General features: G+C 33.7%; 3 protein-coding genes across 7 annotated transcripts; all 3 read left to right on the top strand.

Annotated features, from left to right (window-relative positions):
• The first annotated feature begins 31385 nt into the window (after positions 1–31385).
• LOC108487934 (UDP-galactose/UDP-glucose transporter 2-like) lies at positions 31386–33974 on the top strand. Of its 5 annotated transcripts, XM_053019679.1 has the most exons (6): positions 31386–31814; positions 32011–32212; positions 32305–32547; positions 32628–32729; positions 33369–33442; positions 33567–33974. In XM_053019679.1, the coding sequence occupies exons 1-6, from the start codon at positions 31801–31803 to the stop codon at positions 33610–33612; spliced, it is 681 nt and encodes a 226-aa protein (XP_052875639.1). In that variant the 5' UTR covers positions 31386–31800; the 3' UTR covers positions 33613–33974. The 5 variants fall into 5 exon arrangements, with proteins under 5 accessions (XP_052875639.1, XP_052875641.1, XP_052875642.1 ...); XM_053019681.1 differs by lacking the exon at positions 33369–33442 and having other exon boundaries at positions 33550–33799; XM_053019682.1 differs by lacking the exon at positions 33369–33442 and having other exon boundaries at positions 33527–33659.
• Positions 33975–52286: 18312 nt separating this feature from the next.
• LOC108487341 (probable ribosome biogenesis protein RLP24) lies at positions 52287–54493 on the top strand. Its single transcript, XM_017791655.2, has 5 exons — positions 52287–52427; positions 53054–53166; positions 53592–53705; positions 53807–53943; positions 54036–54493. The coding sequence occupies exons 2-5, from the start codon at positions 53086–53088 to the stop codon at positions 54208–54210; spliced, it is 507 nt and encodes a 168-aa protein (XP_017647144.1). The 5' UTR covers positions 52287–52427; positions 53054–53085; the 3' UTR covers positions 54211–54493.
• Positions 54494–56684: 2191 nt separating this feature from the next.
• LOC128281527 (uncharacterized) lies at positions 56685–57943 on the top strand. The gene is made up of 2 exons (XM_053019724.1): positions 56685–57027; positions 57727–57943. Exons 1-2 carry the CDS (start codon positions 56829–56831, stop codon positions 57846–57848), a joined length of 321 nt encoding a protein of 106 aa, XP_052875684.1. The 5' UTR covers positions 56685–56828; the 3' UTR covers positions 57849–57943.
• The last annotated feature ends 14146 nt before the right edge of the window (positions 57944–72089 follow it).

Below are 72089 nucleotides of genomic sequence, written 5' to 3'. Positions count from 1 at the left end.
CTTTATGACCAGCAACCTTTTCTTCCTTTTCAATAGTTGGCGTTCGGTTCCTTTACCTTTTAGACATCCGGATTCAAGAGGAGAAAGACGTGGTAAGTGTTCAAACTCTAAACAATTCCTAGTGTAGCTTTGGCCAAAAGTCAAACTCCAAGTTTAGGGAGATGGCTGAATATGGGCATATACTCTATGGGGTCTTCTTTTAATATTTTTGGTTTATTTATTGAAGGAGCATCAAGGTGTAGTGTCGATTTGGAGTATCTTGGATCACGGAGTAGCTAGGCCTAGTCATCAATCGCGACAAAGGTAAGGTGCCTAAGGCCATTATGGATGGTGGTAGAATGTGTAAGTGTTAATATTGGAAAGTTCTTGATTTGGTTCAATTATTGCGAGCTGATCTATTTAACAATTGATTATAGGAGAAATCGCATAGGAGATCTCGTCAAGGAACATCGCAAATCGGTGTGTAACGAACCCTTTCATAGCTTAAAGCGATAAAATGCGAAAAGCGAAATGCCAAATTCGGCATTTCGAGGACTTGTGAGCAATGACGCTCACTAGTTAGTTAGAATCGATGAGACGGTGATCGAGAACGATGGAAATGGTAAGAATGTGATTTTGGCGTTCTTGGTAAGTTGGGCCTCGAGGGGTCAAGTGGGGCCCATCGGACTTCGGGCCCATTGGGTAAAATTGGTAGAAAACGAAATATGTTAAATTGCATGTTAAGATCATTAATACTATTATGGATATAGGCTAAATGGGCCTAGATGACAAAATCGGTGAGTAGGGCCCATCAAGGGTTTTTGGCCCAATAACTTGTTTTCGCTAAAAGTGGGCGGAATCACCGTATGCACCCATGAATTGTTTGTAAATCGTTAATGAACATGGAAACCCTAATTTTGGTAAAATTACAAGATTACCCTTATAATATGAAAATGACCGTTTTGCCCTAGGTAAAATGACCATTATACCCCTAGGGTTTATGTATGATTTTAATACATGGGATTTTGATAAATATGGTATGTATGAGATGCACATGACATGTATGATATGAACATGATATGTATGATATGCACATGATGTAATCATAACGCATTGGGTTGGGTTTTATATGGATGAAGTGAAAAGGGCTTATGCCCGATTATCAAAAGGGCTTATGCCCTGATTATAAAAGGGCTTATGCCCCGATTATTGAAAGGGCTTTTGCCCAGTTATTAAAGAGGCTAGGCCTCCAAGATATGATAAAGCACTATCTTTGCCGATGGAGAGTATGGCGGGGTGGGTCGAGTTAATCCCACATGGTGTGTTGGTTGGTGCGGTGGAGAGTAGCAGATGGTGGGTTGAGTAGTCTCCCCAAATGGGTTGCATTCTTTCATTGAAATTATATGTGATATTGAAATGGGCCTAAGGGCCATACTGTTTCTGATAAAGGCTTGACCAAGAATATGAAATATGAAATGGCTTGACCCAGTGTTATGGAATATGAAACATGAAAAGGGCTATGGCCCAAGATATGTTGAGATTGGATTTGGGCTTAGACCCAACAGTCGTTATTGTTTTGGGCTCTGAAGGGGCTTGTTGCACACTAAGTTTCCAAACTCACCCCCTTTCCTTAACCTTGCAGTGAGCCTTGATGTAGGGACTTGGTAGGAGAGGATTCAGAGTGGCCACGGTGATCATCTTTGGGCTTTTAAATAAGTGTTGGTTTTCATTTAATTTCCTTTAATTATTATTTATTTTTGGGTTGTAATAAGGCCAATTTTAACTTTCCTTTTATTTCTTTTGAATTATTTTAATTTTAATAACTTTAAAATTGGTTAATAATTATTCAAATAGGCTAGACTTAGGACGTGTTTTCAAAATGATACTTGTTTTCAAAATATCTCAACACCACGATTAATCGATTTATCAAAGACGTCCACTTAAACAAATTTAAACTAGATATAACAAAGTGTGGCTATGGTTGTGGGCATGTCTAGGATTGGATCCAATTAAAGAGCTTGGTACTTAAGCAACCTTCATGGCTCACCTCCTCTGTCTCGGATACCTACACGGTGCCCGGCTTCCATACACTTTGTTAACTCATTAAAATGTATGGTTTTAAAACACTAAAAGCGGGCGTGGGTTTTCAACTCCAATGTGGCACGTCGATTCGGCCATAACGTCTGGCGGGTTTGGGGTGTTACTGTGCTTTGCCTCAATTCTTCATTAATTGAGCAAAGCAAGGCTCAAGAATGTGGAGTGTAAATGGGTGGGTTGAGCTATTCCCACATGGAGTGTAGGGTGATGCGGTGGAGTGTAGCGGTTGGTGGGTTGAGTAGACTCCCAAATGGGCTTGCATATATTTATTGATGTTGCATGTATTTTGAAATGGGCTTATGGGCCATACTGTTATCTGAATAAGGGGCTAAGGCCCAGTTTAATGTAATCTGAAAAGGGCTCTGGCCCAGTATCACTGTTATCTGAATGGGCTTAGGCCGATGGGCTTGAGTGACTGGGCTTTGAATGGGTTTTCCTTACACTGAGTTTCCAAACTCACCCTTCTTTAACCTTGCAGGTGGGCCTTGATGTGAGTGTCTTGGAGCCGGAGGGGATTCAGAGTGGCCATGGTGAACGCTTTTGGGTTTGAAAAAGAGACTGGTTTTCTTAAGCTATTTTTAATTACTATTTAGTTTTTGGGTTGTAATAAGGCCATTTTAAATTTATTTTCTTCTTTGATTTTCTGGGATTATATTATTTTTAATAACTTTATTCTGGTGGATAATAATTCAAATGGGCTTGACTGAGGGCGCGATTTCAAAACGATACTTGTTTTTAAAATAACACGACGTCACGAATATTCGATTTATCAAAGATAACCACTCAAAGAAGTTTCAATCCGTTATAACCAGGTGTGGCAATGGATGTGGGCATGTCTAGGATTGGATCCAATCGAAGAGCTTGGTACTTAAGCAGCCTTCATGGCCCACCTCCTCTATTATGGATACGTACCTGGTGCCCAGCTTCCATTCACTTGGTTAGCTTAACAAAAGTCGGCTTTTAAAACACTAAAAAGGGAACATGGGTTTTTTAAATTTCAATGTGGCATGTCGGATTCAGCCATAACGTCTGGGCCAGGTTTGGGGTGCTACAATATGAAATTACTGACAGCATGTGAAAGATCATGCGAACCGGTATAAAGGGAGACCTGGGGGCCAATTTGAATATGAACGAGACAAGAGACTCAAGAGAGAACAACATAGTAAAATGAGGTTGATTATCAAATTGGCATATACTTATATACATGAATGATGAATTGAATTGATATGGATTGCAAATGAAAGTGATTGTAGTTATTAGAAAGTGTGGTATGAAATGTATACATTGAGTTACCAATAGTATTAAATTATGTTTCAAAATAACAATTCTGCTAGTTTCTATTGAGAAGAGATTTTCTTTTTCACACTTAAAGTAAAGAAAACTGTAACACCCTCACCTGGCCAGATCATCGGGTCCTAGTTACGGGATGCTACAATCGTTGCCGGAGCAAATATGGACAATTAACATTCAAATTAAACAAAATCATACAATCATATTCAATTCAATTCATAATCACTAAATATGACATTTCACGGGTCTTATACAAGATTATTTATGCTCTAGAATCAACCTAGAATTTAACAAGGACTAAATTGCAACATTTTCAAATTTTCAAATCAAGCATATCATAAATAAATCTTTTAAATATTCAATAAGGTCATAAACATTCAGATATTATGATTCTTAATCAAGCTTATGAAATCTCTTAAGTTGACCCGAGAACAAATAAGTATTAAACTTGAAAATTTTGCAAATCAAGGGTCACATGGTCGTGTGCCAAGGCCGTGTAACTCTCTATGATTATGTGGTTTAAAAACAGCCTTTTCCTCCAGTGGTTACACGGCTATGTCACCAGCTCATGTGCAACACACGGTCATGTGGCTAGCCCGTATGGTGCAAAAATATGTCATTTTGTGTTTGTTTCAACCCAACCTTACAAGACATCAATTTAAAGCACATAACATAAATTAAACCTGCTCAAAAACATTCAATAATCATGCCAACACATATCATACATAAATATTCTAAACATTTAAACCAATATGCCACACTTGGCACCTAAAACGCAACAACTCAAACCATACTCTTCTTTCATTTATCTACACCATTCAACCAATATGTTATTCAATGACACCTTACATAATAAGTTCAAAGTTTTATGTCAATTCATGCCCAAATAGGCTACAACAACCTATAAATACCCTTTTGCAAAATACATTCATATTCATCATACCATTTTCACATTAAAATGTCATTTAATCCATCAAGGATAACAGGATCAAAGCATCAACCACATACTTTCATACATACAAATTACATTCATCCTAATATCAAATACCATATGGAGACCAAAGCAACAAGTCTAAAAAACAACATATATACACAATGACACCTATGTACATGCCACGTATAACCAAGCCAAAATGGACAAAATTCTACCCAATTGTAGAATGGGTAATGTGAGCTCCGATGTGATCCAATCGAACCGAACAAAATCGATGATCTATAGAGAAGAAAAACAAAACAAAGATAAGCATACTAATGCTTAGTAAGTTTGTACAGGAATAAACTTAGCTTACCTCGACATTAAATAATTAAGCAATTGAAATTACAAAGATACAAGCATGAAATTTTCCCTTGGCATCCTTAGGCAAATTCACACAACAAACCAATTGCCTAGTTCCATATAAGAACATGAACATCAAATTCATTGCATACATTATTATACTATACCATTCCATTGTATACTATTAAATATATTAATCGTAAAACTTTACCTTGAAATTTCATTCAATTTTTACGATCATTACCTTTCTATTTAATTTAACATTTTCTCCTAAAGAACTATAGTAAATTAATTTCAGATACTTATGACTAGATTGCTCACATGAGTTGTAACATATAAACTGTATAACTTGGGTTTGCTCACATAAGCTATAAGTCAGGATTGTTCATATAAGTGTTATTCGATACTGCTCACTCAAGTCGTCAAGAATCCGTAACAACTATTATATCTCAACCATCGATAACTAAATCCCTAACCAGTACCTGGTCTGTATCATTTGGGTCTGCTATCACAAGCTATAAGTCAAGATTGTTATGCTAACTTTATTCGATGTTGCTCACTCAAGCTGTCAAGAATCCACAACACATGCTAGATCTCAACTATTGATAAAGAAGTCTCTTACCAACACCCAATATCTTTTGAACTTTAATGAAATGCCATTTGTATTTAAATTGTTTAATGAGTTTACACAGGCCTATTATCGGATTCGTACCAATTCAATCTCTGTAGTCGTATACATACTTATTATATTTCAAATAGCAATTCCTATACATTTAAACCGTGTAATATCATCATGTACATATCATCTAATATATCATATCCATTTCTATATCGTTTTAAACCTTGTAACTATGTACACACCTTTTTTTTTTTTTTTTTATTTATATTTTGGGTAGCAATCTATAAACATTTATACCTTGTAACATCACCATATACATACAATAAAATCACATATCAATTCTACAATCAATCAAAATCATGTATCTATACATGTTATTCTTTTATTACATATTTACGATTTGGTCTCTTTGATGCCAAAAGACAATATTTCTAAAACAATTCAAACTTAAAAGCAGAACGATATAATACAAACATAACTTGAATTAAAAAAGTAAGTTCAATATGAAATTACCCAACAAAATTAGCAATTAATGAAACGTCGATGACCAATCTGCTAATTTGCCTTTTCCTCAATTATATACGATTTAGTCCAAATCCCAACCTATAAAAATAATTCATTTCAATTATCAATTCCAAATACTTAATATCAGTCTATTATATGCTTACAAAAGCTTAATTTCAATTTTTGAATGTTTCCTAAAGTTTTGCATTTTATTCAATTTAGTCCCTAAAACCAAAACAAACATACCTTACGAATTTGAGTTCCGATTATCAATCCAATTTCAATTTCATCCTTCTAAAACACTCTAATATCTATAATTATAGAAATTTCATACCAATTTCAAAATATTTACACTTTGGTCCTTATATTCAAAAACTAACATTTAAACTCTACAAACTAGTTCTAGTAAATTTCTAGGCTCAAAATCTAACAAATTAACATCAAAAGCTTCAACCATTCGTCAATGGAAACATTTAAACACTTTAACAATTTTAAAAAATAACATACTTATTAGCTAAATCGAGTTATAATGATCTAAAAAATATAAAATTTACTAGAAAGGAACCCCCAACAGAATGTGTTAAAGCTAAAACAATGGCTTCTCAATTCTCTTTTGTTCGAATGATAGGGAAGAAGGTGGAAAAAATGGCTTACCTCTTTTAATTTTATGTTTTATTTCCTATTTTATTATACATTACATAAGATTTTATCATTATTTTATTTATTAAACCCACCAACCATCCACTGTATGCTCTAATGGTCTAATTTCCATTTAAAAACATTGATTTAATTACTAAATAAGTCCTTTTAAATTTTGTGAAATTAAACTTTGACCTCTTTTACGATTTAGTTCTTTTTTCCTTAATTAGTCATTAATTCAGTAAAATTACTTATCCAAATTTCAATTCATCTATACAGTAACTTTGTAAATATATAATAAAAATATTTACGAGCTTGATTTACGGAAATGAGGTCTTAATACCTTATTTTCCAATACCATTGACTTTAGAGTCACTACACTTGTACCTTAACTAACTATCTAATTAACAAACTCGTCAGACCGAAATTCAATGTAACATTATAGTTAACTTGAAAATATTAATTAATAATGATTAATAGGGTTTTGAAACCACCATTTTCGGCACCACTGAAAATCGAGCTATTACAAAAAATATTTTTGGTTCTGTGTTTGATTCGAATTGTTCGAGCCCACACTTGAAGCAGTTCATGGTACAAGAATAATGGAGAAGGCCATAGTAATCTCATACAAACCATGGATCAACTCCTGATGGCCCAAAGTTTTGCACCAAAGTAACATCAAAAGCATAACCACGAGACCCTTATGTTCTAGAAGCAATATGAGGAGTTCAAAGCACCCACAAGTCACTTTATAACTTCGAGATTAGACCTCTCCAGGCCCTAAAGCCCTCAAATGCTTAACCTGGGACTTCAATCTTGTGGGCTCCCTTTATCACCAGTAGTTTTGTCTCTACCTTGAAGACCCAGGCAAAGGTGGTAAGGTCCCACCATTTCAGTAGAGTACGCAAACCACTTATAAGACCTTTTTATATAAATTTTACGTAATTGTAAATTAATATGATAAGGAATGCGGCGGATGAATGCAGAAACAGATCGTAAAGTTTTTCAAATTCGCGAATTTGACTTAGGGCTCTAGATGTTAAAAAAAAAACTTTGATTTTGACACAACCTAAAATGCAAACGAATCCAAGTTAGATAAAATATAGAAAACAATTAAAAACCAATAACTAAGATGAATAAAATAGGATAATGAAATCTAATATTAGAATTAATAAAGAAGAAAATAAAGATGGATGGAAAGATATAATAACGTGGTATGTAAAAGTCCTAAGAAGCATTGGAAACACAGAGAATCCACAACTCCCTTCAAGCAGCTCTAATTTTCTCTCCAAGAAAGAAAACTTGGCAATAAAAAGTTTGAAGATGATCCCTACAATCTGAAAAGATTGTTAAAACTCTTCTAAAAGAAATTCAAGAGAAATACTTGAAAAGAAAACTCAAAGAGAATTTATTAACTCAAAAGAAAAGTTGAATAATAATGAATTGTGTGATTTATATACAATGCAAATGCCTATATATAAGCTAGTTAAATAAACCTAAAATAAAACTCTTAAGTATACTAGAGCTTTAATTTAATCTAAACAAGAAGTAGTTTTTAAACTAAACTTTCTTGTTAACATAAAACTAATAAATAACTTAAAATACTTAATAATTATCAAATTTTGGTATAAAATAATAAGAGTTTAATATTGGGCTCATATATAATAAAAATTAAGCCTAAAACCCGAACCCAATAGGAAACATTTAAGCTTGTGGGATCGATTGGGGTCCTTGAAGTGAACTGCCTAAGCTTGTTAACATTTTCCACATAAGCTTGTCATAATAGATTGAAAGTTTAGGCCCACGCACAAAATTAATCCCTTCTAATTCATCATTGCTCCAAAATTTATCGTCTTGAAGCGTTAACTTTTCTTCTTGAATTTTTTTTTTTGTGATAAAATCTTGAACAAATAAGTTGAGTTTTGTCTTTAGCTGCTTCGATTTGGATCTCGTAATTGGGCCTTGAGGGAAACTAAGCCCATCTCTATTATGGTCTTTGAATTGGATTGAGTTGCTCGTATTATTCCCTCCTTCCACAAAAGGATTCGTCCTCAAATCTGCAATATCAAAAGGGGAAAGGTCAGCGATATTAAAAGTGGAACTAACTTTATACTCATTGGAAAGATCGATTTGATATGCGTTATCATTAATGCACTTGAGTACTTGAAAAGGTCCACCACCACGTGGGTCAAATTTTGTTTTGAGTTTAGTTGGTAATCTTTCTTTTTGAATATGGACCCCAACCTAGCCACTGCGCTCAAAGATAATTTGCTTGCGCTCATTTTTAGCTTTGTTCGTATTTGCTTCATTTGTTTTGGTGATTCATTGTCTTGCTTTCTCATGCACGGATTTCACCAATTCAGCTTTCTTCTCTCCATCTAAACTAGAAATGTTTTCTATAGGCAATGGCACAATATCAAGTACAATTAATGAATTAAAACCATAAACAAGTTCAAATAGGGAATAGACAATTGTAAAGTGAATAGATCAGTTATATGAAAACTCAACAAATGGCAAACATTTTTCCCAATTTTTAAGGTGCTTACCCACAACAACTTGTAGTAAAGGACCTAAGACTCGATTGACTACCTCAATATATTCATTAGTTTGGGGGTGACATGTAGTAGAATATAATAATTTAGTACCAAGCTTACCCCACAATACTTTCCAAAAGTGGCTTAGGAACTTTACTTCTCTGTCAGATACAATGGAGCGAGGTATCCCATGTAGGCGCACCACCTCTCTGAAGAATAAGTCAGCCACATGTGTAGCATTATCCCTTTTGTGACAAGGAAAGAAGTGAGCCATCTTCAAAAACCTGTCAACAACAGCAAAGATACTATCTCGCCCTTTTTTGTTTATGGCAAACTAAGAATGAAATCCATGGATAAGTCTACATGGCAAAGAAAGAATCGATAAAGGAGTATAAATTCCATGAGGCATTACCTTAGATTTTTCTTGTTTACAAGTAATACATTTAGAAAATACCTTTTCAACATTCTTTTTCATGTGTGGCCAATAAAAATGTTCATGTAGAATATCTAGTGTCTTGGCGACACAAAAGTGTCCCACTAAGCCTCCACTATGTGCCTCATGAATTAATAACTCTCTCATGGAACATCGTGGAGCACATAACTTGTTTAGGAGAAAAAGAAACCCATCTACTAGATAAAACTTGTTAAAGGCATCATTCCTACATTGGAAAAAAACATTTGCAAAATCAATATCATTTAAGTATAAATCTTTTATATGTTCAAACACTAAGACTTTAGCATTTAATGTAGTTATCAAGGAATATCTACGAGATAAGGCATTAGTAACTACTATAACACCCCTAACTCGTATCCACCGCCGAATTGGGGTTACGAAGCATTATCGTACAATAAAAAACATTTAAATAATATTTCACTTACTAACATAAACATATCATATAACAATCATACATGTACACTTCATCCTTGAATCGAACCTCGATTCCCTATAAATACCATAGAAACAATTCGGGACTAAATTGAAAAGATTTGAAAAGTCTAAGAAAAGTTCACAAAAATTTTGAAATAGGGGTCACACAGTCGTGTGGCCAGGCATTGTGCCTTATTGGGCTAAGACACATGCCTGTGTCTCAAGCCGTGTAGCCTTCGAACTAGGGACACACGGCCATATCCCAGCCCATTTCCTTGCCCATATAACTTCCTAAGTAGGGTACACGGCCATGTGTCAGGCCATGTAACTCTCGAAATTGCCTCACACGCCTGTGTGCCAACCCGTGTGCTAAGCCGTGTAACTCACTGACTTGCATACAAGAAACCTTCAAGAGACACACGACCGTGTCTCCAGACCATGTGTTACACATGGCTAAGTCACACGTCCACGTCTCAGGCTGTGCAAACCTTAAAACAAGCCATTCCCAATACCAATTCATACATGACCATTTGAACAACTTGTGCACACTAACAAGGCATCAAACCATACCTATTCATATATATATTTTCCATTCCACATGCAATTCACATCTAACTAATCTAACCATTTAAACTTGCATCAAATGAACATAAACATCATTCACCACTACACAAACATACCATTTTAATGTCCTAAAATCAACTAACCAATGTGTCATACATAGAAACCACAATTATCCAAAACATCAACAACTAAACCATATCAACATTGATCTATTTCTTGCATAGTAACTTAATTCAATCATATACCAAAACATACCAAAAGTGTTCACTTTCATACCATTCTAATTATACCAAAAGAAACCTATTTACAAGCATGACAAAATACTTATTGACATAATTTAGTAAAGTAGAAAATTGTACCAAAACAACCTATTTAGCCACATATACATGCCACTACCCTAAGAGACACAAGAACTACCAACTTCTATGGATAGTGTGAGCCGGTTGATTAATCCTTCCAAAGTGTCAGCAACAGAACTCTACAGAACAATCCACAAGAATCAGTAAGTTTACATAAACTAGTAAGATCATAATTTTACATTCAATCTAACACAATTAGGTACAATCCATACATTATTAGATTTTAGGGTTACTAGGGTATAAACAACACGTGTAAATGCTTTCAGGGATACCAAAGTACAAACAGGAGCACGTATGTGTAAATAGAGGTGCCGAAGTACAAGCAGGGGCACGTATGTGTAAATAGGGGTACCGAAGTACAAGTAGGAGCACGTATGTGCAAACAGGTGTATTGAAGTACGAATAGGGGCACATATGTCCAAACAGGGGTACCGAAGTATGAAAAGGGGCACGTATGTACAAACATTCAATAATTAATTATCGAATTTTAACTAAGGAACTATAACGTATAAGTACAAATAGAAATTCATTTACCTATTAAAACATTATGAACTTACCTAATATTGAACTCTGAACAAAACGCAGGGGCTAGTCCGTTATTTTCCCTTTTCCTCGGTTATTGTCTTTTTTATTCAAATTTTGATCTATATAATAGTTAAAATACAATACATTAAGTTCATGCATATTCCACATTCCATTCAATGCATATAACCCTTAACTTTTCATTAATTACACATTTCCCTAAACTTTAATAACTTTTTCTATTTAGTCCTCTAACCCGATATTCATCAAATTTGACCATTTTTTAAGAACCAATTTACAACCTAATCTTCTAGGCTCTTAAATAGTCCTTATTATACATCAAATTTAGTACTAAATCTTGAAATTTTGATATTTAAACAATTTAATCCTTAAATCAAAATCTAACAAAAGTAACTTCACAAAACAACTAAATATCCTAATCAAAGCTCCAAACACATATTAATCATCAAGAACATTCAAGATTCATCAATGAAAACTTCTAAAAATTTTAATAGTTTCAAAAATGAAGGTACAAGCTAGTTGGAACTAGTTGCAACGATCTCAAAAACATAAAAGTTACAAGAAAACGGGTAAATTTCCATAAGATGACCAAAGCTCTCCTATGTTCTCCAATGGTGTTTTTTCAGCAAGAAGATGAAGAAATGAAGAAGAAATCTTTTTTTTTTAAAATTTGTTTTTCCTTAATTTTACTTTATTTACAATTTTACCTTTAATTAAACATTTTTTTATCAATTTCCTTCTTAATGTCGTCCAACTTAAAGACTAGGGGCTTTTTGCTACATAGGTTCTTCCTCATTTAGTAATTAAACAATTTAATCACTTGAATGCAATAACTACTGAGTTTTGCACCTTTTACAATTTAGTCCTTTTTATTTAATTAGCTATCCAAACGATAAAATTTCTTAACTCAAAATTAATACGATTATAATGGCCTCATAAATATTTTATAAATAACATTTACGAGATGACACAATAGAAATTTGTGGCCCCGAAACCACTATTCTGTCACCACTAAAAAATGAGCTATTACAACTACATTTTCTCAACCTATTTTATACTTAACTGTATATGGAAATGTCTCTATGAATTATACCTATCGAGCGTATCTCTTGCTCAACTTACCTTGTCCCTTTAACCATTTTATGGATTCATGATCCGTATGGATAACGAACTTATTTGGCAGCAAATAATGTTGCCAAACTTGTAGAGCTCGAACTAATGCCAACAACTCCTTATCGTAAGTTGAGTAGTTTAATAATGCCCCAGTTAGGTTGTCATTGAAATATGCGATTGACCTTTTTTCATGCATCAACATGACACCAATTTGAATACCTAAAGCATCACATTCAAGTTTGAATGTATTAGAAAAATTAGCTAATTTAAGAACCGGAGTAGAATAAAACTTCTCCTTTAAGGTTTGAAAAGCTTTTTCCTGAGCTTCTCCTCACTTAAAACCCATAGTATATTTAATAACCTTAGTTAATGGAGCGGCAATAAAGGAGAAATCCTTCACAAAACATCTATAAAAACTTGCTAAACCATGGAAAGATCTCACCTCGGTAAGTGATTTAAGAGTGGGCCACTCCGTAATTTCCTTTACTTTATCTTCATCGACATGAATACCTTGAGCACTAACTATAAAACCTAAAAAGATTAGTTTATCACAACAAAAGTGCATTTATGAAGGTTGGCAAATAACTTTTCAGTTCTCAGAATGTCCAAAACGGATTTAACATGGAAAACATGATCATCTAAAGAAGTCGAGTAATTCAGAATATATCAAAATATACTACCACAAATTTACCCAAATAAGGTCTCAAAACATGGTTTATTAATTGTATGAAAGTACTATGCGTATTAATCAAACCAAAAGGTATGATTAGCAATTTATATAAACTGAACTTAGTTTTAAAGGTTGTTTTCCATTCACTCCCATTTCTTATTCGAATTTGATGGTAGCCACTTTTTAAATCAATCTTTGTGAAGATACAAGCACCATAAAGTTCATCAAACATATCATCAAGCCTTGGAATAAGATGTTTATACTTAATAGTAATTTTGTTAGTTAGTCGACAATCGGCGCACATTCTATATGTACCATCTTTCTTTGGCACCAAAATTACTGGCATCGCACAAGGACTTAAACTTTTACAATTGTGACCTTTCGGCAAAAGCTCATCCACTTGCTTTTGTAACTCCTTCATCTCCTTAGGATTGCTTCGATAAGCTGGTTGATATGGAATTGTTGACCTAGGTACTAAGTCAATTTGATGCTCAATACCCTTCAAAAGTGGCAATCCTTTAGGTGCCTTTTCAAAAATATCTTCATATTCCTACAAAAGAGACACAAAAACACTAGGCAAAGAGTCACGAAGGTTAGTCAAAGATAAAAAATTTTACCTAAATTGGACAAGGATGCAAGGTTGTTTAGTGAGTAAGGCTCATCGTACATATTTTCCACTCGCATAAAATTTGTGAACCACTCTTTATTTCTAACAAGAGGAAGCACTCACCATTGGGCCATAATTAATTTTGCTATTTTCACCAGAGGTCTATTTTCTCTCAGCCTTGTTTGAATTGTGTCTTACTTTCCATAACCTTCTTACTGAACTCCATCATCCTAATTTTATCATTGTGAACATTTTTCGAATTCAAAAGGGCAAAAATGCATTTCTTCCCATGGAAAAAAAAGAAATATTGATTTAATTTACCATGATTAATAACATCACGATCGTACTACCATGGTCTACCAAGTAACAAGTGGGCAGCATGCATGAGAATGACATCACATCAAACATCATCAATGTAAGTCCCAAGTTTAAGAGTGATCAAGCATTGTTTTACTATATGGACCTCCGAACCTTCGTTAAGCCATTGAAAATTGTATGGTGTAGGGTGTTTGCTACATGGCAAAGCAAGAGAATACACAAGGTAGCTGTTCACAACGTGAGCATAACTTCCACTATCAATGATTAATGAGCAAAGTTTACCTTTAATCAAACACCTTAAACGGAATATATTACTCTTTTAAAGATCATAATCATCCATCAATTGGATGTTGAAGATGCGCCTCACAACTAAACAACGAAAATGAGTTAGTGGTTCCACCAACTCTTTTTCACCATAAAACTCATCACCACCATTTACATCATCAATTAATTTGAGCATATCTGGATCGATTTTATCTGAATCAGAGGTATACTCTCCTTATTCTTTGATAAATAAAAGGCTTGTGTTGGCACAATCACGACTATAGTGCCCGCACCCTTTGCACTTAAAACATTCAATATCACGAGCTCTTTGTTGTTTTGGTGAAGAAGTAGTAGAAGTGGGCTACTTAGAAGATGTAGAAAAAGGTTTTGTAGGAGCCCTACTTTTCCACTCAAAAGGTTTAATCTTATCATGTTTTGGCAACAATTTATTAGAAGTATAAGGAGGTTTCGAATCCTTGAAAATAGAATAAGAACTTATACCTCTATAATATTGTGATGCACCAAATGGACGAGATTGACGTTGTTGAAACTGCTACTCAATCTCAATAGCCTTGTGTATCGCATCCTCAAGATCAATGTAGGTTTAAAGATTAAGAGCATTGGCTATCGAAACATTCAAGCCATCTACGAATCGCACTATGGTAGTCTCATCATCTTCTTGTACATTTGCTCTTTGCATAAACATCTCTATCTCCTTAAAGTATTCATCAACTGATCGATTACCTTGAATAAGGTGTTGAAGTCATTGCTTAATATCCCTATAATAGTGAGGTGAGATAAAACGTTTCTTATGATTTGTGTTAACTGGTCCCACAAATCAACATCTCGTTTACGATTCCTTTAGTTGTTCAGTATAAGTTGAGTCCACCAACTCAATGCATAATCCGAAAATGCTAATATAGCCAATTGAACTTTCTCCTCCTCCAGACATCTATAACAACAAAACATGATCTCAATTTTAACCTCTCAATCACAATATGCATCTGGATCATTCTTCGCTCAGAATGGTGGAATGTTGAACTTTGGTTTAGCTACAGAAGGCCAGCCTCAATAAAGGAATACCCAAAGTTTTATATATGTGACGATATCCTCGTCTACCAGTATTAGAAAAAATACGAAGTTGTTCATTGTCCCTATCATCGTCACTATCACGAGTACGAGACTGTCGGTTTGAAGAAGTCTCCAAACGATCAACAGCTTGAGTTAGTATTTGAAATTGATTGGTAAGCTGTTTGGAAAGCTGATTAATGTTCTCCTATAGTTCCATTCGACACTTAATCAAATTGGTCTGTAGTTTCGTTTGATACTTAGTCAAATTGGCCTCAAATGTATCACGTACCTCGTTCAATAGTTGATGTTGAAATTTTACCATCCCCACAATATTCTCAAATGTAACATCTTATTCTTTATCATCGGATGGTATCTCATCATTGTTTTTACGGTTACGAGTGTCACGAGTCATTGTGAAAGCTTAAAAAAATACAACACTCAAAAGAAAAATTAAGCAAACCTCACATTTATGCACTCATAAATAAAATTAAATTCTCAATGAGGTAAAAATTAATCCTGTGAGTCTTTTAAAAAGTGTCTATTTCAATCAATTAGAATGTATTAGAATCAACTAACAAAGCAAACCTAATAACATTATGAGTTCGAGGTGTTCCTAAAACCTGAAAAGTTGTGAAGCAACTTGACTGTAACACCCCGAACTCATGGCCGTTACCGGAAATCGAACACGAGGTGTTACCGGCTTACTACATTTATGTCCCCCTATTTTTTTTGTTCCAAGCAAGCTGGCTACTGTATCGTGGTCGCTTTAAAAATCATATTTTGAGTTCTGAAACTCAAAATACAATTCCGTAAATTTTCCCCAAAACTAGACTCATATATCTATATGGGGGAATTTTTGTAGAATTTTTTTGTTGGGCCAATTAGTACAGTTTATTTGTTAAAGTCTCCCCTGTTTCAAGGTTTGACTACACTGACCTCTGTACCTTACGATTTAAATATCTCCCTGTACAAGGCTTCAATGCCTATGCCGTTTGTCTCTAATGAAACTAGACTCGATAATGAATTTTTACATATAAGGCACGACCTCTAATTATCTCGATAAAATTTACGGTGAATTTTCTAAATCAAAATAGGGGATCCAGAAATCGCTCTGGCCTTGTTTCACAAGAATTTAATTAACTCCTAACATACAGCTCATATGGTCGTTTCGTTTCTTCCATATGAAAATAGACTCATCAAGCTTAGATTTCATAATTTATTCATTATTTAATTCCATTTCTACTATTTTTAGTGATTTTTCAATCTCACATCACTGCTGCTGTCAGCATCTGTTACTAAAACAAACTATGTCTATTTCATGATTTTTCCTTGATCTAACTAATAATTCATCATACATGTCACAATTTATGACCATGACTAGCCATGCCAAAGGCTAATCATCACTGAGCATCTCCCCACTACACTATTACCAAATCATGGATTTAACACCGAAAATAATCAGCCATGACATATGGCATAATAATCGAGTAGGCCTCTACCAATACTCAACCAAAACCGAATTACCAAGACTTGTGTCCAAACATCATAGAACCAATTCCAACCGAACATTTATGCCATTTTCGCATGGCTAAAAGTTTACATACCAAATTTCAACAAAACATAATAGCCTATACATGCCGAAATGTTCTCCTAGACCAACTAAGAAGAAAATACCAAAAGTTGCTAGCGGTGTGATGACTTGATGACGGTCCCGAATACGCAAAAAGTCGAGTCCAAGAAACCTAAAATAGGTGACAAGCAAACACCGAATGAGTATATAACTCAGTAAGTCATAAGCATTACACTACCATCCATTAATAAAATTTTCACAAGAGGAAACAACGAAATGAGGCTAAGTACTCCATCCATACCGAACTATGCCATAGTTTCTTAGACCTTACGATTCAATCTCATTCCAAGTCCTACATTGACATTTCATACGCTATTCAATAGAATAATTGAGGCATTTCCATACATCATTTTATTTTCGTTACAATCATACAACTAAACGAACTTTCACCTATTCCACGATGAACCTTATGTACGTGACTTCAATTATAATCATCACATAGGTTCAAAACTTACCACACTCAACTCCAAATATAAACATAGCACCTATTAGCCATGAACTCAAGGAACTTACCCTTTCCGCTGTCCGAAATCGACTCGGTAAGGTCGCACCCTTAATATAAATAATTGATAGAAAATATATATATATAGTGGGTTCGCACACATAGTGCTTAATAATCAACCACGCACACTTAGTGCCATGTACTTTAAACTCGCACACTTAGTGCCATGCATTTCAAGCCCGCACACTTAGTGCCAATCTCACAACCGTGAACACTTATTGCCCGCACACCTAGTGCCAAAAACCAGCCACTCTATACGCTTCACTTCATTTTTACATTCGACAATTTCATCTCTACATACATATACATTTGTATACATTTCATCTCATTAAACACAATTGCATAGGTATTACGATCATTTAAATCAATACCAACTATATGCTTAATGACTTACCTTGTGTTGGGTAAAATAATTCCAAGTCGGCTACTCGATGACCTTCGATTTCCCCTTGTTGGATGCCTCTCCTTTAGGATCTTGAGCTTGAACAAATAAATTAACTCATTCAACCGCTTTGCTACATATATTGGTGTTCACATTTTAATGATTTTATGACATACGAACGGCATGGTAAAATTTTTATCTTGCTACCTTATGTTCTTAGCTATTCGCTAATAACCTTATGCAATTACCATGCTTTCAATAATCCAATCACACATGCATATGTATACTTGGACATTCGCAATCACCTTTGCTAGTTTTTCCCATTTTTTTGTCGGTTATATATACATAGTCCTAAGGTAATATCACGAATGGGCTTACATATATATATGTATATATAGCCGAATATGCAAAGCTTAAACTCAACATCACGTAAGCTCCTAAGTGATGGCCGAATATGTATATCTATATATATATATATATATATATATATATCAACTATACTATTACTTTTAATTCATCTAATCACAAAATTTCATCTCATGAACACTTGACCCATTTCTCACAAAAATGAAACAACAACTAAAATGAACATCCCATTTTTACCCCATAGGGCCGATTGCTTCATTTGTTACCCAACTAACAATTCAACAATTTCAACCTCATTACAACCTCTACCTATCCAATATAACATGAACACAATCCTCCACCCTAAATTAGATTCGCAATCACTTAACCCATTTTAACCTCAACTTTCAAGTTAAAAGCAATTAACCACTCACCAAATCCTACATTACTATCCATTTTAATGACATTAACACATCTACTAAGAGTTTCAAGCTTCTTGGCCGAATTTCAACCTCAAAATCCTAAGTCTAATCTATAGGATGAGTAGAATTTGAACTAACCATCTCAAACATGCATAGATTTTCAAGAATCATTCAATACATACCTCATTCTAGCCATCTTCCAAGCCAAAATCAAATAACCAAATCTCCCTTCCTTCTCCTCACTCACGGCAATAGCCAAAGAAAAAAAAGATGAACACTCCCTCTTCCCTCCTTATTTTATTCATCTTTTCCTTTTTAATTCCTTTCTTTAATTTATTTTAATTTACTTACCAATATTAAATAATAAACAACATAAACTTGGAGGAATGGAACCATGCTTGGCCGGCCACTTAACATGAATTGGGCACTTTGACATGCAAACCCAAACTTTCCTATTTTACTACTATTTGGTCCTTACTTATTTACCTATCATAATTTTCTAAGTCTCTCAACTAGATCCTTTCAAGCAAAATTCACATTCCTAAGATAAAATTAAAACATCAAATTTTTATACAAGTATTATCACACATATAAGATGTGCAATTAAAATTTTAACTAAATTTTATGACTCGGTTTTGTGGTCCCGAAACCACATTCCGACTAGGGTCAAATTAGGGCTGTCATATTGACAGTCTTCTTTTGAGGTGTTCCTGATTTTCAAAAATCACGAAATTTAAACTAAAGCCTTCTAAAGTAATGTAGATCTGATCTAAAAAGTTTTGGCATAAAATTCAACCCACAAAATATTTTTATTTTTTTGTATTTTTTTACTCTTTCAAAATTTTTTTTGTGGGAAATACTTTTAAACTCTAAAATAAACAGTATGTAAAATTTTAGATGGTTTGAAAAATATTTATCCACTGAAAAATATTTTTTTTCGAAAAATGGCTGGGTAAAAAAGTTTTTTGAGGCTATTTGCTGGAAATTAGTTTATAAGAACAAAAAAAACACCAAAAAAGGCCCAAATTTGATACCAAATAATAAGTAATAAGGCGGATGAAAGTGGAAGTGGATCGTAAAGTTTGTCAAAGTCACGGATTTGACTTAGGGCTCTAAACATTCAAAAAAAACTTGGCTTCTGGCACAACCTAAAATACAAATGAATCCAAGTCAGATGAAAACCAAGAAAACAATTAAAAATCAATAACTAAGATGAATAAAATAGGATAATGAAATCTAAGGTTAGAATTATAAAGAAGAAATTAAAGAAGATAGATGGAAAGATAGAACATGGTATGTGGAAGTCCTAAGAAGCCTTGGAAACATGGAGAATCCACAACTCCCTTCAAGCGGCTCTAATTTCCCCTTCAAGAAAGAAAACTTGGCAAGAAAAAGTTTGAAGATGATCCCCACAATCTGAAAATATTGTTAAAACTTTTCTAAAAGAAACTCAAGAGAAATTCTTGAAAAGAAAACTCAAACAGAATTTGTTATCTCAAAAGAGAAGTTGAATAATAATGAATTGTGTGATTTGTGTACAATGCAAAAGCCTATATATAGGCTATCTAAATAAAACTCTTAAGTATACTAGAACTCTAATTTAATCTAAACAATAAGTAGTTTTTAAACTAAACTTTCTTGTTAACATAAATATCCTAAATAACTTAAAATACTTAATAATTTTCAAATTTTGAAATAAAATAATAAGAGGTGATAAATACAATATTGGGCTCATATATAATAAAAATTAAGCCTAAAACCTGAACCCAATATGTAACATCTAGGCTTGTGAGATCGATTGGGGTCTTTGAAGTGAAGTGCATAAGCTTGTTAACATTTTCCACATAGGCTTGTCATAATAGATTGAAAGTTTAGGCTAAAGCATAAAAGTAGTCTCTTCTAATTCATCATTGCTTCAAAATCCATCGTCTTGAAGCTTTAACTTTTATTCTTAAATTTTTTTCGTGATAAAGTCTTGAACGAATAAGTTGAGTTTTGTCTTTAGTTGCTTGGATTTGGATCTTGTAACTGGGCCTTGAGGCAAACTAAGGCCATCTCTATTATGGTCTTTGAATTGGACTGAGTTGCTCATATCATAATATGTACCAATAGCTTTTATCACTTACCTTAATAACTTAGGTAATACATTATACATTATTTTTGTTTCTACTTTTAGAATGTCATTAGGTAGCCTAAATAGTTAATTTTGTTAAATATTTTGATTAAATTATTAATGTATTTTTTAATAACATTATTCCAACAAAAATAATATTTTCTTATAATTAGTTTGAATTAGTTCTTTTAAGAAAAAATCCACATCGACATTTTAACCTAAATTATAATAGCCCGAAAGTTAGTGGTGCCGAAAATGGTGGTTTTGGAAATCCGTTCTCGGATGATTGCGTTTGTAGATATTATTAATTAATTTAGCAAGTTAATTATAATATTATATTAAATTGTGGTCTGACGAATTTGTTAATTGGATAGTTAGTTAAGGTACAAGTGTTTGGACCCTAAAGTTAGTGGTGTTAGAAAATGAGGTATCGGACCTCGATTTCATAAACCAAGCCCATAATTATTTTTGTTAAATATATACGTTGTTATATAGGTGAATTAAATTAATTGAAGGACCAATTGAGGAATTGAACCCTTTTTAATTATTCAAACGATGATGGGTGATGTTGGAATCCACTCACGTTGGTTAATCATGTGTAAAACTTAAATTAATTAAAAATTAAGTAAATAAAGATAGGTTAATTAACTTCTAAGTTTAGTATAAAAGTTAAATGGTGGAGTTGTCAACCTTATCTGTCATCTTCTTCATCGAATATTCATAAGAAACATAAGGAGCTAGGGTTCATAAATTTCAAACTTTCGGCAATTATAAGGTATGCTTAATGAAGTCTTTTTCTTGAAATCTTTAATGTTTTTGAGGTTGTGGGAGCTTGATTTAGCTAGCTCTTGTACCAATTTGTAAAATTGATAAAGTTTTCAAAAGTTTCCATTGTTGAATACTTGGTGAAATTGGTGTTAATTGATTAGGTTTTAAGCTTAGATATGAAAAAGAACTAATTTGTAAAGTTTAATTATTAGTTTTGAACATAGGGACTAAAGTGTAAATATTTCAAAATTGATATGAAATTTATATAATTATAGGCATTAGAGGGTCTTAAAAGAACGTAATTGAGACTAATTTTGAAATCGAAGCTCAAATTTGATAGATATGGTAATTGAGATTTTAAGGACTAAATTGAATAAAATGTAAAAGTTTAGGGGCATTCAAAAGATGAAATTGAATTGATACATTCTTATAATAGTTTGTTATAAGATAATTGGAATTGATAAATTGAAATGAATTATTATAGATTGAGATTTGAATCAATTGAAAGATAATCGACAAAAAGAGAAATTACAAATTAGTCCCTAATACTTTGTCTATTGTCATTTTTGTCGATAATTTCATATGGATCTTACTATTTTATTTTATGTTATGTTTGAATTATATTATAATGTCTGTTAATTTAGGTTGATTGTAATTTCAATGATTTTTGGCATCAAATGGACTAAATTGTAAAATTCAAAATATATGGTTAACATGAATAGATATATGGCATCAAATTATGTGAAATTTTTATAAGATTGGAAGATGTGTATATGATTATGTTACAAGGTTAAGATGTATATGAATTACTATTCGATATATGAAAAGTGTGATATATGACTACAGAGTTTAAAATGATACAAAAAAGAAAAATGGGTATTGTGATCAGGGATTAATATGATGCTTCAAATCCAACATATGTTGTGGATTATCTGAAACTAATGTTAGTAGCATTATACTAAGCTAGTGTTAGCAACCCAAATACGTCAATTTTTATGAACAAATGGGTGTTGCGATCAGGGAATAATTCGATGGTTTAAGGTCCAATGATTGTTGCAGATTCTTTAAAGCTAGTGTTAGCAACATCAAACCAAGCTAATGTTAGCAACCCTGATCTGAAGCTAATGTTAGTAGCCCAAAAATGTTAGTTTATGTGAATAAATCAATTTTGTGTATCTAGGTTCAATTTACTAGGGTTCTCCAGGCGAAAACATAAATAAAAGCGATAATTAAACGAAAGTGAAAAGATAGAAATGGAAATGCTACTATATAGAAATTTAATGGTTGGAATGAAAAAATATATATGAATAAAATTATATGCATATGTTATAAGTTGAGTAAGAATTTATTTATATATGTCATATGATGGAATTTTAAATGTCTATATTATTGTGTTTTAAGCTCATGACATGAAATTGAACTAACTTATTTGATGTATTTGTTGAATGTACACGAAAGTGTAAGATGCCAAAGGAATGTCATGTTTGTACCGCTATATTTCAATTGCTAAATTGTTGTAATGTCGAGGTAAGTTAAGTAAATTTCATATGGACTTACTAAGCATTCAAAATGCTTACCCGTTGTCTTCCTTTTCTTTGTAGATTGTCGATTTGCGAAACATGTCGATTGGATCACCTCGAAGATCACACTATCCAGTCATTTATCGGTAGAGTTTTGATTGTTTTAAGTCCGGTTATGTGGCATGTACATAGGTGTTTATATATGTTAGGTTGGTTTGTTAACATAAAATGAATCTAATTAATGCTTGATATTTGAAAAGCTATTCCTTATATGTGTGTATATATATGTATGATTAGGTAAGGTGTTAAGACTTTAGGAGTGGTGATTGCATGTTGAATATTAAATGACATGTTTAATGATGATATGGAATGGTTAACTATGTGGTTGAATGGTTTAAGTTGGTATAGGTTAAATTGAAATGATTTAGTGCCAAATTGGGCATATTGGATTGATTGATTTGGTAATGGTTATATGCAATTTTTGAAGTGCAATTTCGTGTACTTTATATGTAGGTTATTTTGTGCATTTATGCACCAAATCAAGTGTTTGGAGATTTGGCTTGAAATAGGTACCAATAGGGGTGAGCAAAACTCAATTTGATTCGAAAAAATTAAAAAAAAAATTGAATTTTGAGTTAATCGAATCGAGTTATTCGAATTATTCAAGTCAACTCGAATAACTCAATTTGGGTTTCAAGTTCAAAACGAGTTGAATTTCACAATTCAAATAATTCAAATAATTTGAATAATAGATTGATGTAAATACCCTTTTGTTTTCTGTCAACTTTGAAAATAAGCAAATTGATCTCTCACAACAAAATTATAGAAAAAATTCAAAATAATTTTAAAATTCAAAATATTTATAAAATTTCAAAATTTATATTTTTAAAAATATATATAAAAATTCTAAAAATTCTAAAAAATTCTAAAATATATAAAAATTAAAATTTTCAAAATTTTCTAAAATAATAATTTTGGGACCTAATTAATTATTCAAATTTATCACACTTAAGTATCTTATTTTTATTATTTTGCTTGGAAATTTTTTCAAATATATCTTGTTTCAAATTTATGTGCTTTAACATGAAATTAATTATATTGTAACAATATTTTTATTTGACATGTTTTTTTTTAATTTAACTTGAACAATTTCACACGATTCAATTCGAAAAAAATTCAAATTGAGTTAGGATGATAAAATAGGACTCGTGAACTCGATTAACTCGAAACTTTTTCACTCAATTCAACTTGATTCGATCTAAAGCTCACCCTTAGGTACCAAGTGGCCTAATTTTTACCAAAAAAGTCTATGTCAAGACGTCGTCGCAACATAAGCCAGCAGAATGTGAAATCCTGATGTCGAGAGGCTGGACATCGCAATGAGACATTTTGTTTGGTGAAGTAACAACGTCAACCCTGAATTTTCACATTTTGTTTGGTGAAGTAACAACGTCAACCCTGAATTTTCAAAACTTTGTAATTTGATCTTATTTCATATTCAGATCAATAAAAGAGCTTTCGTAAGCTCGATTAAGACTCAGGTTTATTTGTGAATCATATTATGAATGTGTTTAAGTCGTATATATTTGTTTGTTCGATATATTTACTGTATTTTGATAGAAGTTGCTCCAACAATGATTGTAGCATCTTGTAACTCGAACCTGACGATCAGGTTGAGTAAGAGGTGTTATGTAACACCCTAAACCCGGCCTAGACGTCCAGACCAAGTTGGAGAGTTACATCATTCGTTCTAAAAGTCATACTATCATAACATAATCAAATTGAACCAATAGTCACATAATATTCATCACAACAATAATTTAAACATATAACATTCATAAGTCCATAACATCATAAAACATAAATCCCTAATAGTAATGCTAGAAAGAAACATTAAGTGTTTGACTGAGCTTCCGCGACATCGACCCGTTCTAGACTGATTACTAGCTGAAATCTAATCAATAAAAGGGTGAGTTGTGAACTCAGTGAGTAAAAAAGGAATGTAATTCAACAACGGTTACTTATAAAGAAATTTCCAGTTCAGAAATTCGGTTCAACATAGAAGCATGTTCAATCCAGATTCAGAGTAGAGGTGTTACATATATGTACATATACTATTCCAATTCAGATATAGTTCAGATCTGATTTAGATGCAATATTCCTATTCCCATCCGCTACACACCAACTTCGTCCATCCCAACACACCACTATGGACATTTAATGCCCATCCATCCCTGCACACCTACGGCACTTTCACAGAAATGCAGCTTAGCTGCTAGATCAATATGCGGCAAGCCCCAGAATCAAAGTGATACTCATTGTGGCATAGCCACGATTTCAGTACAAACTCATTTTCTCTTCACAATCTCCCATCACATGTTAATGTAGAATGCAATTATTTGTAACACATGTTCAGTCATTTTAATACATTACATAATTAATAAAATAGTTCAGTATCAGAGTGGTATTACATTGCACATTAAAGTATGTGATTCATACATCAGTCTCAGTGTATCAGACAGTTCTCATATAAACAAATTCAACCATTCATACATTGAGGAAACCAATATCTAAGTTTATCAACATTCTCGACCTCAGACACAGTTTCTTGGACCCAATATCCTACCACACGGCCTGGGCAAATGCCCATGTGCCTTGGCCATGTTGTTTTTAAGCATAAACAGTGAGTTACATGGCCTCGGCACACGCCCGTGTCCCTGGTCGTATGGTTTTTATACTACAAACAGTGAGTTACACGGCCTGGGCACACACCTTTGCCCCTGGCCGTGTGATTTTTATACTACAAACAGTGAGTTACACGACCTAGGCACACGTTCGTGTGAACCCTGCACTAGCATGGCCACATACGGCCTAGACACATACCCATGTAGCTGCCTGTGTGGCCTTAATTCAGTAAACAGTGAGTTACATGGCCGTTCACACGGCTTACCACACGCCCGTATGGCCCATACGGCCTAGTCAAACACCCGTATGCCTGGCCATGTGGCGTCGACAGCTACCATTTTTTGTGATCCAAAATTTGCAAATTAAGGTTTCCGGTATGCACCTTATTTCGTTTTGATGGAGAAGCAATACGGAGACTACCCGGAACCTAAATCATCGTTCCACAATTAATTACACTATCAATCCCAACATTTAGCAAGATCACTTATCGTTAAAAACATGTCAAAAGGTTCGACACAATTCTATTCTAATTCGCACACTTACTTCGTACAAAATAGGAGAAATCAACCTAACACGGTTGATTACCGTCTTTTGCAATATCCTTGCCTAAACAAAACAGCCAATCTAGTGTTTAACAAAAGATCAACTGAACGAGCAAAGTCTCGTCTTTGACAGAAGAATGTTAACAAAATGGAAATCACAATGAAAGAAAGTTGCAAACTTATGCAAAATTGATGTCACAGGTAACAAGACCTTACAATCACACAAGATTAATTGCAAAAGAAGAAAGAAGAAAAAGAAATTAAAAAGAAGGAAGAACAACAAAAATTAAAGAATCAAAGTTTTAAAAGAAAGAAAAAAAAAACAAGAACGATAAATTTTTCTTAGATTGATTTAAATTAACAACCACCCTTCCCGACATTTGCAAAAATATATTCCTAATGCGTACGATGGAATTCGAACTCGGAACCAACAAAATACAAACAGATGCTTAACCAGTGAACCAACAGGCTCATTCTTGTCAGCATTTCACACTGAATTGAACTTAATCAGGGAATGTGGGCTCATGGGATTATTTAAAAACACAAAAAAACCTTCAATGAAGCAACTCGAACTCCAAACCTTAAGCCCAAAAGTAGTGTAACAGCCCGATTTTGGGGCTAGTCAGAATAGTGGTCTCAGGACCACAAATATGAAGTTTAAGAAATTATTTTATTATTATTTTAGAGTCATATCATGTTTATATTAGTACATGAAAAATTAGGTGAGTTAATTTTAACGTTTGTGAGCTCAATTGCGAAAAATGACTAAATCGCATAAAGTGCAAAAGTTCTATTTTGATAGCTAAAGGTGTTATTTTATTAGAGAAGAAAAATTTGGAGATTTTAAATGGTAATTATACCCCTAGAAATAGAGTGGTTGGCCATAGGAGACATATGTGGTCAAAAGTTTCAAAATCTGTTGGGTTAGGTGACCAATTTTGACTAAAATAGAAATAAAATAAAAGAAGGATGATATCATCCCTCTCTTGTCTCCACCGAAAATTAGCCATGAAAGGGGGTTTGAGAGCTTAAAAATTTTCAACAACTTGAAGCACTCACAAGTAAGTGATTTCCATACCCTTTGTTGATGATTTTTGCATTTTTGAGGCCCTTGAAGCATGAGCTTTCAAATGAGGGTACTATCTTCCAAAATGGTTGAAGGTTTAGGGTTTTTCCATGAGAGCATTTAGGGTGTTTTTTGAAATTTTGTGGAAGAATATGAGTCTTAGTTGTGTAATAGACAACTTTTGTGAAAGGTGTTACCATGAAAACACCTAAAGGGACTATTTTGCACAAGTTGTAAAATAAGTGATAAATGTGTGAAATAGAGAGAATTTTGGGTTTCTATAAGATTAAAAAGAGTTCAACTAAGCTTAAGATGCGAAGAAATTTGATAAAAATCAATTTTTGAGCATAAGGGTAAAATGGTCATTTTGTCAAAGTTTAGGGGCAAAACGGTCTTTTTACCAAAGATGTGAATTATTAATTGCTTAATTTTATTTAGTGATTAAATGAGTCCATTTTTCTATTTTAAATCAAGAATTGCCAAATCCAAACCTAGACCGAGGAAAAGCCAAGCAAATTGACTAGTCGTGTACGTTTTGTAATCCGAGGTAAGTTGTATGTAAATAATACAACTACATTGTTATTGTATGTATTGAATTGTATTGAGTTAATATAGCATGAATTGTTTGGTTGTGAAATTGAAAATGTATAATGATAATTGAGATAGTGGAAATTCCGTTGTAACCTTCGGAAGTAAATCGAATATTCATGCCAAGACGTTTGGGTCATTTGTTTGTGAGCTAGTGTAAGACATGTCTGGGACATGCATCGGCCACATTATGAGAGCCAGTGTAAGACCATGTCTAGGACATGGCATCGGCATTGAAACGAGAGCTAGTGTAAGACATGTCTAGGACATGCATCAGCCTCGAGACGTAAGCCAGTGTAAAACATGTTTGGGACATGCATCGGCTACGAGATGATAGTCAGTGTAAGACCGTGTCTGGGACATAGCATTGACTTGAGATATGAGTCAGTGTAAGACCGTGTCTGGGATATGGCATCGGTTCCTTACCCACGTTTAAGGCTTAATGAATATCCGGTAGTATTTCGAATGGTTCAACGGTGAGAGTTATGTTCTTACGTTAATAAGGAAAGTATAACCGTGTTGTGAGTGGTACAGGTACCTAATTGGTACGTATGAGATATGAGCCCTATATATGTAACTTGTGATTTGTATGGATGGTAATGAGTAAGTTATACTTATGCCTACCTTGGTAGTATGAGCATGTTGATCATTGATATATTGTTGTTGTATATTTACTTATATGCAACTTACTAAGCTTTTACTCCCTTTCCTTTCCATTTCCTTACAGTGCCGCCTATCTAGCTCAAGGATCACTGGAAGTCAGAGATATCGATCACACTATCAACCGAAGCATTCGATATAGTTTGATTTATATTTTGATTATGGCATGTATAGGACTTAGACTTTATTATTTTGTGTCTTTGAGATTTGGCCAAATGTGTTGGCTTGGGTTGGAAGCCTTTCAATTTGTATTATGCCTTGAATGATGGCTAACATTCATTTTGAATTTATAAAAGATGCATTATCATAGTGGAATGAATGTCTATTGTGGCTGATTTGATTTTAGAAATTGTGCTCGTTTTAGTATTGGTTGGAATTTGTATGGAAATAGGCAAGTAAGGGTGGGAATAAGGCTTGGTAAATAGCCTTATATTGTCCACACGGATAGACATATGGGCTTGTGTCTAGGCTGTGTGTGACACACAGTCTGCCTCATGGGCGTGTAGTTTGGTTGAGTGTCCCCTGCACGTAAAAATTTCAAGTCAGTATGCATGGTAATAAACACATAGGCAGAGACACGGCCGTGTGTCTCAGCCGTGTGGATGGCACGGCTAGCACACGGGAGTGTGCCTTGGCCGTGTGACATCATGAGCATGTTGACGTCAGAAACAGGATGTCCATGTCTTTACACACTGGTTAGGACACGGTCGTGTCGTGACCGTTTGAGGGACACGGGCCTTTGACACGGGCGTGTGTCTGGCCGTGTGAAAACCCCTGTAGGTGTGAATTAGAATTAATTCTACACGGGTGTGGGACACGGGCGTGTCCCAGGGTGCTTAGGCCGTGTGAGTCATACAGGCCATCAGCACAACCATGTCGAAATGATCACACGGGTGTGTTACTCTTCCACATGGGTGTGTCCTTGTTTTAAAGGCAAATTTCTTAAGGTTGGTTTAAAGACTCGGAATGGTTCCGAATAGTTTTCAACGATCGATTTGGGGCTAGTAGGCCTATAATAAGAAGTTTATAGTAGAAATTGAAAAAGTTTTAAATTTGCACCAAGTCTCGGTGACTTGAGATAGGTTGTATGCATGAAACCAGGTTAAGTAACGCCTTGTACTCCGCCCCAACATGGGTTACGGGTATAGGGTGTTACAAGTAGAGCACAGTACCAGAAATACTGAAATTAGTTACTGCAAATTCTCACAATTAAATTCTTAAAATTTTGGGGTGTTACATGTTACATAGATAGTAAAGGGTGTTAATCACTATAGGAAAATAGGGCTTTAGCGGCGTTTTATCAAAAAACGCCGTAAAAATTGTAAAACACAGAGCAATAGCGGCGTTTTTGTTAAAACGCCGCTAAAAATTGAGCAAAAATGCCGCTAAAAACAGAACATTAGCGGAGCTTTTGGTAAAATGCTGCTAAAGACCAGAGCATTAGCGGCGCTTTTGGTAAAACGCCGCTAAAGACCAGAGCATTAGCGGCGCTTTTGGTAAAACGCCACTAAAAGTTATATAACACCTAAAATCCTAAACCCCAAAGAAAAAATAAAACATTAATCTATAACCCCTAAAATAGTAAACCCCTAAACCCAACAAGCCCTAAACACTAAACTATAACCTCTAAAACCCTAAAAGTCGCAATTGGTGCATTTTTAGTGGCGCTAGGTTATAAACGCTGCTAATGTTAAATTATTTTGTTCAAAACTTCGTCGTTTAGCTGTCTTATTTTTTACTCACATTTGATACACTTAACATTTTCCCCATTTTTCCCCAGTTCTATTTCCCCCTTCTTCCTTATCCTAAATCCCTAAAATATTATCACCCATTCCCAAATTCGACATCCTAAATCCCTAACTAATTTAATAATAATAATAAAGTAATTTTAACAATTAAACTTAAATTCGAAATTTGAAACATGGAGAAATTAAATTCTTAAGAATAGAAATATAATGATTAAATTTTAATTTAACGAAAAGTACAAATACTTATCTCATATTTTATCTTTTACTGATTAAGTGGTTTAGTATTCAATTTGTTAAAGTATGTTAAGAGAATTACTTTTTCTTTTTAAGATTTAACACTCCTATGCTGAAAAGATATTATTTAACTCATATATTTATTAAAAGTTTATATAAAAATTAATTTAAAAGTTTATATAAAATTAATTGTTATTTTGGTTATAATCATAAAGTTTTAATTTTAATTTTGTTATCGAACTTAAATTGTTGTATCACTCCTAAGTGTAGGATTAAATTGAAAATTTTAAAAAGAATTGAACTATAACATAACTTGATCCTTTTAGAAAACGAAGGTACATTGACAACTTGGTTACAATTTTAATTTAGTCCAAGTGAAAATAAAATTCTTGATGGTGACTTTTGAAACTTGCAAATATTGTCAAGACAATTCAAAGCAGTCTTGAGTTAGATTTTTTTTTTTGGGTGGCGAAATTAAATTTTATACTTTTATAATAGTACAAATGCTATTTCACCATTTAATAGCCTATATCTTTATAATTTTAAAGGATTAAATCAAAATTTTGTATTTTTTAATTCATCGATTCTATTTTATTTCTCTTAAAGTTTCCTTTTGTATTTTATATGTTAATTTAAAATTATAAAAATCTTCAAAAAAATTTAAAATTTAAAATAAAAATAAAAAACTTAAATATTTAATATTTAATATTTAATATTTAATATTTTAGTCCATATTTCAGTTAAAAGTTTAATATTCAAAATTTAAAAAAATTAAAAAATGATAATTTCAGCACAAAAAATTTGAAAGAAAAATAAAAAATAAAAAAATAAAAATTAAAATTAAACAATAATGGCGTTTTTTAGGTAAAATGCCACAAAATTTGTTACCCAAATTTCCCATTTCTCCCTTTTTTTGTTACCCGCTCATTACTCCCTCTTCTTCTCATCTTCGTCGCGCCCAAAATCCCCCAAATAACTCTCAAAATTTGCCCCCAAATTTCCCATTTCGTGCAACACAAGTCAATACACCTACACCAATCACACTTCTTTTTCCTTTTCATTTCTTCAAAGGTAGTAGTAGAAAGGGGAGTTCTAGGAAATCTGGTCGAGATTCGGCTGAGAAGAAAGAGCCAATGCTCATGCTAGGGTTTTGTTGATTGTTTGATTTTTATTGTTTTGTTTATGTGCTCGTTTTTTGTTTGGGATTTCGCTTTCTGATAGACCTAAATGGAAGCAGTTTCTCATTTGCTCTTCTGGTTTCTTCTTTGGTTACCTTGTCAATGGCATTTGTGAGGTTTTTCTTTTTCTTTTCTTTTTCCATTTTCTCGGCAACCAAACAAAGTTTAAATGCATCATTTTAAGAATTTTATTTTTTTGATATTTGCTGCTTTTTAGGAATATGTATACAATAGACTCCAGTTCAGGTAACTGCTGTAGTTTTTATTTTGGTAATTATTTTCAATTTATTTATATTAATTTTTTGTGTTCAGCTATGGCTGGTACTTCACATTTGTCCAAGGGTTCGTCTACCTTTTTCTGATTTACCTTCAAGGTTTCAGTCCGAAGAAAATGGTGAACCCATGGAAGACTTATGTGAAACTCTCTGCTGTTCTCATGGGCTCTCACGGCCTCACAAAAGGATCTTTAGCTTTCCTCAATTACCCAGCACAGCTCATGTTTAAATCCACCAAAGTAAACCCCCAAAGTTGAAAATTTTCACTCTTCACAACATTGTTCTTGTTTTTGCGTTTATTTTTTTAAAGCTTCATTATGGATATCTTTAGGTTCTTCCAGTGATGGTAATGGGTGCCTTCATACCTGGTTTGAGACGAAAATACCCAGCACACAAATATGTTTCTGCAATACTTTTAGTACTGGGTTTGATCCTTTTCACCTTAGCTGATGCACAAATTTCACCAAGCTTCAGTGTAATTGGTGTAATAATGGTGATTGGTGCTCTTGTAATGGATTCTTTTCTGGGTAATTTGCAAGAAGTTATCTTCAACATGAACCCTGAAACAACACAGGTGATTTTTTGCTGATGATGGTTTAAACATGTGAAAAAAATAGTGCGTTTAATGCTATACATTTTTTATGGTGACGTTAGATGGAAATGCTGTTTTGCTCCACCGTCGTTGGTTTGCCATTATTGATCCCACCCATGGTTTTAACAGGAGAAGTATTCGAAGCATGGAATTCGTGTTCTGAGGTAAATTTTAACTCTTCATTTTGAACTTATTTTGATTCTCTATGATGCAAGCTATGGCAATCTACTGACCACTTGTTTTTGCTTAAGAAGACAGTTGAATCCTCTTATATTTCATGTGAGGATGTTCTGAATGTGAAGTTCTTGAACATATTTTTGCTAACCTATTTTTGCTATCCCTTAAGAATCCTTTACCAGCAAATGGCTTACCTTTAACATAGGCGGCTTTCTTTCTTGTTGAGTCATGAGATTTAGTCTTGGTCAGCATTTTGTTAATGTGTGCCAGAGCATTCCTTGTACATTTTGATTCTTTCTTTTCTTTTTGGTAGTGTTTGACATGGACAAAGCTATATTTTTTTTTCCTTCTGCCTACAGATAGTGTACCGTTTGTTTTATTTTCTCCTTTCAAAGTTAATTTAGTTGTTGCAGTTTTTTTAGATAGATTGCTAAAGACATTTGTATAAGTTTTCTACCTTTAAATTGACTTATTTGTGCCTTATAAAGAATCTAAAGAATTGAAGATAGGTTGTTTGAGACTACTTATAAGTTGGTTTGTGTTTAAATCTAATGCTAAAAGGTTAGCTCAATGTTCTGTTTGAGTGGCATTAAACGATCAGTTGATTGATAAATTTTGGTTTATAGGTTATGATTTGTTTATGCTCCTTGGATTATCACTGGCTTGAAGAACTAGGTTGCTCTCTGCGAAGTCTGTTCATGCGAGTCATTCTTCTCTTTTCGTCTGCTATTTCTGTTAACAATTGAGAAGCATTGGGACTATTATTAATTTTTAATCCCTACAGATTGTCATGTGACCAAACTATAGTCATTTATTGGATTCAGGCTAGACTCAGAAAGGCAGCATCACTGGAGAAACATGTCCTTTTGAAGAAGCTTAGAGATGCGCTCGAATCTTTAAAAGGGCGCGTAGCTGGAAGAAACAAGGATGATGTAGGGGAAGCTATTGCCATGGTTAATGTTTTATGTTTTGCAGTTTTATCATTGAATTATGATCTATCAGTGATATGCCAGTCCTATTTATTATAATTTTGAAAGTTAAATGCTAATATTTAAAATGCATTACTACTTTTTAGTATTCGCTATTAGTCTTGGTGTGTAGGAAATAATGTTCATGGTGAAATATTAGGGAAAAAATGCTGTAACTTTAAGGGTGTGATTGCTGATTTGTTGCTTCAGTTGAAATTGCTAGGTTCAATGATGCTAATATCATTCATCTCAACATTTTCCAAACGTTTTGCCACTTTGTAATTATTGGGAAAGTACTATGTCTGGAGTTTAATTAGCAGTTAAACATGATATGCCGTACCCATTGATGTCTTCTATTAAAGAAGGGTTTAGGTTTAGAAATAGCATGGAAAGTGTTTTAAGTCTTGCGGTCATCATCTATAGTATGGTTAGATATGAAGCCAACTTCTTTTCTAGGAGGAAACTGGTCACCTTATTTAAATATATCACCTTTGAGAAAGCATGTTTTTTCGCAACATCTTGGGTGGGATAAATGGATATAAATATATGCAGAAGGAAAGGAGAATTGCAAATGAGAGGTGATGATGATTTGTAGGCATTGCAATGAGAGGTGATGATGATTTGGCATTATATTCTCATCAGGATGAATTTTGTTTTAGAAATTGTAATACTTTGTGTGTCTCTGTGTGTGTGTGTGTTTTTTTATGTATTAAATTACATATTGAATCAATGTTTATGTATTAAATTTAAATTCATTAATTTTTATATTTAGTTTTGAAGTTTAAATTTTAATGGAAATTTTAATTTAATTAATATTTTTTATTTATCCTTAAAAAGTATATAGTTTAAAGTTCAAATTTCAAAAATTAAACATAATATAATATTTAACATAAAAAATATTATTTAATTAAAATAAAATATATTTTTAAAATTCATGATTTTTAGCGGCGTTTTTGGGAAAAGCGCCTCTAAAAGTCATGGTCTTTAGCGGCGTTTGTAAAAAAAGCGCCGCTAAAGGTCATGGTCTTTAGTGGCGTTTTTAGGAAAGTGTCGCTAAAGGTCATGGTCTTTAGTGGCGTTTGTAAAAAATGCGCCACTAAAAGTCATGGTCTTTAGCGGCGCTTTTTTAAATAAACGCCACAAATTTTTGCGGCGCCTGCTATAGAGGCATTTTTTGCGGCGCTTGTGAAAACGCCGCTAATAGTTCTAGCAACGCTTAAAAACGCCGCTAAAGGCCAAAAAAAACGCCGCTAAAAGTCTGTTCTCCTGTAGTGAATTATTTGGATTAGCTAATGTTACTAAAATAGTATAGAGATCAAAATTTACCCAAAATGAGCATAGGAATTAAATCCCAAATTTTAACATAGTAAAGGGTTCAAAATTATAATATGACAAAAGACAAAAGACAAATTATACCTGTTAGAGTTTAAGTGAGCTCGTTCCATGTAATATTAGAACGAGATCAATTTTGTCTTGGGGCGTAGGTTGTTTTAGGCTCATGGATGTTTAATGTTTTCAGCCTACAAATGAATGACATGTTTTACAAAACAATAGTTGATTTTCAACTAGTACTCTTCAACTCATTAATCGATTATCTTGATGAAGTTATGACTACTATCGGATAAGAAATGAATTCTAATCCATATTTTCTTAGTTGAATGAATAGTTGATCAAAGGATGTTTATCAAATTTCTCCAAGGGTTTTTCAAAAGAATTATTTGTTGTTCTAGAATAGATTATCTTGTATTCTCAAGTTGTTATTTAACACTATAAATATGCGTCACTTTTCCTGATTGCTACACAATTTGGGCTGTGAAATCGACTAAACTTACTCAAAATACTTGTTACCAATCTTCGTTTATTTTGATGTGTTGAGATTTCTATACTTTTTTCCTGGTGTTGATGTATTCTCACGTATGGGATTGAAAGTGTTAATTGGTATATATAAGTTGTTTTATTGCTCTCAGGGGCGTAGCTAGGGGGGCTGGCATAGGCCCTGGCCCTCTTAAAATGTAAAATTATATTTTTGGCCCTTTAAATTTTTTAAAAATTTTAAATTAGTAAAGGTCAAATTTCACTTTGGCCCCCTAAAATTATAAAAATTTGATTTAATCCTTTACAAATTATAAAGATATAAACTATAGAAAATTAAAATTTCATCCGGCCCCCCCTAAAAAATTTTTCTAGCTTCGCCCTTGATTGCTCTCCATTGGAGCCCCATGAACTTGACTTGTAGAGGGGGTTTTGGGCTTTAGCTGATAGAGACGGGTTGCTATGGTTGTTTGATTTGTTGATTGAATAAGAGTATATCCTAAGCAAGGCTTAATAGAAGTAGGACCATTTTGTCTGAACTGTATAAACAAATATTGGTTTAACGTTTATTCTTTCCTTCCTTTATTTCCTCACTCTTTCTATTTTCGTTCTAATTATCATTGCAATGAATTTTGAGCTTAGTCAGATTTGTCATATTTCCAGACTAATTTTGTTTCAATTGGTATTAGAGAAAGCTTCAAAATTTATTTGAAGAGAATTTGGTGTTGCTTTGCGGTAATGAAGTTGGTTGATGTTTTGTAGGCTTGTGTGAAAATGTGGTACTTCATTTGATGGCTTGAGAGTAAATCTTTGGGGCACACCATATTGAGAATTATGTGTCATGTATTGTGCTAAATTTATGGTCAGTAACTTGATAATGATCTTTGTGCTTTTTTTATTGAGCTAATATATAGAAGATCACTTAGAAAAGGGGAGGAAATGTGCAGCAAGAGCTCAATGTTGCTAATAGATGATTGATGCTTATGATGTTGATATGTTATTGTTTATTTATGATTTTGGTGCATGCTTAATTGACCATGTGATGAAGAAGCATATTGATAGAGCGAGTGTTATACCAAGCTTTATTTGATAATATGTTTTGAGATAACAAATTAAAATGTTTTTGAATAAAAATTAAAGTTGAACAAAGTTGGAAAAAATATGTATCTTTAAATGAAGTCTAAGATTTAAAAATTTGAACCTATTACTTTAAACTCTAAAAAAATTTGAATCAACCTTTAAATCAAGTTAAAATGGTTTCAATCAAGTTAGAAATTTTCAATCAAAGTTAAACTATTTTTAAAACAAGTCAGTATAGCTCCGGGCCAAAAAGTATCCAAGTATCGATAGTTTCAAAAATATAGATACCCCTCCAAAAATCGATGCCAACTTGAATTTTTTTCAAATAATTCAACTAAGTGTGGGTCCAGTATCGATATTTTTCATATGGTATCAATAAAATTTCACTGGTATCAATATCTTTAGCTCCAACTATCATTGAATGTTGCATTAAATACTAAAAATATCGATATCTTGTTAGCAAGTATCGATACTCGTTGTTGCAGGTGAATTAAATGTTGGTTATGCAAGATGAGTTAAATCAATTTGAGAGAAGTAATGCATGAACCCTAGTTGAAAGGCTTAGTGAAAAATCTACTATAGGTACTAAGTGGGTTTTTAGGAATAAGCTAGATGAGAGCGGTAACATAGTGAGGAACAAGGCTAGGCTTATTGCTCAAGGCGACATGTGACAGCCTTAAAACGACCCTAGTCGGAATGTGGTTTCGGGACCACAAAACCGAGGCATAAAAATAATTTAAAATTTATTTTGATGCCTATAATGTGTGTTAACTCATGTGTGACATTTTTGATGTTTTGATTTAGAGTTATAAATGTGAATTTCACTAGAAAGGACCTAGTAGTAAACTTTGAAAGTATGATAGGAAATGTGTGATGACTAGTTGATCATGCATGCAAAAATGAGGGTTTGCATGTCAAATTTCCCATTTAAGAACAAGTGGCGGCCATGACAAAGGGATGGGCAAAACATGTCATGAAACATGTTTTGTAAGTGGTTTATGTTGGAATAAATAAAATAAGTTGTATGGTAATAAAAAATGAAAAAAAATGTGTGTGAAGGCTTCTCCCTCCCTTTGCCGTGAGTTGAAGAAAAGCAAAGAAAAAAAATTGTTCATCCTTTTTCACTCCTTTTGGCGAAAATACTAAGGAAGAAGGAAGGAGTTTTGCTTCATACTTGGTTTGGAAGAGGATTAGGAGGAGGTTTGGCCATACTTGTATCTAGATTAAGGTATGTTTGAGGTTGTGCCATGAGATTCATGCATGTTTTTAGTTGATAGCTTGATGCTCTTATTAGCCCATGGTTCAAATCTTTGTTATATCATGGGGATGGTATTTGGCTAAGGTGGATTTTGTGTTAATGCCATTGCATGTTAAATATGAAGCTTGCTAATGATACATGTGATGGTGGATTGATGGCTCTTGGACTTTCTTTTTAGTATTTTTGAGTAAGACATTAAGTTCTTTGTTTAATCATGACCAAAAATTATGGTGTTGTGATGTATTCGCCATGGTACATCCATAAGTATGATTTATGCTCATTGCATGGAAAGTAAGATTTGTGTTTTGGATTTATGTTCATGTTTAGTTACAATCAACTTGAGATTCGGCTCTAGCATATATATATGTATATATGTTTGCACATGATGTATTGGTATGACATATATACTATCTCAAGGTATATATTTACTTATGATGATGTTTCGGTTATGAAGGAAATGATAGATGTGTATTGAGTTACAATATGGAATGCGTTAGTTAGTAAAATGTATGCTGTTTTTGTGTGGTATTAAGTGTATAATTGGCCTCAACATGGACATGCATATTCGGCTACATGAGGGGAATTGGTGTGCATGCATTCGGTTAGAGGCAAGCATATTGATGCCTATTCTTGGCTTAGAAAATTCGGCTAAGGAGAGTACTAACTAATGTGTTGAGTTGATTCATGATTTCCGTACATATGTGACTTTAATGTCTAATGAAAATATGTGGGCTAAGTACCTTAAATTCCTCTTTCGATGCTCAAATGATTGAATCAATTTATTTGTTAAATTAAGCTCAAGAGCAAAGGGGAGCTAAATCCGATAAAGGGAAGGAAAAAGTAGTCGAATAGCCGTCGAAATCGTTCGACCACGTCCGAGGTAAGTCTTCGAGTAATGACCCTACTTGAATTATATTGAAATGATTTGTCATATTATGGCGGACAGCCGAATGTGCGTAGGGACTAAGTTATAAAGTCAATTGAAATCATGCTCTTTGTGTGTGGCTATTGAGCCGAAATTGGAAAGGTTCGATAAATATTTTGTGTTTGAGCCTTAGTAACGAGAATGAAATATGGATGTGTCGTGATTATTGATATATGTGTACATGAGCATTTGAATGATACCGGGCTAAGTCCCGAAGGCATTTATGCTAGTGATTATATCCGGCTAAGACCAAGGCATTCGTGCGAGTTGTTATATCCGGCTAAGACCAAGGCATTTGTGCAAGCTACCAAATCCGGGTTAAGACCAAGGCAATTGTGCTTGTGGTTATATCCGCTAAATTCAAGAAGCTCGGTTGAAGGTGAGCGTTTGGTGCTGTAATAAATTCAATTAATACGCCGAAAAACCCATACGATAAGGTATGTTTACATGTGCATCGGAAAAGTCGATTCGTTTGAAATAGTGTTCGCTCGATCGACTAACGAACTTTCGGCTCTTAGATAGGTTGATACCTTGTGTGTGTATATGTTGATGAAGTGTGAAGTAAGTATGATTATGAGAATGTGTATTACTAAAGTGATTCATTTAGCTATGTGAATGTAATACTTTAGTCAAAGCTGATTTCATTACTTGAGACTTACTAAGCATTAAAATGCTTACCCCGTTGCTTTGGCTCTCTGTTTTATAGATTTTGCTCGTTAGCTATCGGATTCGGGATCATCGAAGTCGAAGTCATCCACACTATCAAAGCCCTTTGGTACTCTTTTAGTTGAACTCTGGATATGGGATGTATAGGACTACCCTTTGCTGTTTTTTTTCAAGTACGTTTTGTGATGTATGTGTGTACAGCCATGCGAAAATGGCTCGTAAAAGTGGAGTATGGCATTAGACCATTTGTGTTTATGTGTATATATATGGTTTCATGATGTGACTGGACTGGAATGGAAGTGTTGGGCAATGATCAGCCCTTGGAATGGCTAAATATGATCATATGTGGACCTATGTATGACAAAACTCTAGTTGGTCCATGGAAACCACGAAATAGGTAAGGTTTACCTTGAAAACAGATGCTGACAGCAGCAGTGGTGTGGATTTGAAAAATCACTAAAAATTTTAGGAATGGAATTAAATAGTGAATAAATTATGTAAATGAATCTTGATGAATCTACTTTCATATGGAAGAAACGAAACGGTCATATGAGTTATATGTTAAGAAATATTAAAGTTCTCGTGAAACAGGGCCAGAACGGTTTCTGGATCCCCTGTTCCGACTTTGGAAATTCATTATAAATTAACCAGAGATAGTTAGGAGTCATGCCATATATGTATAGATTCCTCTCTGAGTCTAGTTTCTATAGAAACAAACAGCATCAGTATTGAAGCCCTGTACAGGGAGATATCCAATTCGTAATGCGTGAAGGTCAGTGTAGTCGAACCCTGGATTAGGGGAGATTTTAACTAATAAACTGTACTAATTGGCCCAACCAAAAATTCTAGAAAAAAATATGTTGAGGGACTTATGAGTCTAGTTTCAGGGAAAAATTACGAAACTGATTTTCGAGCTTTAAAACTCAAGATATGATTTTTAAGGCAACAGTGATGCAGTAACCAGCTAGTCTGGAAAATTTTTTTTATGGACTGTGAAAACAATTAAGTTAAGTCTGTGTGCACCTTGTGTTCGACTCCGGTAACGGACTCGGGTACGGGGTGTTACACGACACTTAAGAGAAAGGAATAGACTATGATGAAACATATGCTTCCGTAGCTAAAATGGAAGCCATTATGATGCTTTTAGCTTTTGTATGCTTTAATGATTTCAAATTATTTCAAATGGATGTCAAAAGTGCCTTTTTAATTGGTTTTATTAATGAAGAAGTGTATGTTGAACAACCATCTAGTTTTGAAGATCCAAAATTTCCAAACCATGTTTTTAAACTTTCAAAAGCTTTATATGGTTTGAAACAAGCTCCTAGAGTTTGGTATGAAAGACTTTCAAATTTTCTTGTTGAAAAATATTTTTCTAAAGGGAAGGTTGACACAACACTTTTTATTAAGAGAAAAGGAAAATATTTATTAGTAGTGCAAATTTATGTTGATGATATTATTTTTGGTGCTACTATTGAAACTCTTTGTGAGGATTTTTCAAAGCTAATGCAAGGTGAATTTGAGATGAGCATGATGGGAGAACTCACATTCTTTTTGGGACTCCAAACCAAGCAAATGAAGGATGGAATCTTCATCAGTCAAGCTAATTACACAATGGATATGCTCAAGAAGTTTGGGATGGACAATCTCAAACCACAAGCAACACCCATGAGCTCTTCTACAAAACTTGACAAAGATGAAGAAGGTAAATATGTAGGTATAAAACTATATAGGTCAATGATTGGTTATTTACTTTATTTTACCACAAGTAGACTCGACATTATGTTTAGTGTTTTCTTGTATGCTAGATATCAATCTTGTCCTAAGGAATCTCATTTGCAAGCCATTAAGAGGATTTTTAGGTACCATAGAAACACTCCTAATTTAGGACTTTAGTATCCTAGAGATTCATCCTTTAGTTTGCATGTTTTCTCGGATGGGGATTTTTGCGGTTACAAACTAGATGGGAAGAGCACATCCGGTGCTTGTCAATTCTTAGGAAACATGTTAATTTCATGGTTTTCAAAAAAATAAAATAGTGTTGCGTTGTCCACCACTAAAGCAGAATACATTTTCGTTGATAGTTGTTGTGCTCAAGTTTTATGGATGAAATAACAACTTAAGGACTATGAAATTGACATAGATACCATTCCTATCAAGTGTGACATGACTAGTGCTATTTGTTTCACTAAGAATCCCGTCCAACATTCTAAAACTAAGCATACTGAAATAAGACATCATTTCATTAGAGATCATGTCCAAAGAGGTGATGTAGTTCTAGAGCATGTAAACAATTTGCATCAACTAGCTGATATTTTTACAAAACCTTTAGACAAGGAAATATTTTGGAAGGTTATGAGAGAACTAGGTTTGACCACTTTACCTTAACTTTGTGTTGAATCTTTTCTATGCACTTTGAATGATTTTTTTTAAACTTATATATTTTTTATGTATTGAAAATACATGCTTATATGATTTTCATGGCTCTTATATGCAAAAAGATAAGGGAATTTAAAGTGTTTGATAAATCTATTTCAACCTTATTTGTCTAGCATGATTTATTTTTGATGCTATTGATCTTGGTAGAATGAACTTTTTTTAATTAACTTAGTCAAATTTTTTTTGAATAAAAGTGTTATGATCTATGAATCATATGCATCACACTTATTCTCTACATTTTCATGCATATGAAATTCATTAGAATTCATCTAATAGTCATTTTAGGACCTTTAGAATACTTTAGGACTTAAAGATTGAGTTTTGGAAAATTTTTACACTTGGAAAACAAATTCGTGATTTGGTATCGATACCATTTTAAAATTATCGATATATTTATAAAATTATCAATACCCTCTTAAAAAATATCGATACCTATCGGGTTTTAAGAGTACATGCACTAAGGGTTTCAAAATAGTCTCCAAACCTTAATTTTTTTTACTCTATCCAAAAACCCTTTCTTCTAAACCTAATTTTTTTTCAAACATCTTTGTTTTTTTATGAAATCTTGACTCCAAAATGACTTCTAACTCTATTTCATCAAGATTTCCTCAACATTGCTTCAGGTTTTATTTTGAAGTAAAGCCTAAACTTTTCCTATTTTAAGATTTTATGAAATGTTGGTTAAAATATTGAATTTGATGAGTTTTTGGGTTGATTTAGACTCTATAAATTGTGTTTTATTGCAGGGGGTTGCTTATTTCTAACAATTTTCTCAAAAATTTGTTTCAAACCTTCTGCCCACCAAGTGTTTGACGAAATTCCTTAACGAAATTTTTTACAGTCTAAGTGTGTTTTTAGTGTTTTTTTCCTTTACCATGACCCCCAAGAAGTGTATTAGAACCGATGGCTTCTCTTCAAATCCCTCTAGCTCAATCATCATTTAATAAGTGTTTTCGTTCCAAATCGGAATGAGAACGATTCAATAAGAATTTTGCATCTAAACAAGTCTAGAAGTCTAGGAATCCAGATTTTGCCATGTTAGAATGTATCAATTTTTCTTATCTTCCAATTTTTCGTAGTTAGGGTTGGATTGATTTCTTACAAATTTCCTTGCCAACTTACATTAATCTTGTTTGAGCTTTTTATTCAAATGCCAAACTCGAACATGATGAGTCCGACGATACCATCATTGCTATAATATCTTTTTTAATGAACACCCCAATCATCTTACTTTAGATGATTTTGGAAATTTTCTTCATTTCCCTTCTGAAGGTATCTAACAGCCCGTTTTTAGTCAAATCAGAACAGTGATTTCAGGACCACAAATTCAAAGTCGAAATAATTATTTTATTATTTTAATGTTTACAGTATGATTAAATGATTGTGTGAACATTTCGTTAAGAAATTTTAATGTTTGAATGCTTAATTTGATAAAAAGGACTAAATTGTGTAAAGTGCAAAAGTGATGTTCTAATAGATAGAAGTATTAAATGGCTATGAAATTAAAAAGTGGAGGTCCTTATGTTGTAATTAGACCACTAATAGCATGAGTGTACATTTATGTACATGGTTTAAGTAATTTTAATGGTTTAATAACAAGGTTAAAAAGGTAAATTAGTGCAATAATAAGTAAAATAATAAAATAACCAAAGCTATCATCTTTCTTCTCTAATTCTTCCACCGAAAATTGAAAGTTGAAGAATCCATGGGAGTTTTTTAGGGTTCGGCCATTACGTTGCTTAATTGGTGAGTGAATTTCGTCTCGTTTTTATTGATTTCTATGTTTTTGAGATCGTTACAACTTACTCTAGCTAGCCCAATGACTATTTTGCAAAATTGTTAAAGGTTTAGAGTTTTTAAATTGATGAATGTTGATTTATTTTGATGTTTAATGGTAAAAAATGCATGGTTGTTGTTAGATAAACAACATTTGTTAAGTGATTTCTAGTAAAATGTCCAAATAGGGATTAATTTGTGAAATGTGTAAATTTTGTGGTTAAATTGTGAAATAAATGAAAAATATGGACTGCTAGGGACCTAATTGAAATTTGGCTAGCACGGGTTTTGATTGAATTGCATGAATTTGTAATTTTATGAAATAAGGACTAAATTGCAAAAATGTGAAATGTTAGGGACAAAAATATAAAAGTGCCTTAATGTGTGTTTTGGTTTAAATTGAATAGAGAGGTAATTAAATAAACTAAATTTGATATTATAACTTAGATCGGGGAAAGAATAAGGTTTTGGATTAATCAACTTGTTTTGTTGTTTTTGCATTCGAGGTAAGTTCATATGTGTTAAACATTATTATACTTGTGTTTTAAAGCTTTGATATTGCCTAAATTGTAAATACAATACTACGGACATATTCGATGACAATTTGGCAAGTGAGAATCCCGGTTGAACCTTAGGAATAGATTAGGATACGAATGACATGTCATTAGGGGTTATGTGATTTGGATCTGGTCTATACATCCTACCAGTGGCTGAGTTATCCAGCATGTGTTGTGGATACTCGTCAGCTTATGTGAGTAGCACTATGTAGTTATGTCATGACTGTCAGCTTGTGTGAGCAGACTCGTTGATAGCTCGAGAGTGAGCATTATTGAGATATGATATCGAGATAGCTTCAGCTATGTATTGGCACTTCAGTGCAAGATTTATTGAGATAGCTTTGGCTATATATATTGGCACTTAGGGTGAGAGGTTCCCGAGTATCTTGTATTATTCCAAATGGTTCAACGGGTATATTGAAGATATGAAATGGTGAGAATAGATACGTATCAGAACAGGTATGTACAGAAACTATATTGCATCGAACATATGAAAGAAGTGAGCTCATGGTTATATAGATGATTGAATACATGTTAACATTATGGTTAATTATTTTGTGGTATGTTATATGCATATTTTGAATGGTAAATTAAATGGTGAGTTTTACTTATTATCTTCATATGAGCTTACTAAGCTTTATAGTTTACTGTAACACCCCCTAACCCCAAACCGTCGCAGGAACAGGGCTACGAGGCATTACCGGATATATCAGACAACTTATGGATATTTTACAATTATTATAACATTCATAATATTAATCCAAATTAACTAATAACTTCATTCATTTTTCATTCCAACTTATACCAAATTATATAATATAATATTTACTATTTTATCAAACTAATAACAAAATGTGGTATACCATTCTTATAACCAACTTTACAAGTATATCTGTATAACTTATACAACACCTAGTACATGCCACTTTCAATTAAGAAAGAAAACATCACCAAAAATCTTTTCGCTGAAGTCGGGATCACTCGGATGCTTTGGACCAGGACACTAGATCGCTATTAACTGCGCACGGAATCAATCAATGCAATGAGTATTTCATACTCAAGTGGTATTACCATAATTCAAATTGCAATAGCAATTAAAAAAAATATAAGAACTCAACATCAAATAACAATTCTTTTTTTTAAGTTATCATTAAATAACAATAAATAAACAATCTTTAGCTATTATTCAATTTTAGTTACAAATCACATTTACGTGTTTTAATCACCACAATCATTTTAAATCCATGCATTTCATTTCCAATCTAAATTTTCAGTCCACAATTTTAATTTCTTTCATATTTACTAGTACAGTCGATCAAATTCATTTGAACTTCTCATTTCAATTATTCACCCTATTAACATTTCAGACTTTAACGGATACACGGATTCCAACCCAAACACACCAGTACGGCACATTGTGCCTAAAACGGCACATAGTACCTGATCAGTATACGACACATAAAGTGCCTAAAACGACACACGAGGTGCCTGATACGACACACGAGGTGCCTGATACGACACACGAGGTGCCTGAAATACGACACATAAAGTGCCTGATCGATAAAGCCGGCAAATCCCGTACACTTCCATATCCTATGGCATGCCAATTATATCCGACTCAGCCCGACTAGTTAATAGGGTATTTCAATTCTCAATTCACTTTCATTTCCATTCCAAGATTACTTTTCAATTAAAATTTTCACATTCAAATCAATTTACAATTCAATTATACATACACATTCACCATTCAATTCAATTCTCATTCAACTCAAATATCAATACTTACCTTATAATTCACTTATTAAATATAGAATTGATATAAAGCATTTAATAAAAAGTAATTTGAAGTATAGTAATACAAACCGTGAATTTCTCGTTTTAATCCTCGATAGCTTTCTCCTTTCCTTTGTGCGCCGATGTCTTGGGTTCTTTGTTAACTACGAAAATAATAATAATTTATAATCATCAATATAACACAATTCAATTTAATCCATGAGCCTAAACATGCAAATTTAACCATTTTTAATGTATATATATAATTTCACCATTAAGCTGTCTACTTGAGTCATTGTTACTAAATTATTTATATCTTGAGCTACGAAACTCCAAATTAATATCCATAAATTTTCCTTAAAACTAGACTCATATATCTTCTCACCATATGATTTTAAGAATTTTTGGTCTAGCCAATTAGTACAGTTTATTCATTAATACTCCCCTGATATTTCATTTGACAATTCTGACCTCTCTCTACTAAAAATAAATTATCTCATTGTACAGAACTCGAATAAGGTTCTTGTTTACTTATTTTGAAACTAGATTCATTAAGGAGTTCAGAAATATAAATTACACTCCATAATAATTTTTTTACAATTTATAATGATTTTCCAAAGTTAAAACAGGGCATCTCAAAATCACCCCGAACCAGTCTTACAAAATTTCAAATATCTCTTGATTCATCAATTCATTGCTTACACTATTTATACTATAAGAAACTAGACTCAATAAGATTTAATTACATATTTTGTTCATCCTCTAGTTCAATTTATACAATTTTTGGTGATTTTTCAAACTTAGACTACTGCTGCTGTCCAAAACAGTCTTAGTACAAAATGTTGATTTACTTTAATTTCAATTTAATCCTAACTAAATTCACTTACTTTTCTATCTTAATTCATACTTTATTTCTATTCAAATTTTGTCCAAACTCATACTTAACTATTAAATTTTCAGCATATTTTCATAATTTCGAATTTATTTCCATTTAATCCCTAAAACTCAAAACTTATAGCTTAGTTTACGATTCAATCCTTTATTCAATTCCAATCAAAATTTCTATCAAATAAACCCTCAATTCCATCATTTTGTTCATCATGAACTTTGTTTAAAAACTTAAAAACTTCTAACTTAATTCTATCAAAACCTTGTTTTAATACTTTTAGAACATCAAAATTAAGAGAAAAGGACATGATTGAACTTACCAATTAAACTCCAAGCTTCAAAAACCCTATTTCCCCTTTTCTCTCTTTTATTTTCTTCTTTCCTTCCCGTGCTCGAATGCTTTCTGTTCTCTTTTCTCTATTCTTTTTGTTTCTTTTCTTTATTCTGTTTCTTTTATTCACTTTAGTTACTAATAATATATAATAATAATTTATTTATTATTTATTTTTTTACCATCCACTTGTCAAAATTATACTATATAACCAAGTAAAAATCTTAGATTTTTACTCCTTTGCCGCCTCATCTTCCCAAATAGGCTTAATTCCCTATTTGGTCCTTATTATTTCCTACTAATTTATAATTAAACTTTTACTCCTTATTCAATTTAGTCATTTTTACTAATTACTCTAAATTAAGCTAAATTCACCTAATTTAAACCTAATTAAACACATCGCTAAACTCATAAATATTTCTAGTAATTATTTCGAACTCGATTTACTAAGACAGAGGCCTGTTAATGTACTTTTCCGGTGCCCGTGAATTTTGGGTCATTACATTTACTTTGTTTATTTTTCGTGTTTTAAAGTGAAATCAAAGCTAGCTCAGATTCGGGATTGTTGGAGACTCATCACACTATCCTACTATCACTTTGGTACTTTTGAACTTAAGTATTTTGAGTATATGGCATGTATAGAAGTTTGATCATTTTGATATATGGGTTGGTAATGACTTTGGTCATTTGAAATGTCTTGTAAATGTTAAATTTTTTTGGTTTTGTATATAGCCATGAAAGTTGACTTAACTTGGTTGGTTTGGTTGTGTATATATTTGTGCATATGGTTCTTATTATGTGCTTGATTATGGATATCTGATGTTAGTTGGTATTTGGTAATTATGGGTACTAAATGGTTGAGAAATGAATTTGGTATGTTTATGATATTAGACTAAATAATGCAAAATTGGAATTGTTTATATTGATGATTTGAGATTAGGAATTTTGGTATGAAATTGAATGGTATATTGTTGTATTGGTGTGTTTTGAATTGGTTGGTATTGAAATGGTATGAATTATGTTTGGTTGTGGTAATTAGAATGCCTATTTTTATGCCATGAATTGTGCCAATTGAGTTTGGTGTAAGTGCATGCAAATTGGGTGGCAAAATAGCTCGGTAAATAGTTGATATTTGTCCACACGGGCAAAGACACGAGTGTGTGTCTCAACTGTGTATGACACACGATTATGTTACATAGCCATGTGTCCCCTGATGTTGAATTAAAAATCAAGTCAATATGCTCTACACGGTCTAGCACACGGGCGTGTATGGCATTTTTAGGGCACATAGGCTAGTCACACGGGCGTGTGTGTTGGCTATGTGACCCAAGTCAGAGAGTTACATGGGGTCGGACTTGGGCTGGGACACGGCCATGTGATCCCATTTCGAATGTCCACACGGCCTGTGACACGGGCGTGTCTTTGGCCGTGTGAGACATACGGCCGGGCAATACGGGCATGTGTCCCCTATAGTTTGAAAAATTTTCTAAGCCTCGTAAAAATCTCTTGAGTTATCGGTTTAGTCCCGAACTAACCCAAATGCATGTTTTGGGCCTCGTAGGCTTGTAATAGGGACAATTTGGTTGAATTTGAATAATGTTTAATTGAAATTTGAAAATGTATGTGAAATGAATGTTTAATTTATTATAAGTTCACTAATGCTTCGTAACCCTATTTCGGCGTTGAATACAGGTGAGGGGTGTTACAAGGTAAATCCAATGAAAAAGGAGCCTACAACTCTGCTCTTTATATTGAGTCTAGACATGCATCCGAACTCAATCTCCATGACCATGTTCTCCATCTTATCATTACTTAGAATTTTTATCTTATCATTACTTAGAATTTTTGTCCTATAAAAAAACATGAAATGCTTCGCTCCATCGATTATTGGTGGATTGATCCCATTCAATCTGATAGGTGTCCTGACCTCACTCTTATAATTTTCAATGACATAACTAAGGGCATTGAGAAGGCAATGTCTACAAACATCACCCTTCCCTATGGAACTTTTTTATCATACATTTTTAAGCAACTAGGAATCAACACAAATGGAGACACCCCTATTACTTCAAATCAACCTATTAGTTATGGAGACCTTCACCATTCTAGTTACCATTTCGATGCTAACTCCGGCAAATGGATAAAGAATGGACTACCAGTAGCACATGAAAACGACGATGCCAAAGGCGCTTCTGAGGATGTTTCAACATCGGAGCATGTTCCTTCTCTCTAGTATGTTCCTCCATCGGTTGTTCCATCTAAGGCTACCCATTCTTCTTTCGACGTCAATGTTGTCATCCTTGGTGCTCTTCACTTTTTGAGTAATGATCTTTAGGGATTTAGAGATGAGTTTAACATTAGGATTTCATCGTTAAAAATGCAAATGGCATCACCTGTAACTCATTATCCTTCAACCCTTCCATTTTCTCCTAGTAATGACTATTAGTATAGTGATTGCATCTTTATGATATTTTTCATGACATTTGCACTTTTAGTTTATTTATTTCCTATAACTATGGGATATTGAACCTTAATGCTTAATTGATATTTTAAGATACTTTGATGATTACTTTGCAAATGTTAGTTCACCTATTCTTTATTTTTTTAACTTCTATTCTTGAACTATTTTTTTCTTCTAAGCTTTATTTGATTTTTGTAATTTTGTATATAACAAAAATGAGGAGGAAACAAAGGTAAATTGTTAATATTGATTAATTAATGTTTGATATTTTGCTTAATTAATATTATGCAAATTATGTAAATTTAATTACCATTCTTTTCTAAGTAAAATGAATGTCAAATTTTTCATAAAATTCTACTAAGCCTTAAATTGAAAATGACTTTTCTAAATGGGAGCAATTTATTTAAAAACAAATTTATTAAATGTTTTGTTATATAAAAAAAGTGAGATTATTATACCAAGATTTATTTGATAACATGTTTGATATAACAAATTAAAATGTTTTTGAATAAAAGTTAAAGTTGAACAAAACTGGCAAAAATTGTATCTTCAAATGAAGTCCAAGAGATAAAATTTTGAACCTATTACTTTGAACTCTTAGAAAAAAATTTGAATCAGCATTTAAATCAAGTTAAAATGGTTTCAATCAAGTTAAAATTTTTCAATCAAAGTTAAATTATTTTTAAAATAAGTCAGTATAACTCCAGGCCATAAAGTATCAAGTATTGATAGTTTCCAAAATATCGATACCCCACCAAAAATCAGTACCAAATTGACATTTTGTTTCTCAAACAATTCAGCTAAGTATCAATCCAGTATCGATATTTTTTATATGGTATTGATAAAAGTCCATTGGTATCGATATCTTTAGCTCTAATCGTCATTGAATTTTGCATTTAGGGTGCATTTGTTTGGCAATAAAATGGTTTTCAAAAAATATTTCCATTGTTTTAGGGTGTTTGTTTGGTAGAAAATAAATTCCTATAGGAAAACATTCTCCAAAACACGAGTAAATCTAATGCTTTCATTTTGGAAAGTGTCTTACCGATTTTATTCCTATAAGACATTTTCCTTTCTCTTCAGTCTCATCATAATGATTAAATAATCGTTCTCCCTTCCTCTATGTCCATCAACCTTCGCCTCTCCTCTTCACCTCTGTCCATTGCCTCACCTCTTCATTTCTTCCTCACCATCTCTGTTGGTCGACCATCGTCCTTACCAATTCTACATTTTGAAGAAACCCTAAAAATTTGGCTTTTCAGTCCTATCAATGTCTATCACTATCTTCTCGTTAAGGTTGCTTCATTCAAAATGGGCTTGTTTAATTTTTAAGTGAATTTACTGAATTTTAGAAAAGCTATAAAAAACCCATCTGGTTATTTTTTTTAATTGAAGAGGAATTTCAGAACAATTTTACTATAAATTAATTTGTAATTTTATTATTTTAAAGAGATTAAATTAAAATTTTTCATTTTTAACGGATAAGGCCCTTGCCAAACCCCCAAACATCGGCTTTGTCCCTAATATATATAAATATAATACAAATTAAATATTCAACAGTATTTAATCTATTTTTTACAATTTTATATGTTACAGATTGGACTAAAAGAGTTAATATTCAATATTGATTCATAATGCGTATGAATATGAACCAAAGAATACTTTCATTACCTAAAGACATCCCTTTGTTGGACGTGTCTACGCCTTTTGTTACTTTTTTGAGATTATATAAAAATGGTTAAATTTTAATTTGGGTCTTTTAATATCTCCAAGTTTGAGATTTAATATTTATATTTTAATTTTTTACATAATTTGATTTCTCAACTTTTATAATGTCATTAGTTAATTTAAATGTTTTATTTTAATTAATACCAATGCTATTTAAAAAAATTAATACCGTTAAAATTTCCTATCAAATTCAAATATATTATAATGTCATCTGTTACATAATTATCAAGTTAGATTTTTTTTTAATTTCAAAATCTCACACCATTAAATTTAATAGAAATTTTAAATTCAATTTGAATTTTTAAATTAAAAATGAAGACAAAAATATATGAAGTAAAATTTAAATTTACAAAAAAAGTATTGGAAATATTTTAAAATTCAAATTTGAAAACTATACTAATTATATTAATATTATATGCTATTTCATACTAATATAATGTAAAACACTTAATACCGATTAAACTGATTTCTTTTTGTTTTCTAATCTTATTTTACAGTTAATGTGATGATCAACTATATCACAAACCATACTACAACCTTGACTTAAACACCTTAAATAGGTCTAATTCCAAATTTCATCTCTCGACTTTACAAAACTAAGAAATTAGCCCTTACATTTTAATATAAATTAAAATTTCTTTACTAAGATTAAAAAATAATCCCTCTCCCTTAGTTTGTAAGAATTTGGTCCTCATATTTTATGAAAATTGATAAATTAATCCACTTGTTCTCAAACAAGTAAACTTAAACTACTGTTTCTGCTAATTAACTTCTCAATTCTCGTAAGTACGAGAACCAAATCCTGACAAATTAAAATAAAATGCTAATTTTAATTTTTCTAAAGTTGAGGGATGAATTCAAAATTAAACCTGAAATTATATACCATAAAAGTTTTTCCCTAAAATTTCCTTTAAAAATCCCCGACCCATTCAACCACATCTCTCTTCATACGTCCCCGCCGCCGCCTCCTCCTTCTTCAGTCCCTGGTTCAAGCTCTCTCTTGACGCGACCAGGAAATCGAATAACGTAATTTTTGAATCCCTAAATTATCTCGAAGATTTCTACTTCTATCGTGAGATTTTGAGTTAATAGCTTTCTGCCTCTGCATCACTTCAATATATTTGATTTTCTGTTTTCGGTCCTACTGCTTGTTACTCTTTGTGTCTTACTTTATTGAGGAGGTTTTTTAAAGCCATCTGTTTAGCACCGTGTTACGCTGCCTTATGCGGCCGCGATCCGCTGTTATTGATGTGAAATTTATTCACACCGCTATTGAGGTCTTTAGTAGTGGTGGATGGTGCCGCCTCGACATGGCTAATTCAACGCAATCTGACCTTGGAAATAGGGTTTGAAACTTAGTGAATTTACTTTTTTTAATAAGTAATTTTGATTCACTTGGGTAAAATAATTAGGTCGAATTTCTTTATTAGGGTTTTTTATGTCTCGTCTATGCTTGATAATTTCTGATGAATAAACTTGAAAACCTGATGAATTGAATGTACGGAAGTATCATATGCTGCAGTTTATACATGATTCTCTTTTCATGCTATTGCCAACTTATGCAATTTAAGATTGTGATGCCCCCTTAAATTTTGCTAATTAGTCTCGTTATGAAATGATTTCTGATATTGTCAATGTTATTTTCTGTTCAGGAAATTGTGTTTTGTTAGTTAATTTAAGAAGAATGAGATTAGAGAAGTGCTGGTTTTGTTCCTCCACTGTATATCCGGGGCATGGTATTCAATTTGTTCGCAACGACGCCAAGGTAGGAGTTTCTTTCTTACTTTTACATGTATTCAGAGGTTATATTACTTTATTCCTCTTAAAGGTTCTTTGCTTTTGTTTGTTTCTATTTAGTTCTTATCCATATTGGCTTATCATGCTACACATTTGGTTTGATTCTATGGAGTTGGCCTTTGGTTTGTCGGGCCTTGATGTCTTTCTCATCCATTTTTTAGTTACTCTCATTGCAGTATTTTTCTTTTTTGTTGCATTTCTCTATGTAGTGGCCTAAAATTTGATACTTAGTATATGTGTTTATGCATGGCGGTGTTGAGATACATGCAGTTTTCAGCAACATTTATGCCAGATTGAAGGCATCAATTAAAATAATGTATAGTACTATGTTCCCTACATGTCATTCGTGCTGTTTGCATTGATTTTAATTTCTGATGGTCCAAACTTTTGCAGATTTTCCGTTTCTGTAGATCGAAATGCCACAAGAACTTCAAGATGAAGAGGAATCCCCGTAAAGTAAAATGGACCAAGGCCTATAGGCGTTTGCATGGAAAGGACATGACACAGGTGATAGACCTAAGGCATTGATTTTGGGCTTTTTATTGCATTAATACAATGCTTATACCAAAACACTGCTTGATTTCTATTTCTTTTCTTTTTTGCACCAGGATTCAACATTTGAGTTTGAGAGAAAACGTAATAGGCCGGAGAGATATGATAGAAACCTTGCAGAGAATACTCTGAAGGCTATTAAAAAGATTGATAAAATCAGATCAGACAGGGCATCTGACCACATCAAAAACAGGTTGGTTTGTGGTGCTTTCATTTCCCATTGAAAGATATTATAACATGCACTTTGGTAAATAATAACCCTTCCATTTTTAAATCTTTTTCCAGGCTTAAGACAGGCAAAGTCCAGAGGCAGAAAGAAGCAAGGAAGCAATTGGAGCAGGGCATTCACTTGGTCAAAGCTCCGCTCGCACTTGCACAAGATTCATCACTTCGTCTTCCAAAAATCAAAGTCAATGTATCCCAAGCACAGACAGAAGAGAATCAGCCCATGGAAGAGTGAAATTGGTTCTGCTGTTCCTCGGCTTGGTATTTTTGTCCAGCAAAATCTTATGCATGCAACTCGTGGCTTAAGTTATCAAGAGGTTTTTTATGTTGTGTCTAGCGGTCCAGAATTTTGATTAGCATGTTCGAATGTTATTGTTTTGAGTAGCATATTTTGTAGTACTAATTATGGAAAAGTCATTATAAACGGATTGTTATTGTTTTGAGTAGCATATTTTGTAGTAACTAATTATGGAAAAGTCATTATAAACGGATTGTTATCTTTGTTTTTCCCTTTTAAATGTGGTGTTGGATATCTAGACTGATCGTCTTCCTCCAATATAAGTGTTTGTCTGGGGTTTGGACTTCGGTGTTAATTTTTGTAGTCCTATGCATTACTCCCTTTCACTGATACTGGTCTTGGAAAGTAGTAACAACAGATTCGAGTGATGAAAGTGTTGTTGAGTCAGGAGGGGCCATACTTGGCATAACATAGAGAGTAATTCGTGTTCAAAGGGAAGTTCCTCAATGTGAGGTTTTATAAACCATTATATTCTGAGCTTGGGTAAATTATAGTTTTTGGTCACTAAACTATAAAAATTTGTAATTTTGTCACCAACGTTTTCAATTGTTTTTGTTTTTAGTCATTTTCCGCTAAATTGTTAATATAATTATTCACGTGGTCTTTTATAATAGGCATTGTTATAGAATATGACTTGGAATTGGACCTCTAGCCGACACCCTCGTGATCTCACGAGGTAGACATGAATGTGTATTGAGGTGAGAGGTCAGCCCCTTGCAAGGAAGACATGTGCGAGGGAAGACACGTGAGTGCATATGATGATACTTAGGTGCGAATTCTATTAGACATGTATATGATACATGTTAAATAGGGTTTAGCTAGGAGGTTGATAAGGGTCTTGGACGCTTAAAATAATTTTTTTTATTTAAACTTTTAAAATTTTTTATTAATAAAGATAAAATTATATTTTAGCCCCTTAAAAATGATAAAATTTTAATTAATTTTTTAAAAATTATAAAGATATAGGCTATTAAAATGGTGAAATTGTAATTTTTTTCTATCATAAAAACTATTTAATCTGTCCCCTAACAAAATTTTCTAGCTTCTCCCTTAGTGTCAAACTTAAAGGCTGAGTTATATGTATGGCATCTAGCTATCTTCCAAACATGTCGAATCAAGGATCTGTCTTCTAAAAAAATAAAAAATCATCTCCAAGTGAGGGAGGTAGAAATAAATCGGAACAAGTATAATAGTATTTTTAGTTCTCAATATTTATATATTTTATCAATTTTGTCTTAATTCTAAATAATTCAATAAATTAAACCCAATTTGATTTCTGAACAGGTATTCATCATAAATAAGAAATATAAATATTTTAATACTAAAAATATATCGATTTGGTCAACATTTTGTGTTTCCCATATCCTCCTTCCTTTCTTCAATACAAGAATGAGGCTCTATAATAAATAATTGAAATTTTATGATTAAAATTGTTGTTTTTATATTAAAATCAACAAATTCTTCGGTACTGATTTTAAAAATGTATATTTAAATAGCAATTTAGAATTTATCAGGCTGATATGATCAAAGGAAGCAAGATTGAATAGTTAAATCACTTCCTTGAATATGTCTATACTTGCCCCCACCTGATACTTCCTCCACAGAAGTTTTGAGATGTTTTTAGTGGGTTTTGTTTACATGATAGTTTATAAATTCTAATAGAAATTAAACATAACGTGATAATTGGACCTGTCCAAAAGTGGAGTCTGGCCCGACCTGATTTGGGTTTAGGATTAAACAAAGATTTTTATACTTTTATCCGACTCAAATTTAATTTAAATAATAAAAAATATTTATAAATTAAAATTTAAGTTTAAAGGTATATAAAATAGAAAATAAAAATATATTTTTTTATTTTTTCAATAGTAAAACAGGTTTTTTAAGAGAATCAGCCAAAAAATGAGTTTGGACTTGATAAATATTTTGGAACTAAGATTCGGCTTAACCCCTAGACACCTTTAGTCATAATCATTGATTAAATATTAATAATGAAAACATGTCTTACAATTAGAGATTATTAGGGTGTGTTTGAGCACTACAAAGTAATTGGAAGATCATGAAATTCCCATCGAGGCTTGAGGACAGGCGGAAAAGGGACGAAGTTGAGTTTGTAAATTTTCTGAATCTATTTAAGTACCTTAATGTTAATTTTTCCTTATTGGATTTAATTGAAAAAAATTCCTAAGTATGCCAAGTTTTTAAAAGAAATTATGTCTAGGTATAGGAAATTAAAGAAAGGTAATACCTACTACAGTGCCATAAACACTAAGAAAATATCCCCAAAATTAAAAGATTGGGGTAGTTTTACAATTCTCATAGAGATAGGGGATATGAATTTTGGTAAGACCCTATGCAATTTAGGGGTCAGTATTGATTTAATGCCACTATCCACCGATAGAAAACTCGGATTAAGGAAGCTGGAAGTACGTCGATAACACTATGATTGGCTGATAGGTATTTGGTACACCCAAAAAGTGTAATAGAAGATGTATTGGTCAAGGTGAGGCAATTTACTGTTCCAATAGATTTTGTTGTCCTCGACTTTGCGGAAGATCATGAGATTCCCATTTGAAGTGGAAGTATTTAAATGTGGTAATCCCTCCAAGTATGAGGAATCCGAAGGTTACTTAGGGGATAACTATAATTTATTATCTTTTCGAACCACTAGCAGCCTTGATCGAAGGTATGCTTGTAGTTCCATGTGTACAGGTACTCAGGATTGTTCGAAGGAGACAGGCAAGTTGAAGGACTCAGGTATGCTTGTAGTTCAATGAGAGGACTTAATGAGCTATCAGATTAATCTGTCAGCAACACTTAATAATTTTTTATCATTGAAGTTCATTAAATTTTGTAAAATTTGGATGCTTAATTTTCGTATTTTTGAACTCATTTTAGTTATTATGTAGGAGTAAGATATAGTAGGAGGCGAAGTATGTTTTTCATTGAGGTTATTCTATTAATATGAGTAGGTAAAAATTGAATATCTGTTAGTCCGTCACCCTGAGAAATGTAAACTTTTCAAAAACAGAGCTTGTGTTGGGGCATTGGGCCAGCAATGTCGCAACATTGTACTTCAAATTAAATTATGATTTTTCAGGGGAAATGTCGAGACATCGAACTCCAGTATCGCGGTTCAAAACAAAACCTGGAATTTCCAGGTATGAATCTCACGACAATGAGAATTGGTGTCGCGACATCAAGTCAGGTTCTACAACAAAAAACTGACCCAGTGATGCAACCCAACACTTAAACCCTAAAACCCATCGGTTTCTAAGCCAAAAACCTAGCTATAAAATATACTTAACCTTATTTAGCCCTTTAAAACATATTTTTAACTTGTAAACTCTCCCAAAACCCTCTCCCCAACGATTTTCCGTTGTGACTGTTGCCATTGTTTTTGTTTTTCTGCTGTAATTTCTTTTTGTTCTTGCTTTGTTTCTTCTCCTTTTGCAGGTACTAAAGCATTCAAGTTCCACAACAACGATCTTTCAGCATTCTCAAAGATATCGACAAACAATGTTAACGGTTCCAAACTTTATTTGTTAATATTTTTGGGATTGTTGTTAGATTTTTAGGTTAAGATTGCTTGGTTAGAAATTCGGTTGAATTGAGTATTTGGAAACATTTTAATATGGCATCAAATAAATCTGAGAAAAACTAAAAGCACAAAGCAATCAGTGGATTTCGATTACGAATGTCCTGCACATCAAGACGTTGAAAAATATTTTCTCAAAATCCAAGGTAAAACTTTTATACAAGAAAAGAGTTTTAACTCTATCAATAAGTTATATAAATTAACTCAATATCATTGATAGGGGCGAGCAAAACTCGATTCGATTAAAAAAAATTAAATTTCGAATTAATCGAATCAAGTTTTTCGATTTATTCGAGTCAACTCAAATAAGTAATTTAAGTTTTGAGTTCAAATCGAGTTAAATTTTAAAATTCGAATAACTCAAATAATTTGAATAAAATATTGGTGTAAATACCTTTTTTGGTCCATGTCAAGTATAAAAATAAACAAATTTGTCTCTCTAAAATTACAAAATAATTCAAAATAATTTTTAAAATTTAAAATAATTTTTAAAATTTAAAATATTTATAAAGATTCCAAATTTTACATTTTTAAAAAATTATAAAATTTCTAAAACAATATATAAAGAAAGTTTAAAAAATTAAAAATTTCTAGGATAATAACTTTGGAGACCTAAATAAGTTAAGTAATGATTCAAGTTTATCATATTAAAATATATTTTTTATTTTGCTTTGAAAAAGTTTTTAAATATATACGATTTCAAATTTATGTGCATTAACATGAAATTAATTATATTGTAACAAGATTTTAATTTGACATATTTAATTTTTAATTTAACTCGAATAATTTCACTCGATTCGGCTCAACTCAAATTTCATTTCACTTGACTCGATTCAAAAAAAATTCAAATCGAGTTAAGATGATAAAATAGGACTTGTCAACTTGATTAACTCAAAAACTTTTCACTCGATTCAATCAAACACTCACCCTTAATCACGGATGAACTGATTTTTGCTTAACCCCTAAAGAACCGACTGTCACCCCAGAAGTAAAGAGTTTTATTCTTGACTAAAATATAGAGAAAATTACCGGGAGACATCCATACACATGTGACGTTTAGGGGTAAAGAAGTCCTTGTCACTCCCAAGAAAATTTGCAAATATTATAAATTCCATATCAACTGGACGATTTTTTTTAAACTCTTGATTTAAATTTTTATACAAACATTGGTATGGACAATGTAATAAATTATTTGACTGAAGGGAGAGGCGAGTGGAAACATCAGCCCCATAATGTATCTCCCACTTTTGCTTAACTAGGCAATCATGTTTCCAATTGCAAAAATGTGGATTCAAATTTTATGTACTCGGATTTCTCCTGCTCTGAACGTATCTAATGTAAATGCTTTTCGAGTTGTGTTGCTTTATGTTATTTTGTAGAGAAAACATGCATGTATAGGGATGTGGATTTACCAATCCATGATCAATTGCATAAGTGGCTTGAAGGCTGGGATATTCTTCCCACATTTTGTGATGGCTCTGTGCAAGAAAGCCAAGGTTCCAATGCCTACTACTGACTGTCGCCAAACTTGTGAATTGGAAATACTGCAACAAAAAAAAAAAAAAGAAATTAAAACAATGGTATCTGTAAGTGTAACAACCCATTTTTAATAAAATCGAAACAGGGGTTTTGGGACCACAGATCCGAGTCCAGAAAGAAAAATTATTTTAATACTATTTTATGATTTACAGTATGATAATAATATTGTTTGAAAATTTTGTAAAAAAATTTATCGATTACATGTTTAATTTGATAAAGGACCAAATTGTACAAAGTGCAAAAGTTGAGTTCTAATAGCTAAAGGGATTAAATAGCTATAGAACTTTAAATTGGAGGTCCTTATATAGTAATTAGACCATTAATGAAAAGTTAGTAGATATTTTTGGATGATTCATCCATAAAAAATTAAAAAAAGGCTAATGACTAAATTGGAAATAAAAAAAGGTAATAAATTAATTAAATAACAAAATATCATCATTTATCATCATCTTTCCCAAATATTTTGCATGGAAACCCTAGGAAAGAGAAAGCAAGCTTTCTTGGCCAAATTAGATACAGATAGACCAAATTCGGAGTTAAAACGACGAAAAGAGAAAAAAAAGTCGGATTAGTAAATTTTACTTACACGAACATTTGTCGAGGTAAGTTCGTGTAACTAAATTGTATATATTTATATGCTTGAATTAAATGTTGTGTGTATGTGAATTGTATCAATATTATATATATGACATTGAATGTAACACCCCAAACTCGGCCTAAACGTTATGGCCGAATCTGATGATGTCAAAAGGAATGGGTTTTGAAAACATAGTCGTCACGATAAAGCCCTTTAGTTATCAATTTCTTATTTACTTAGAATCATCATCAAATCGTTGTTTACTTAGTTAATTTGCCTTAAAAACGTATTTTACAACGGAAGCTTACAAAAAATCATTTAATTCTAAAACTCAGTTTGTCTTTGAAATCGTGAATTCATAAAGTATTTTGTCATGGCATGCAATTAATGAATAGACCAAAACTACAGTTATACATCATAACGTCTAAAGAGTCCCAAAAATTACAAACTCCCAAGATATAACCCAAAATATAAAATAAATCCATGAATCGAAAACTTAAACGGTTTTATGAAGGGGTGGTCACTGTTGAGTCCCTGCTGCATTGATCCGCCTAAGACTGTGGGTTACCTGTACAGAATAAACAAAAAAGCGTGAGTTTACGTAAACTCAGTGTGTAACCCACACAGATTAAGCATGCAATAACAGTAGAATCATATACTCAGTCAGACACAGACACAAATTCGGGCTTAAGCCCATTATGGATGCAGATATAGATACAGATACAGATACAGATTAGGGCCTAAGCCCATCTCAGATACAGATACAGATGTACAAATCAGAATCAGAAATCAAATATCCTACCCCCATCCTCTACATATCATTTCCGACCATCCCTACACACCATGTGGGGTTTAAAAACACCCACCCAGCCTTACACACCATGTTGTGCCGATGCGGCACATAACAGATATAATGCAGTTGTGCTGCCAAATAATAGGCATAACTACCTTTCAGAACACTTCCTCCAATATACATCATCCCACCCCAATCACAGTAACAGAACATACATATAAAATTAACAGATAAATCATACTTAACATGCTTTTATAAATAGATAACCGATAAACAAACATAGGCATGCTTATTACCACATTTTAGTCTAACAGATCACTTGATTTTAGGGTTAAATAGTATTTACTGACCCTACGGTAGGCCCACAGTTGATTAGGGCGACCCGTGCGACCTTACGGAAGATTTTAGTATAATAGGCCCACATGCCAGTGTAGGCCCACACACTTGGATTGGCCTTGCCCGTGTGTATCACACGGCCTGGCCTAAAAACCCACACGTCCGTGTGGCCCACGCGCCTAACTTGGCCTAGCCCGTGTAGCCCACACGGCCACGCTCGAGCCACCACACAGCTTTGCCTTGCGCACGGCCATGCCTTCATAGATCACACGGCCGTGTGTTACACACGACCTACCACATGGTCGTGTGGCGTCAACAGTGGGGTTTTTCGGCTTTCACTGAATCTTGTTTTTTTGTGTTTCAAGTACACGCCTGATATCGTTTTGCTGCAAAAATAATCCCGAACTTTTCAAAAGCCTAAAAACAGAGTACCCATTAACGATTTAGCGGATTTACTAACGAATTCGATACAAAAGAAATGATACAAAACTTAATTACTGCAAATGACTACTACTGCTAACACGATCTAAACCGTCGAAGCTCTAACGGATGGTTCCCCGTTAATTCCTACACATATGATCTTATTGAATTACTATTCTTTCGAAAAAAAACCCTATTAAGAATAAACTCCACCGTTCGAATATACTTCAACCAAACCTAAACCTCACTTACCAAAACGCACGATGAAAACAAAACAGTGCACCATGAAATTACCATGGCAAAAAGAAAGAATTGAACATTGGAAGGGAAGAAGGAACAGAAAGAAAAGAAGCACAGAGAAAATGACGTTAATTTTTTTCTAGAAGGGAGAGGAAAACAAAAACTAATCAGATATCCCAAAAATCCCTTAATTCTTTCCACTACCCCACTCCTGATAACTTCCATAGAATTTTTGTTTGACCGCAACTCTCTTGGTCAAACGAACAAAAATAAACTCCCATACTCGCGTAAGGATTCAAACACAGAACCTCCACACAACACATAGACTCCCTTAGAACTCGAACTAGTAGACTCATTCTAACATGGTTTTACAAATAATTTAATATAAACGCACTGAGCAAGTATAAGGCTTACATAAAAAAAATACTAAAATTTGCCAAAGGTGAGACTTGAACCCAAAACCTCTCACACACACCCAGAACACTTAACCATTAAAGTAGACAGATGTTTATGTCAAATTTTTACAAAAGCCGGGATAAAAAGTTGGGGCGTTACAACTCTACCCTCCTAAAAGAAATTTCACCTTGAAATTTACCTGATCAAAATAAATGAGCATACTGCTAATGCATCGAGTCCTCACCACGTGGCCTCCTCAGTGCTATGATTCTGCCACAGAACTTTCACTAACGGTATGGACTTCCTCCTTAGAGCCTTAATGTCTTGCTCCAGAATCTGAACTGGCTCCTCTTCAAAAGTCAAGTCCGGTCTAACCTCGATCTCCTCAACCAAGACAACATGAGATGGATCAGAACGGTATCATCTCAACATTGAGATGTGAAACACTCATGAATACGATCCAGTTCAGGAGGTAGCTCCAACTGATAAGCAACCGATCCTACTCATTTTAGAATCCGATACGGCCCAATAAACCTAGGGTTCAACTTGCCCTTACGATCGAACCTCAAAATCTTTTTCCATGGAGAGACCTTAAGAAAAACATAATCCCCCATAGAATACTCAATCTCATGCCTCTTCAGATCTGCATATGACTTCTACCTATCAGAAGCCACTTTTAGACGATCCTGAATCAGTCGAATTTTATCTTCTGTCTTAGAAACCAGCTTAGGACCCAAAATCTGGCGTTTGCCCAACTCAGTCCAACACAAAGGAGTACGACACTTACGACCATACATAGCCTCGTAAGGTGCAATCTAAATACTAGCTTGGAAACTATTATTGTAGGCAAACTCTGCTAGTGACAGACTACCTCGAAAATCAATCACGCAACTCCGAAGCATATCCTCCAATATCTGAATCACCCTCTCAGATTAACCATCGGTCTGAGAATGGAACGTAGTATTGAAGTGCAATCTCTACCCCAGAGCTTCATGTAACTTCCTCCAGAATCGAGACGTAAAATGAGGATCTCTATCAGAAATAATTGACACTAGAACCCTATGTAGCTGAACTATCTTAGAGATATACAGTTTCGCCAACTTCTGAAGAGAAAAGTCTGTCTGGACTGGAATGAAGTGAGCAGACTTGGTCAATTGATCCACGATGACCTAAACAGAATCCTTCTTAGTGAGTGTCAAGGGCGACCCACTAACGAAGTCCATCGTCAGTCGTTCTCATTTCTATAAGGGAATCTTGAATGGCTGCAACAAACCTAAAGGAAATTGGCGCTCAGCCTTAACCTGCTGACAAGTCAAATAACAAGCAACGAAGTCGGTAACCTCACGCGTCAACCCCGGTCACCAGTACAATTCACGAAGATCATAGTACATCTTAGTACCACCGGGATGCATACATAAGGGCTACTATGCGCCTCCCTTAGAATAGATGCCTCAAATCAGAATCGCTTGGCACACAAATTTGGCCTCGAAAACACAAAACACCATCACTGTTCAACCCGACGTCGGAAGTAGTACCACTCTTAATCTGTCGAAACCGCAAACCCAGAGATTCATCCCCTAACTGCTTATCCCGAATTTGATCAATCCAAGTTGGCTTAACTTGTAATTCGACCAAAAAACTCTCATCATTAAACAGATTAAGATGAACAAACATCACCCTCATATTAGACATCGCTCTACGACTGAGAGCGTCAACCACTACATTGGCCTTACCAAGGTGATACACTATGGTGCAGTCATAATATTTAAGCAGTTCAATCCATCAACGCTTCTTGTAACACCCCCTTACCTAACAAACTTAAATTATCACTTAAACAATTTCAAACAATTTATTTCACTTTTCGTAATAAACTGCCCATCTGCGTCACAGTTGCTAAAAAAATCATATCTCGAGTTACGAAACTCGAAATTAAAATTCGTAAATTTTTCCTGAAACTAGACTCATATATCTATTTACTAATTTTTTTCCATAATTTTTTGGTTAGGCCAATTAGTACAGTTTATTAGTTATATTTCCCCTATTTTAGTGTTTGAATGCTCTGACCTCTGTTCACTACAAATCACTTTTCTCTCTGTACAGAATTCAGATGACTATGTCGTTTATTTCTCTTAAAAGTAGTCTCAATAAGGAATCTATAAATATAAAGTATGACTCCTAATTATTTTTTTTACAATTTTTAGTGAATTTATAAAGTCAGAATAGGGGATTCAAAAATCGCTCTGACCCTGTTCCACCAAAACTCAAATTTCTCATAAAATACAACTCATTTACCTGTTTTGTTTCTTGCATATGAAAATATACTCAATAAACTTCAATTTCTTATTTTATTCATCATCTAATTCTGTCTCTACTATTTTTAGTGATTTTTCAAACTCACGTCATTGCTATTGTATGATACTATTTTATAGCAAATTTCACATTTTTTATGAATTTCCATGGATTAGATAGCACATTAAGTATACATAACACCAAATATGATCTTGATTAGCCATTCCAATGGCTAAGCATTACCAAACATTTCCTTACCACCCAATAGCCATATCATAAGATCATATACACAAAATGATTATAATGCTACAGATGCCATACTCAAAATATACAAGCCACTATACCAAAATGGTCCAGGGATAGTGTGAGCGAGCCTCCGACCGTTTCCAATTTTTGAGCTGGCTTGTCAAAACTACAAAGAATGGAAAGGAGAGAGTAAGCATAAATGCTTAGTAAGTTTACATGTAAATAGCAAGAAACATAATCATGCAATCCAACATAAAACATCATTTCTATAAATATCACCAAGACATTCATGTTACATTTGCATTTACTATCTTACCACGATTTCATCATACCAAGTTCTCAACCCGAGGGCTTAAGCTCATACCTGTCCAAATTTTCTCATTCACTACACTTACCAACATGTCACCTTCGTCTTAACTATTCTTTTTATTCTCTTAAGATTCACCCGTTGAACGCATCGGAATATAATTTGGATACACGGATTGCATGCACATAAGTGCCATACCCGCACCTAGACAAACTCAATAGCCTATGGAAATTATGTAGCCAAGCTACCATGTAACCTGCCCATAAGCAAACTCGGACTCAATTCAATGAGCTCGGGCGTTCACATCCATAAATGAACTCGGAGTCAACTCAATGAGTTCGGATGCCTAGTTACATCTCATGAACTTGGACTCAACTCAGCGAGCTCGGAACTCAAATATCCTAGTGACAAGTCACTTGTATCCTAATCTATTCCCAAGGTTCAAACGGGATTTTCCTCAATCACACATATTTGCTGTCTTCCATGGAATGTTGGAATCGATACTTGATAGCATTTCATATTTATCAAGTAGCTCACATAATTTGCATATTACTAAATAATAATCCACAAAGCATAATATTTCATGATAATAATCATCATATCATATAAATAACATTAAATTACTTAAAATGACAATTATGTTACTACATTTACACCTGAACTTACATCTCATTTAATATCAAGGCAATAACATTAAATTACATGTTGCATTATAAAAAAATCATATGAACTTAACTCGTATGCGAAAATGACCATTTTTACCATTTTGTCCACAACCTGATATTTTCCAATTTTAGCCCGAATTTTGATTTTTCCTTGCTCTATCATTTCAAATATAGCCTAATTAGGACTCACATTATTCAAATTAACCCAAAATCATATTTTGATAAAATTACAATTTTACCCCTGAACTTTATCAAAATTACATTTTTACCCCTAGACTCATAAATTAAACTTCATCCTATTTCCTTATGTTTTATGACATGCTGATCATTTTTTCCTTCTATAGCAACATCAAATTCGCACTCTAACATGTACTTATGAACATTAGGTATTTTTATCGATTATGTCGTTTTACTCGTTTTCACGTAAAATCACTTAGTAAAAGTTGTTTAACACAATTTCAAGCTTCATATTCTACCATAAAACATCAAAATAAACACATTTCACCTATGGGTATTTTTCCAAATATAAACCCTAGGTTAAATTATTGCTAGAATAAGCTTAACCAAGTTACCAGGATTTTAAAAATGTAAAGAACTTTAAAAACGGGGCTAGGGAGCACTTACAATCGAGCTTGGGAGTTTGAACAAACCTTAACCATGGCTGCCGCTGGTAGAAATGGTTGAATGAAGAAGATGATAGCTAATTTGGCTTATTTCCCTTTTTAATTCTTTTAATTATTAGTTTACCAAAATACCCCTAACTTAAAAATATTTTATTACACCCATTTCATGTCTATTTTTGTCCAGAAATTAACCAATGGTCTAATTACCATTTAAGGACCCTCAATTTAAAATTTCATAACAATCGGACACCTCTAGTATGTAGAACTCAACTTTTATACTTTTTACAATTTAGTCCTTTTGACTAAATTAAGTGCCCGAACGTCAAAATTTTCAAACGAAATTTTTATGAAATTATTCCATGAAATCGTAGACCATAAAAATATAATAAAAAATAAAATTTTTATATTCAGATTTGTGGTCTCGAAACTACTATTCCGACTAGGCCCAAAATCAGGGTGTTACACTGCTTAAGATTCAACTCCTTCTAAGTAAAGAGATATTTGAGGCTCTTGTGATTGGTATAGATGATACACCTCTCACTATACAGATAATGCCTCCAAATTTTCAATGTAAAAACCACTGCAGGCAACTCGAGATCATGCATCGAATAGTTCCCTTCGTGTGTCTTAAGCTGACATGACGCATAAGCCAAACCTTACCATCTTGTATTAGAACACATCCCAAACCAACATGAGACGCGTTATTATACACTACAAACTCCTTGCTAGATTTAGGTTGTATCAGAACAGGAGCCTGAGTCAGAACATACTTGAGCTTTTTAAAGCTCTCTTGCTGCGCATCAGTCCAGACAAACGGAACACCCTTGCGTAGAAGCTTAGTTAGAGGAGCTGCAATTAGAGAGAACCCCTCTACAAAACGCCAATAATAACCCACCAAACCCAGAAAACTTTGGATTTCAGATACATTCTTAGGTTGTTTCCAATCCAACATAGCCTTAATCTTTCGAGGATCAACACAAATCCCCTCAACAGAAACCACATGCCCTAGAAAAGTTATTTCACGCAACCAGAACTCACACTTGCTTAACTTGGCAAAAAGCTAATTCTCATGAAGAATCTGAAGTACTACTCTAAGATGTTCATCATGCTCATCCTTGGTCTTAGAGTATACCAGAATGTCGTCAATGAAGACCACGATGAATTGATCCAAATAGGGCAAGAACACTCGGTTCATCAAATCTATGAATACGGTCGGAGCATTTGTCAACCCGAAAGGCATAACTAGGAATAACAAGTCCTAAATGCCATCTTATGTACATCAGCTTCCTTAGCCTTCAACTAATGACATCCAGATCGAAGATCAATCTTTAAAAACACAGAAGCCCCTCAGAACTGATCAAACAAGTCATCGATCCTCGAAAGCAGATACTTATTCTTCACAGTCAACTTGTTCAACTGCTAATAATTGAAACACATCTTCATGGTCTCATCTTCTTAACAAACAGAACTGGTGCTCCCCATAGAGACACACTAGAACAGATGAAACCACGATCCAGAAACTCTTACAGTTGAGCCTTAAGCTCAGTAAGCTCTTTCGATAGCATACGGTAGGGGGCAATGGGCACCGGAGCCGTACCTGGAAGAAGTTTAATCCCAAGCTCCACTTCTCTATTAGGAGGTAATCCTAGTAACTCCTCAGAAAAGACGTCCGAAAAATCATTTGCTGTTCTAATATTCCCAACAGAAGAGTCCCTAGAATCAGAAACATTTACGTAAGCCAAGTTCGCCTTACACTCTTTTAAGACCAGTTTCTCAGCTACTAGTGCAGATATCACATGTGACAGACAGTCTCGACGCTCACCAATTATAACCACCTCCACATCCTACTTGGTCTTCAAAACGATCCTCTTAGATGCGCAGTGCAAACTGACTCGGTGCTCCACCAATCAGCCCATACCCAGAATTAGGTCAAACTCCCCAAATTGAAGCTTCATCAAATTAGCCAGAAAAACAGTCCGTTGCACCTCTAACAGAACATCCCTATAGAGTTTACTAACCCGAATAGACTACCCCAATAGACTCAATACAGTAACCTCACTAGTAGTGCTCTCCACAGAAATCCCCAAAATTTCAGATATAGAACTAGCTATGATAGAGTGAGTAGACCCCATTTCTATCAAAGCCACATAAGGTACATCATATATAAAGAAAGTACCAGTGATAACGTCAGGAGCATCTTTGTCTTCTCGGCAATGTGCAGCATAAACCAAAGCAGGTTGCCTCACCTCTGTCTGACTAACACCTTTGCCCAGTGCTCTCTGTCCATGACCCAAACTGTCACCACTCGTAGCTTATCCACAGCCCTTAGGTGGCTGCTGAACTGCTCTTTGTGGCTACACAAAACCTGGAGCTTGCATCTAATTTGCTCACTATGAACAGTCTCTAATACAGTGCTCTAAGGACCCACATCTCAGACAAGCCCCAATCCTCCTCCAACACTCGCCCGTATAACACCTACCACAATCACTACAAGGCTGTAACCAAGCTGAAGCAGCAGGAGCCCCACTCCAACTGGCCCATCAAATATGGCCTTTTTCTTAGGCCTTTACACAGAACTTGAGGGCTCCGAATCCCTCTTATTCTTACCTCTTTCCCTATCTCTATTCTAGCGCTCCATGCGCTTAACATCTTCGGCGATCTTCACCTTCTCAACCAGAATAGAAAACTCATGCTCCCTCTACAGAGCTATCAAAACCCTCAAATTATCCTTTAGGCCATCCTCAAACCTAACACACCTCTCATACTCGGACGCCACCATAGCTCGAGTGTAGCGGCTCAACTTCAGAAATTTATCCTTACATTTGGCCATAGATTGGTCACCTTGCATGAGATTCAAAAACTCACGCCTACGAGCATCAACGTAGCTAGCTCCCACATACTTGCTTTGGAATGTAGTCTTAAAGAATTCCCAAGTTAGACAATCAGGCTGAGTGTCCTCCTTAACTGTCAACCACCACTGATAAGCCTCATCGCGAAGCAAGGAGAATACACCCTTCAGTTTTTGCTCAGGGGTACAGTCCAAATCATCCATAATTCTCTCAGTGGCCTCCAACCACTACTCAGCCACATTAAGGGCTACTCCTATGACACCCCTAAACAACTTAGCTCCATTAGACCGGAGTCGTTCAGTTACCAACCCTCGCCCCTAGATCCAGAATTAGGTCTAGCGACCCTCTCCAATATCCTCAGCATGGCTTGGGACAGTTCGTTGTCTCCAGTCGATCGGCTCTAAGACCCAGTCTTAGTAGCAGGCAACACAGGTGTCTCACTAGTGTCCAAATTTGACATGCTGCCTAGAGATGAGGACTCAGCTCAAGCCCCTCTATGGCCTCTACCACGACCTCGAGTACCACGTCCACAAATTCCACGAGAACTCATTGTCTAATTCGGGTTTATCTACATTAAGAATTTTATGCATCAGTTCAATATTTATTAACATATTTTTATGTAATAAATATCAGAAGTTCAGTAATGCTTTCGAAAGTTACAATCTTTATTTGTTTCACTACAGTTCCAGAGAATACTAACTATAGTGTTTTCAAAGTATGCTATTTACAGTATTTCAAATAAGCTGTCTAAGGTTTAGAAAACTTATAGGATCGGCGTTGGAGACTTGGTGTACCACATTCTCGATCAAAATATTTTTAAACCATCTGAAAACTAGTTCTCTAAAACATATTTTGGAACCTAAAATTCACAGCAGAGTTTTGCAACCTGACTCTGATACCACTAAATGTAACACACCAAACCTGGCCTACATTATGGCTGAATCTGATGATGTCACAAGGAATGAGTTTTGAAAACATAGTCATCACGATAAAGCCCTTTAGTTATCAGTTCCTTATTTGCTTAGAATCATCACCAAATCATTGTTTACTTAGTTAATTTGCCTTAAAAACTTATTTTATAACGGAAGCTTACGAAAAACCATTTAATTCTAAAACTCAGTTTGTTTTTGAAATCGTGAATTCAGAAAGTATTTCGTCATTGCGTGCAATTAATAAACAGACCAAAATCATAGTTATACATCATAACGTCCAGAGAGTCCCCAAAATTACAAACTCTTAATATATAACCCAAAATATAAAATAAATCCATGAATCAAAAACTTAAATGGTTTTATGAAGGGTGGTCACCATTGAGTCCCTGCTGCACCGATCTGCCTAAGATTGTGGGTTACCTGTACAGAATAAACAGAAAAGAGTGAGTTTACGTAAACTCAGCATGTAACCCTCACAGAATTAAGCATGTAAAAACAGCAGAATCATATACTCAGTCAGACACAGATGCAGATTCGGGCTTAAGCCCATTACGGATATAGATACAGATTCAGGCCTAAGCCCATCTCAGATACAGATACAGATGTACAAATCAGAATAAAAAATCAAATATCCTACCCCATCCTTTACACACTATCTCCGACCATCCCTACATACCATGTGGGGTTTAAAAACACCCACTTAGCCTTACATACCATGTTGTACCGATGCGGCACATAACAGATATATTGCAGTCATACTGTCAAATAATAGACATAACTACCTTTCAGAACACTTCCTCCAATATACATCATCCCACCCTAATCACAATAACATAATATACATACAGGATTAACAGATAAATCATGCTTAACATGCTTTTATAAACAGATAATAGATAAACAAACATAGGCATGCTTATTACCATATTTCAGTCTAACAGATCACCTGGTTTTAGGGTTAGGTAGCATTTACCGACCCTACAATAGGCCCACAGTCGATTATAACGACCCATGCGACCCTACGAAAGATTTCAATATAATGGGCCCACATGCCCGTGTGGCCCACACACCTAAATTGGCCTTGCCCGTGTGTATCACATGTGGTGGCCCAAAAACCCACACGCCCAACTTGGCCTAGCCCGTGTGGCCCACATGGCGACACTCGAGCCTGTCTTGCACACGGCCATGCCTTCGTCAATAACATGGTCATGTCGTCGTACACGGCCTACCACACGGCTGTGTGGCATCGACAGTGGGGTTTTTCAACTTTCGCCAAATCTCTTTTTTCTATGTTTCAAGTGCACACCTGATCTCGTTTCGCTACAAAAATAATCCCGAGCCTTCTAAAAGCTTAAAAATAGAGTACCTATCAACGATTTAGTGGATTTACTAACGAATTCGATACAAAGGAAACGATACAAAATTCAATTACTGCCAATGACGATCACTGCTAACACGTTCTAAATCGTTGGAGCTCTAACGGATAGTTCCCCATCATTTCCTTCACATACGATCTTATTGAATTACTATTCTTTCGAAATAAAAACCCTATTAAGAATAAAATCCACCATTTGAATATACTTCAACAAACCTAAACCTCACTTACCAAAACATACGACGAAAACGAAACAACGCACCACGAAATTAACGCTGCAAAAAGAAAGAATTGAATGTTGAAAGGGAAGAAGGAACAAAAAGAAAAAATCACAAAGAAAAATGACGTTAATTTTTTTTTTGGAAGGGAGAGGAAAACAAAAACTAATCAAAATTCCCCAAAATCCATTAATTCTCTCCACTACCCCACTTCTAATAACTTCCACGAATTTCTGTTTGATCGCAACTCTCTCGGTCAAACGAACAAAAATAAACTCCCACACTCGCGCAGAGATTCGAACATAGAATCTCCACACAAAACACAAAATCTCATACCACTCGAACCAGCAGGCTCATTCTGATATGGTTTTACAAATAAGTCAATATAAACCCACTGAGCATGTATAAGGCTTACA

The sequence above is a fragment of the Gossypium arboreum genome, chromosome 10, assembly GCF_025698485.1.
Source record: "Gossypium arboreum isolate Shixiya-1 chromosome 10, ASM2569848v2, whole genome shotgun sequence".
In the NCBI taxonomy this organism is placed as follows: Eukaryota; Viridiplantae; Streptophyta; class Magnoliopsida; order Malvales; family Malvaceae; genus Gossypium; species Gossypium arboreum.
This window is presented reverse-complemented; position numbering and strand designations above follow the sequence as displayed.

Coding starts and splice junctions, on each gene's coding strand:
- LOC108487934 (XM_053019678.1), top strand. Junction 32,213..32,304: donor TCATGTTTAAATCCACCAAA/GTAAACCCCCAA, acceptor GGATATCTTTAG/GTTCTTCCAGTGATGGTAAT. Junction 32,730..33,566: donor CATGGAATTCGTGTTCTGAG/GTAAATTTTAAC, acceptor TATTGGATTCAG/GCTAGACTCAGAAAGGCAGC.
- LOC108487341 (XM_017791655.2), top strand. CDS start 53,086: ATGAGATTAGAGAAGTGCTGGTTTTGTTCCTCCACTGTATATCCGGGG. Junction 53,167..53,591: donor TTGTTCGCAACGACGCCAAG/GTAGGAGTTTCT, acceptor AAACTTTTGCAG/ATTTTCCGTTTCTGTAGATC. Junction 53,706..53,806: donor ATGGAAAGGACATGACACAG/GTGATAGACCTA, acceptor TTTTTGCACCAG/GATTCAACATTTGAGTTTGA.
- LOC128281527 (XM_053019724.1), top strand. CDS start 56,829: ATGAGATTCCCATTTGAAGTGGAAGTATTTAAATGTGGTAATCCCTCC. Junction 57,028..57,726: donor AGGCAAGTTGAAGGACTCAG/GTATGCTTGTAG, acceptor CTCCTTTTGCAG/GTACTAAAGCATTCAAGTTC.